Below are 54,432 nucleotides of genomic sequence, written 5' to 3'. Positions count from 1 at the left end.
TCAAGCAGTGAGGATGATTTTGTTGCCCTCTTTCTCCTTAAAAGGAGAAAAAGAAAGAGGAAATATTGGGTCCATCCAATCCTGAGATTGCGCCGAGAGGAAGGAGAGTTTCACCTCCTAATCAAGAAGTTGCGAAATTATCCCGAGCGATTCAAAATTTACCTCAGAATGTCAGTGGAACAGTTTGATGCTTTGCTAGCGATACTCCACATATTAAAAAGAAGACCACCAATTTCCGTGAACCAATCGATCCTGAACAGATGGCAGTATGTCTAGTATGGACACACACAACACGGCTGGAGTGTGACAGACACTTGTCAGACGCGTTTATATAACGTTACTGTCTATGGTCAGACGCCACTCTGGATTTTGTCGTTCGCTTGTACGGTGGCTTTGAATTGTCAAAAAACCTCTCAAAATACTGGCTGTGGATGCGAAAAACGCAGAAAATCGAACCCGATCCGAATTTTTTTATTACGGACGAAAGTTTCGTAGACAGTGTGCAAGCGAGATTGACATAACGTGAGGTCGAATTTTTTTTTTAACGTGCGAAAATTTCGGATGCGAATTTCGGACTCAGTGTGCAATGGCCTTTACACTTTACAGCAAGCCTGGTTTTGGTTGAAAGCTGTGGATCATGTCTGCATGTTACTTGGTGTGTTTGTCTTTTTTGCCTTTTCCCTCTTCAACACAGATCTGATCTGCTGTCTGCACTGAGACGAGCCGTAGTAGTACAGAAGAGGGTCCAGGAAAACACTTGCGCTCCCAAAACACACAGCTAAAAGGTAAACAGCATATGATGAATCTCCCCCTGTTTCAGTAGCTAAACGAACACAGTGGTACAACAGGATGCCATTGGTTGGAGCGAAACACACCGCAAACTCCATCAGCGCAGTGATAGCCATAATCACAGCTTTCCTTCGAATGTCTGAAGATGATGATGTTGCTAGAGATTCAGACTTTGCACTGAGCACATATATTATGGTAAAGTAACTCACTAAGGTGACAACCAGTGGCAAGAAGAAGTAGAGGCAGGAGAGGATGGAGAACAGGTACACATACTTCTGTGTTTGAGACAGCGCATCATGACAAGTGACGCCCACATCCCTAATCTCTAACGTTTGTGTCATTGAGAGAAGTGGCACCGTACCAGCGAGCGCCAGCAGCCAGACCAGCACACATACACACGTGGCGTTCCTTGCACTCCTCCAGGTTAGAGAGGCGACGGGAAGCGCCACAGCCAGCAGTCTGTCCACACTCATGCACATCATCAGCAGTATGGAGCAGTACATGTAGCAGTAGTAAGCAGCACTGAGCACACGACACGCCACCTCACCGAACACCCAATCTGAAGCGTTCAGCTGGTAGTGGATCTTCAGAGGCAGCAGCAGGGTGAAGAGCAGGTCCACACACGCCAGGTTAGACATGTAGATCACAGCTGGTTTCTTCACTCGAATCCTACAGGTGAACGTCACCAAGGCCAAAGCGTTCAGGGGCAAACTAATGAGGATGATGAAGATGTAGAACGAGGGCATGACGCGTGTGACCATCAAGCCTTTGAGAAAGACAGCAGCCTCTTCTGAGATGGACATTGAGGAACAGTTGAGATCTGTTTGGTTTTGAGTAAAAATAGTGTCTTGGTGTTTGGAGTTTTCTTTAGCATAAAAACTACCAAGGATTGGTAGATCTGTAGATGAATACAGAAAAACACAACACCATTAGTGAAAGTTCACACAACCTGGGTGTTTCTTTTCTTTCATGAGGCCCCTCATAAAAAAGTGTCCTCATATTTTGATACCATTATGAATATATGGACATACAGTATATTTGTCTTACCCTGCAGCAGTAGGGTCATCCACAAACAATAATGACATGGCCGGGAAACATTGTTCGGCACCATTTCATTGTTTAGACAGAGACATTGCCAAATGTACAGCAGAGAGCTCTGAGGACATTCTCTCATTACCTTATGTGGTTTGTCTAATATTGCTATGTGGGTGCATGCAACATCTTTTGAATTCTTTAATACCAGCTTTTTTGATTACAGCTATTTTTACTATGCATCTGATACGATACCATGGTTCAGCTATAGGGGAGACCGGGGATACTTTTATTATTTAGTACAAAAACAACTACATTCGAGAGTCTGTACAGTATTCATGTCACAGTTCAGTCACTAGGCCTATATGTTGCCATCCACCTATTTTTATGTGAATTTTGGGGTATCGCAAAAAAAATGCTGGATGGAAATGCCAAGATGATTTTTTTGGTTAATGCATACATCCAGCACATAACATACGATAAAGACGGAAGTTCAAATGTGTGTTCGAAACGCGCTAGAAAAAAAAAACTAATTGGTTCTTGTGCATCATGCATGCACATTTGTTTACCATATTAATGCACTTTATGTAAGTGTGCTGATCATTGTTTATAAGTGAATAAAAGCTTAAATTAAATCTGTTCATCATAGAAAGTGATTGTGTCTCTAAACAAGATTGGATGGACTGTTTTTACAATGCCTTTTATGACCTTTTTGGATCATCCATCTTTTTGGTTGCATGGACTTTCAAAAGAGGGACATAAACTTCTCAGGTTTCATTACAAATATATTACTTTGTGTTTTAAAGATGAATGAAACTCTTATGGTGTGCATCAGGGTGAGTAAATGCTAAGATAATGTTCATTTTCAGGTGAACAGTCATAGATTTCAGTAGGGTACAGTACAGGTCTGGTTTGATTTCACCCAGATCGGTGCTGTTATACTCACTTGTTTCGGGATCTTCCCAATCATAAAGTCCATCAGAATGGTTGTTGTAGTCTATTGGATCATCAGCCTCTTCAAAGCTGCTTACATGACTCTCTGTAATCAAACATGACAAAACACTATCAGTGATAGCACGCAAGCTACTAAAAGCAAGAGATGTCCAGCTAATTAATTTCCTGTGAGCACTATTAGCAGCCCATCTATCAGCAATCTGATCTGTCATTGCCATGAAGATTCAGGGATAAAACAGAAAAGAAAAACTCTCAGACATGCAGGCTCATAGAAAGCATTGCTAAGAGTCCAGTGCTCGCAGATTCAGTAACAGATTCAGTAACTGGCCCTAAATGCAATGAAGGCCCACTTATGCAAAACATAATGTCAGAAAGAAGCTAATGACATAACAGAAACACATTACAACTTAACGTGCATAAAAAGAGCAACTAGCATGCGATACTACTGTATTTTGAAGAATGTTGGTAACCTAACAGTTTTTGTTACCATTGACTTTGACAGAATGATTTGACAGTAAATGATGACAGAATTTTCCTTTTTGGGTTCCCTTAAATGTGTCGTTTATCCTTGTTGATACAAGACACTGAATTTGAATTCAAATTTCACATTCAATTTGTTTACAATTTTTTTAGAACCACATCTATATTAACCTGTGAACATATAAATTGTTTTGCTGTGATTTTTTGTACCATGTTAATATCGTATATGTGAAGTTAATATGGTAATTGGAGTACCATGAAAATACCATAGTATATGAAAATACAAATTATTCAGCACCATATATATCAAAACCCCATGGTAAATACAATGGTTCTGCCACAGTACTTTTTTGGCAACAAGAGAAATAACACAATTTGGATTAATGTATAAAAATAGCAAATGTGTCAATTTTAAGCCATCACACCATTTAAATCTGAAATTTAAATGGTTACCATTTAATTGGTTAATTTTCAACCGAAAGCTTCCAATATGATGCAATCAAGGTTTCAGTCAACTATCTGCATAATTTAAACAAAAATCAAAAAGACTAAAATTAAAAGTCAAACTTCTTTCTTGCACAACTGGACTGATGTAAGCCTACTTATCATTAAAGGTAACAGTGGATGCATGCATAAGTATAAATGAAAGCAAGATAGTTTTGACCTCCATGAGTAGCTACTGATTAGGGGTCACACTGTTAGACTTTTCTGTAATTTCTACAGTTATTTACTTTAAATCCCCCAGTATTATACTGCTATTTCTCTTTACAGTAAATAACTGTGATTCCAATTGCATCATGGGAATTTTCTGTGACGTCTAACACCACATACAGAGACTTACTGTATTTTTTAAATTTGCTTATGACGTAACTGCCTCTCTGGCTGGCACCATTCCACCGTGCTTTTTATTTCCTAATTTTTGCCTTACACCACGTGTCTACAACGCTATAATAGCCAGAGGCTGTCTATATTGGACACATTGAAGCGACCGGACCTTTAAATGGAAACCTGTTTATCCCTTGTAAGAACTAGTGCGAGCGCTTGGACTCGTATCGGACTACGTCTGAAATATAACGGCCGCGGCGCATCACTACACTGTCTGGGATTTGTCGTGTCGCGTCAGACAGACATCCAGTGTAGGTAATGGGGTCTGTCTTTTGTTGGATCGCGACGTTCGTGTCTGGCCCGGGGAAGAGACGGAATGCACTTCACCGAGAGAGAGATCAGCAAGCAAGGTAAAAAAACAAAACAAAAAAAAAAACATTCTGTGTATGAAGAGTTCAGATGCAAAAGCCTCTAAGTGCCATCTGAAATTTTCTTCTACAATGATAATTTTTTTCAAGCTCGTATATATAAGTTAAATAATTTCACTTAAATGGCAATGCAAATTACCTATTAATTGTCATTTAAGTGAAAGTACTTAACTTTAACATACAAGCTTTATAAAAATGATCATTCTAGAAGAAAATTTCAGATGGCACTTAGAGGCTTTTGCATCTGAACTCTTCGTATGTTGACAGGATTGTGCCCAGTTTAACGTATGTTATAACGTCAACGTTAGCATAACGTTACTCGTCGTCAACATGGCGGTAACGAACTTTACCATGGTAAACTGAGCTAACGTTTCATTTTACACACTTTGTTAGATTATTGAATTGTCGAGTTAAAATATGCCAACGAGCAACGCGTTTACATTAACTATAAATGTGAATAAACTAATTTTAATTCTGTTTATATCTTAATGTTGGCCTACTGATGAGAACCTTTATAGTTTTAGCATTAGTTTGCAAACTATACCATATTATAGTTTTTTTTTTTTTATGGAATTTAATATTTACTTCCATTTTTGTGTTTAAAGGCAACTGCAACAAAGCGCCAATTCGCGCCAGTGACTTAGCAAGATTCCAGAGGTAGGCCAGCCCATTTGTGATATATTTTGAGAAGTTTGCTGAAATGATTAGCATACACTATGTGAAAATTGCTTTTGAGCCACTGGTGCAGACTAGGTAGCTAACAATATCTTATAAAATCTCTATAAAATTGGCTAACTTTATATCAAATAAGTGACCTTTGCATTATGTCTAACTTTATTACACAGCAAATGAACCAATCAGAAGATGGACCATTGTCTTTGTTCAGTCTCACCAGATTAAATGTATCCAGGTAAGCACTGCAGTAAAACTCTCACTAAGACCAAATCTAGCATTCTAAACAACTTAAGTTTATATTTTTGCATTATTTTTATATTTTATTAGCCAGCGACTCTACCATTGCAGTTCCACCTGACTAGGAAGGTCCTAATATCAGTGCACAGGTGGGTTAACTACTGTAGGAAGGAGAACGATCATCACACAGTGATTTCTTGCATGTATCTTACTGTGTATTTGTCTCAAACAGGAACTCCTTCACTGCAGACAAGCTGAAATGGGCTAAAATCATCGATTTCAGTCGTTCAACTTCTTTCTATGCATCTCAGCATTTTTGGACAGAATTTAGGATTTGTAAGTATTAAAATTGAATCTGCCATAATTTAATTTAGTTCTTTTGTATGCTATTTATTGACAAAAGCTGTTTACAAATATATATTCTTAAGTTTTTGTGAAAATAATAATAAAAAATAACAAAAAAGGAGGTTAAAAATAATGTGACACTAATATTCTCTCTCTCTCTCTCTCTCTCTCTCTCTCTCTCTCTCTCTCTCTCTCTCTCTCTCTCTCTCTCTCTCTCTCTCATATAGTTTTGGAACCGGGATCTCCTCTGAAGGACTGAGTACATTTGTGTTTGTGGGCACGCATGCAGACCAGGGAACACTCTGATGTTGTCAATCAAGTTCTGAACAGGAACCAATCTTTGGAGAAGTTCATTTATTCACAAAGGTGGACAAAAACATTGTGTTGGCTTTTTAAAGATTATTTTGATGATGACTTTTACTCCTATGCTGTAGAAAAGATGGAGTAGACAGTCAGACATTGATAATAATAATAAATGTTTCTTGAGCATCAAAGAGACTTCTTTCAAAAACATTACGCCACTTAAATACTTCTTTTGGCCACCAGTGTACATGAATCCAACACATTTTTGGAAATAAGTGAAATTATTTTTAAGGTGGGGTTATGTGTCTTGTATTGTGAAAAGAACTGTGTTTTGTCCTGTTTTGGACATTTCCTTTTTGAATGCTTAAAAATGTATTTATATTCTGCAGTTTTATGAATGTAATGGTTGATATTTCATTATAATACTTGTATAAGCTAAACAACCAATGACTCTACATTCATTTAGTCAAATGCTAATGTTTTGTTTATGATTTTATGTATGTTTTCAAAAATGTTTGCAGTGAAGGACAGCACATAATGTGTTAATTTAACACGTTTACACATCTTTGTGCTAACCTCTCTGACATATTTACTTTGTTAAAATCATTAACACAATGAATGAGTTAAAATTAACACAAAAAATGTTGTCTCTAAACTTACCCATTAATGTGTAAAAATTTCACACATCATTTCCAGCATTGGCATGTTTATTTTGTGATATATATGAAATGTTTTAAATAAAAAAATTGTATTTTGTGATAACTTTGTCTAATTGGTTTGTATGAAAGTAGTACTTATGTAGGATAAAAATAAAATTAATCATATCAAAATTATCAAATCTAATTTATATTTAGTACAAATAAAAATAATTACAGTAGTGTACTGATTAGCTTAGTTTTTACAGTAATGCACTGTACTGATTAGCTTCGTTTTTACAGTAATGCACTGTATTACACAAAACTGAAATACGGTTTGGTACTGTAACTCTTAATTACAGTAACTTACTGGCAACAGTGTTGCCAGTAAGTTACTGTAAAAAACCCTTGAAAAGTCTAACAGTGCACTTGAAAAACAAACAAATGAAAAACAAGGAATCTCTATAGTGCTTCTTCCCTCTCTGAGTGGAAGAGGCATCTCTTCTGTGTGGAGATGCTACGATTTGTATTTGGTGACATCACTGTACCCACCAACCTTAGTTGAGCCCATTCTGCTGCTATTATACAACATACAGAGTGCATGAGAAATCATGCTGTAATTCACAGACATTGCAGCTCACAATGAGCAATAGATGGACCACAATGGTTAATTTGGGCATTTGCCCTAAAGCTCAAACATTTGTTTAGACCCCTGGTTTAGACACTCGGCTATTTATTATGGTTGTGGCTCGGGCTGCACGATTTGGGGACAATGCCATATTGCGATTGCGATATAATAAACAAATGGTTTCATGAGTCAGCTTGCTTGGTTCTCAAGGAAATTGCACATAGATTAGTGATAATGCTGAAATGTGTATTTCTCAACTCAAACTAGCAACAACTAAATGCACAGTGTTTTCAAATTAAATTAATATTTTTTACAAAATTAAATAATGACATATTTGCATTACTGCAAACTTGTTATTGTCTCAATAGTACAATAGTATAAAATAAATAGAACAATAAATAAGCACATTTATGCTCATGAAAATAAGATATTTTGAACATTCTGTTCAGATAAGCATGGACATTTAAGCAGGATGTAACATATGCTTTGTATAAACTGTATAAACAATTGGTGTACGTGTATTGTGATTGTCAAAACATTTGGTAACTAAACAGAATTTTGTTAAGTTAACGTCTGACAATGTGAGACGTAGTGATAACGTGTCACAATGTTTACATGGTACACTGACTGGTAGGCTACTTGCTTTATTATTACCCCTTAAGTGTCACCGTCCCGCTAGCGGGACGTTTAAGTTTACTTCACTATATTACAATTAAATCCTAATCTAATGATGACAAACTATATATCGTTGGAAAGGTCTAAGACTCCTAAATAGATATTGTAGGACTGTTTTTTGTTATAAATTATGTAGGAACAGTAATAGATGAATTTATGACAAGAGTGCACCTCCAAAAATCTACATAATAACAGGAGTTCTGACCTTTGTCACAAAAAGTCGACGCACACACTTTTAATAATTGAAACGTTGGTTTTCATGCTAAAATTTCATAAGAAAACATATAATCTAGTATTTGTCAATAAAAAATGATCAAATAATATTATTTTCTAAAAAGTATAATATATATATTATCCTCTAAAATATAATATCTTTTTTATCGCCTTTTTTTATTACATTACATATTTTAGTAGTTATCATAAATTAGGTATCATTTGAAAGCTTACAATCTCAGAATTCATCCTGTGAAAACTGTTTTGAAATTGGACATTGTGTTACCATAGAAACGGTACTCTAAATTATTTTATCAGGCTCCTCCCCTTTTGGGCATCATATGTTTCATAATTTATTGACAAAACACATATTGTCAGAAAGGTCTGAGTCTCAAGGTTCCATATTTTGTGACAGAAGTGATATTTGGATAGAAATTTATTAATTTGTTATGGTAGAATGCATACAGCTAAATTCAATGGAATTCAATGACACCCGGTGGCTATTTTTGGTAATCTCATGGGAACTTCAATTTTTGTGATAAATTTGGAACAAAACTTGGTTAGATATATGGCTTTGATTTTATAGTAATTTTTTTGTAAAACATATTTTGTAAAATATATATTTTATATAAAATAAAAATATTAAATAAATTATATTTGATTTAATGTAAATTTAAACTTCCATAACTTTGAAATTCTGAAGTGCTTTCACTTCAGCAATAATCTGCTATTTTTTCCCTTTAAAACAAGACCAAACTTAGGTCTATACTCCAAAGCATTCTTGAATTACAACTATTTAAGCTTGAATAGTGCATTTTAATGTTACAATATTTCAATGATACAAGTAAAAATATTACAAAAATGTATATAGTAAGTGCACATATTTAGCAAAATACTCCTCTCTCTAATTTGTCTTTCCAACTAACATGCTATCAAATGGCTTTCCTGAGGTAAATATAACAATATGTGACATATTGTTCTCCAGCTGTTTTATTGACCTCTTTCCACGGTTGAAAAAAACTGATTGATCGATATAATGTATGAGGCATAAACATTTCGGTAAGTTGTACAGTATCTTTGAACATGTCTATTGTTAATTTGTGTTTATTTACTATTAAATACAGAGTAAGAAATGTTAGGTTCAGGACTACGATCTGTCACGTCACATTTACAAGCGCCAAAATGCTATTGTTTGAATTTCCTAATAAAATTGACAGAATCTGAGAGCTGAGAATTTGTTTCATATCAAAAGCAACCTGCTCTGTCTAGCCTGTAGGTGTCATTGACTACGTTTACATGCAGCCAATATCCGGGTTATGGTCGGGTTAGGGTCACTATTTGGGTTTCTGAAACATTCGGAATAACGCGTTTACATGCGTGAGCAGAGAGAGTTACTCCTGTATACATGGAATTTACAATATCCCGATGTAAACGGCGACGCGCGGTTAGCGTCTGGACGTACGGACTTCCTTAAGACGCAATATGCGTCATTTCCGATTCTTTTTCCTGTATCCAAAGACAACAACAACAGCAGCAGCACGCGGATAATGAATAGTTCGGGGAAGATAGCGATCGCCTTTGTTTGCGCTTTCCTCCTCGCTCCAAAAGTGTGGTGCTGTGCTGCGTCTCGCCATGTTCTTGTTTACTTCCGGTATACTGCACGCGGGTTTCTGTATGCGCCGTCCCTACTCAAAAGACCAAGATTCCTTGCGAATAGAACATGTGCAGAACACAAATCAATGTCCCTTTTGATGGGGATATGCCGATACGCGTTTACATGACCAAATATTCGGGTTAGAAAGGGGGTACCCCAGGTATAATATCCGGGTTTTTAAAAACCGGGATATGAGCATATCCGGGTTTTTGCCGGTGTTTACATGGCCGTGCGCGACCGGGTTATTGCTAATATCCCGGTTTTGAACGGGTTATTGGCTGCATGTAAACTACTACAAGAAGTAGAGGTAAACATGGCGAGACGCAGCACAGCACCACACTTTTGGAGCGAGGAGGAAAGGGCAAACAAAGGCGATCGCTATCTGCCCCGAACTATTCATTATCTGCGTGCTGCTGCTGATGTTGTTGTCTTTGGATACAGGAAGAAGAATCGGAAATGACGCATATTGCGTCTTAAGGTTGTCCGTACGTCCAGACGCTAACCGTGCGCTTTGCCGTGCATCGCCGTTTACATCGGGATATTGCCAATTGAATTGATTACAAATTCCATGTATACAGGAGTAACTCTCTCTACTCACGCATGTAAACGGGTTATTCCGAATGTTTCAGAAACCCAAATAGTGACCTTAACCCGACCATAACCCGAATTTTAACAGCTTGTAAACGTAGTCAATGTCCTCTTTGCCTCGCAAAAAAAAATCATTTGATGTTTAGTTTTTTGAACATTCATGCAATGCTATCATTATTGTTTTTGGTTTATTACACAGAATGGCATCTACACTAATATTAGTCTGTCTGTCTCATCCTTATCCCGAGGTTACTGTAGTCAGCTGGATCCAGTCTATATTCAGACCAGATGGTGGACCTGCACCCTGAGAAGAAGACCACAACAGCCCTGAATGTCAGCAGATTGTATGTATACCAGTCTTCAAGATTGGGCCCCAGTTAAAAGGGTCTAGCGACACCCCTGCACATCTGTGCCAGACAAATATAGGCAACTGATACATTTGTACAACAAATGTTTTTATTTTTATTTTATGTTAAGCTGTTTTAGTTTATGCTTCTATCTGAAGCAAATTATAGTAGGCCTACTGATACAAAAGTACTGATATCAGTATCTTGAGGTTCTGTGCACTTCTTGCTGGATTTGTACCTTCAATTTTCTTTAATCACTGCGCCACACCACCCCTAAAAGTTTCATCATTTGATTTAATTACTATAAATATTATTACTATCAGACTAAGGTAATTTTTTTTGTTTTTTTGTTTTTTGCCCAAAAATGCATCTATGTGAGGTGCACAAGCAGGGGTTGGACAATGAAAATGAAAGAGTGGCCGCTAGGCCTTCAACACAGCCAATCTTCACCGATTTTACATTCCATCAAGAGTGAGTGTGAAGGTTGAATTAGCAGAGCAATAGCACAGCTGTATACAATATTCCAATAATGGGAGACATATCATAGTTCCAAAGAGGACATTGCTCATCTGTGACCAGGACAGCTAGTCTTTGTGGTGTATTAAGAGCTATTGTAGGGTAATGTTGGCATACCACCATGTAGACTGAACCAAATCCAACTGTCAACGCAAAAGGAAGCTGTCTGAAAGTCCAGGTACTAACCTGGATTATATAAAAAATGTGAAACATGTATTGTTCTCTGATGAGTCCACCTTCACTGTCTTTCCCACATCCGGGGAGTTACGGTGTGGAGAAGCCCCAAAGAGGTGTACCACCCGGACTGTTGTGAAGCACAGGGGTTTATCAGGGATGGTTTGGGCTGCAATATCATGGTATTCCCTACCATGCTTGATGCACACGTCACTGCCATTTGCACCATGTGCCATGGCAGTGTGCACCTAATTGTTTTGAAGGGGGTGCTGTGTATCAGCATGCTAATGCACCAATACACACAGCAAGACTTCTGAAAGAATGAGTTGATGAACATAAAAGTGAAGTTGAACATCTCCCATGGCCTGCACAGTCACCAGATCTAAATATTTTTGAGCCACTTTAGGGTAGCAAAGGGAGCAATTCAGAAAACATTCTCCTCCACCAGCATCACATATTGACCTGCACTGTTCTGGAAAAGGAATGGCTCAAAATCCCTCTGGCCACTGTGAAGCACTTGTATCTGTCATTTCCAAGTCTAATTGATTCTGTACTGCAAAAGGAGGCCTAAAAACATAATAAATCAATGTGGTCTAAAACCAGGTGTTTCAGTTTCATTGTTTGTTCAACCCCTTAGCATTCTCGGGTTGCGGAACAGTTGGTCTTTCTGGGGTCTGAGGAATAAATACTGAATATTTTCTCACCAATCTCTGTTCTAACTACAAAATCGGCAGATAATTTGTAGGTGTCATGAAACGGAAGTTGCGATATTTTCCTCCACATTGCATATGACTTTAATATACTTACATTTAGCATATTTAAACTATTTTAATAAAAATGTATGATAATTCTAAATTATATCTAGCATAAAAGGAGTTAAAAGGAGCAAATTCTGCTTTGGCAACAAAGGCAGGGAAACATTGCTGTTATGTGTGTTCAACATCTCTTGAATTCTTGAATACACGATTTTTTTGATAACAGCATTTTTACAAAGCATGATATAGCCTACCACCACAAGTAACCTACCATTGTTAAGGTATGACACTCATGATACAATTTAAAAAAAATTCATGACACTCATAATATGATAGATCAAGGTTTCAGTCACATCACTGGCTATTAAATTTCGCATCAGCAAGACATCAAATTACAAGTCACTTTTTATGCATATTATTAAACTGATCTAGCCTACTTACCGTTAATGGTGGTAGTGCACGTGTGTGCCATTATAACTGAAAGCAAGATTATTTTAATCCTCATGACGGCTAATTCTGTCTCCAAAATCTGGACACTATAGTAGATTTGCGAAGTCCGATTTGTGAACCAGTCATTCATTTGAATCTTTCACTGCATCGGATGAACCGGTTGAGCAGTGTAATATCCAACCCAGTCTCACGGCAGTTCGTGACATAGTCACAAAAATTAATGTAGGCCTATTGTTCGTAAACATGAATTTCCCCTTTTTTTCGTGTCACTCACGACTTTCAATCTAATGTATTTCAATGGGAAGTATATTTCATGTCTGCACCACGTTTTTCTTTCGAAAAAGGGGAAATTCATGTTCAGAAACACAAATCAATAGATTCAATTTCGTGACTAAGTCACGATCTGCCGTGAGACCACCATTTTCCAGAACTGCAACGTGCAAGGTGTCAGGGTCTTAAGTTAGGTAAAGAATCCTAAAAAATGACCCCCACTTAATAAGAATCACAAGCTGAAGTGTAGTAAAATACATGAAGACTGTTTTTTTTTTGTTATAGGCTTTATAGACAGACAGATTGAGAGTGACTCTTGAAGGACCAGCACCACATCCTCTTCTACCACTATTTGAAGAATTCATCTTCCAGAATCTGATGGTAAGTTTTGGGAGTTTTTAATTTTTTCATTTCTAGTCCATCTCTGCAAAACGGACTTCAGGGTAGGAGATGGACTAAAAATAAACTCCCAAAACTTATTAAAACGTATTCTGGAATGAATTCTCAGGCATTGGTTGACATAGGCCTACTGTAAAAAAAAAAATGTACCTGACAATTACTGTATCAGTAACATATATTACACAATTTCATTATACTGTTGTTGAGTGCCTCACAATAAAAGTATTAACACCGTAACTGGAACTTAACGTGTCTTTTTATTATTCACCCACATGTCATGTTCTTCACTTCTCTTTTTATCATTTCTGTCTTACACACGAGAGCTCCCTCTAGTGGCTTACTATAGAACACCACATATCCCTCTCTCTTAAGAACAAACATTCCATAACAGTGACTCATTACTAGTAACAGTAAGGATACAAGATAACAAGTATGATTTTTTCCTTAACTTCCTTTTGATAATATTACTTCCAACAGAATTATTTGAAGTCAGAACAAGTAGTCACATATTAATGCAATAACAAAACACTCAATGTAACTCTCACAGACAGTACTCGTAGAATACTCACAGAACAGCTATTCATTATTTTTCTTCTAATGCAGAGACACATATGATGTACTAGCAATGCGTTAACTCACACCTTACATCACATAATCCTGAGTCCATGCAGGCGCATGCCTACTCCGAACAGGCCGTGCAACTATAGGTTGTTCACCCCCTACCGATTCAGTGTTCCCAGAGTCAAACAATGACAGTTCACTTGACTCGTCTGACTCTGTTCTACTTGGACCAAGTGCAGGTGCCAGGTGAGATGCATTCCAGCATCGTCCATCAGACAGTCTATATGTGTATAGTCCTTTCTTACCCACAACCTTTAGGGGTTTCCCAAATTTAGACTGGGTCTTTGGCACAATTCCTGGTCTCTTTACACGGACATAAGATCCACATTGAAATGAGACATGCTTTGCGCTGCGTTTTCGGTCACTGTACTGTTTACTTTTTGCCTGTTTCTCTCTCACATGCGAAGCAAGCTGTTGAGGTGAGAGCAGTTTACCAGCAGGTGGCAAGTGAAGACCCGAAATGTTAAGTTTGGTTAACATGGGTCTACCATGCAAAAGTTCAGTTGGGGTGCAATGTGTTGTGGCATGCGGCGTTGCACGGTATGCCTGCAGAAAGTCTTTGGTGAACTCCTTCCACCCTCTTCCTTCCAGTGATGCAGTCTGTAAGCTATCCTTCAAGCTGCGATTGAAACGTTCAACTTCCCCGTTTGCTCTAGGGTAATACACAGATGATGTCCTGTGTACGATTCCTCTGGCTTGCAGGAATAGCTTGAAATCATGTGAAGTGAACTGAACTCCGTGTGAACTTAAAGAAATTCAATATTTTATTAAGATATTACACAAGAATGGGGTTGTCATGCTTTATTGGATTAATAGGCTATATTCTAACACTGAAAAAAAATGATTCGTTGAATTTAATAAAAAAGATTTATGGTAGCCTAAGTGGTTGCACACAATTGATTTGAGCTACATTTAAACAAATGCATTAAGTTGAACTTAATCAATTTTTGTTAAACTTAATGCATTTGTTTAAATGTAGCTAAAATCAATTGTGTGCAACCACTTACCATAAAAAAAATGGATTAAATTCAACAAATAATTTTTTTCAGTGAATTTTCCAAATATAATTGCATTCTACCAATTCAGCTATAAACAATAAATATTTGACTAAAACTTGTCTATTAATACCTGTTTGCGTGAACTTTAACTTTGACATTTTTTAACTGGTGCCCCGCATCTTACTTCCCAACCCATCTTACTTTATGCCGTTCTATGGTATCGTGCTGGGAAAACAGGAGGAATACTGTGCTTTGCGAGTTACCCATCGCTTGTTGGTAAATGTGTACTACAGTTTGCTTTGCCGATTGCTAGACGTGATCGGCAAACGGTTTGCCAGACCCTCTGGGCAAAAGTAGATCCCTTTCTAATCAACAAAGTTATTTTAAAACGTACGCCCGATGATGTGTGAGGCGGCGATATGCGTTCAGTTATTACAGCATCCCTCACAAATGAATCATTTAAATGTGATTCATTAAGACATTTGATCATAACGATTTGATTGATGTGGGGAAAGTTTCGAATAAAATGTAGTGGAAATGTGTTTTTGTGGCCTTCCCAGACTGTCGGCCCAGATCCGACCCACATCTGACACGTGGAATTCACACGTACCAGATGTGGGCCGGATCTGGGCCGACACTATGTTGCTGTCTGGGTTGGTAGCTACTACAAGACTTCTTGAATTTGTAGTTTGAATAGGTTCTTTGAAATGAACCGACTCGATAAAGTGTCGATGCCAGGATGTGCTTTATAATATTCACATTTCAATTCACATTAATTTGTATAGTGCTTTTTTACAATATGCCTTGTATTGTCAAAGCAGCTTTAAAAAATAAATAAATGCATGTGTCTACATTACAATTTATCAGAGGTAGCCTATAAGTCAGGTGACTGTGTCCAAGTTATGTATTTCAGAAATGTACAGCTATACAAATCACGAAGTTAAATGTATATTAAACAATATATTAATTTAAGGCAGAAACAGTGAGCTCATTGACGTAGTGAATAATACATGTTGTTAACAATTGATTAGAATGTATAGAAAATTTACATTGATGCATTTTGATTCAGCGTTTGTATCATCTGAAGTTCTCACAGGAGTTGTAATCATCTCTTCACAGGTGTTGGGCATCTGAAGTCTTAATAAGAAGCTGGATCCAAACTGGAGCTGACTTCCGGCCTGTCCAAATACTCACACTTGCGGTCTTTGCACTTGACCACGTGTCTACTTGCATGACGTACAGTATATGGTGCTGAATAATTTGTATTTTCATATACTATGGTATTTTCATGGTACTCCAATTGCCAATTTAACTTCACATACGATATTAACATGGTACAAAAAATCATAGTAAAACAATTGATATATTCACAGGTTAATATAGATGTGGTTCTAAAAAAAAAGTGTAAACAACAAATTGAATGTGAAATTTTAATTCAAATTCAATTAGGATAAACGACACATTTAAGGGAACCCAAAAAGGAAAATTCTGTCAGACACAGTATTAGTATGGTGTTCCTAATAATCCTTTAGGTGAGTGTATATTTCCTGTATTTGGCCCAAGTGTTCAAGTAGACCAGGGCTGCGTTCCTGTCCATTTTTAGACACGCACTTGCAAACTTCCCTAAGCACTTCCCCTCGGGGGAATCCCTGCCGCCATTTTGAAGTGCGTTCCACTTCCTGAAGTGGACGAGGGAAGTTTATATGGACAGACCCTCGCTCCCTCGATTTTGACCGAGGGAGTGAGTCTACTTCATATGTACACTTCAGGCACCTATATGTCCCACAATGCAGTACGATTGTGACGTCCCCACAGATCTCATCTAATCACCACCACAACAAACAACTCTATGATATATTAATTCAATTTTTTTATTTTTTTTTTAACAACCCAAACACACCTATAAACACGATGCTGCATTAAACAAATTCTTAAAGGGAAAAATTTAAAAATTGTAAATTTTATCTTAAACGTTCCAATAGGGGTTATGCAGAGCGCCCAGCGTTCGAATTGGAAAACAGTTCTAAGCATTTCCGCTTTTCACTTCCGTACACATCTGCAGCGGTAGGTGATCTCTGAGGTAACTGTTAATGTTCACTTATTATAATAAAATTCTTATTTCTGATCAAACTTTATTGTATTTGTTTTAATTAAAATGTCACAAATGTTGAAATTTCAGAAACGGGAACATCCGAACAGCAGTTTTTGTTGTGTGCCGATCTGCTCTGTGTCGGGGAAAATTGAGAGTCATAGTTACTCCTGCCGTTTACGCGAGCTTCATTGAATTTCTTCACTTTTGACATTCAGAGCAGTGGGCAGAAATCACATTGCGTCGACACCCGCCGCGGACCTTCGCGATGCTTTGTTTTAATTAAACAGTCGGATTCCCCTGGTCCCCTGAGAGCCCGCCTCGGCGCCGGCGAGACCGGGGACCCGGCCCCGCGCCGACCGCGCCGCCCCGAGGGAGCTCACCGGATGGCGGGGGAGAGGGTCCGAGCACACCAAGACCTCGGACGGGAACGGGAAGGGGCAATAATACATAATTGAAGGTTGACCAGCATAAACACACAGGACATCGTAGTAATTATACTGTTGGTACTATAACCCTGAATGGAATTCTGTTGGTTTCTGTTGGAATTCTGTTGGTCTTCATTTGATTGTTTTAATCGTCTGCGAGCAAAAATAAAAGGCTAAACTACTAATAGCATACAAGTCTAAACTAACTAACTGTTAACTGATAGTTAGCTAACGCTATATCGGGTGCCATTAGCAAAAGCTACATAATTATACTACTGTACATACCTTCATAATTATGAATAAATGAGTAAAACTTAAATCCCTTGTCTAACAGAGCACTCTGGGCTCTGGACGTCCGTTTGGCAATACGGTGTACATCTGAAATTGATATTAGGGGTAGCTCCTGTAAACACCGGCTATAGAAGGTCCCCATTACTACGCTGTGTTTACCTCAGTAGCTGACGACCGGAAGTAGTAGAACCTGTTTTGTAGAACCCGGAAGAATGTTGCGCATAACCCCATATTCAGCCCATTGCAGTTTCCGCCAGTAGTTGGCATTCGTGCAACGTAAGCAGTGACGTAGATCCAAGTGAACGAGACGGAGGGAAGTTAGCGAGTGAAGGGTATGACAATTTTGGACTGGAACGCAGCACTGAACTGAAGACTGCAAGTGTGTAACTTTTGATTACCCCATGGGACACGCTTAGTCTTGCAAAAAAATGCAAGTGTTTATAGAGCTTGTTTTATATTTTCATTTTTGCATTTTAAAATAAACGTCTAAATGTCTAGTATTCCCACTTCTAAATGCTTGTTCAGTAGTCCCTATGTAACTAGAAGACACAATTTAAAAATTGTGGCGCTTCTAATTAAGTGATAAGAACCAGTTCCAAATGTTGTAAAAAATACATATACCCTACTCATCAGGTGCAACACATTATGTTTTACTTCCAAATTATATGTAATTTCTAATTAATTTAATTTAAAGTGGAACAATTTAAATTACAGTGGAATGTTTTCCTCGACGTCTTGCGATTTCGGGGCACGTTAGTTCCTGAACATAGATAGTGTGGGTTTAGTGTGCATTAAGGGCACAGCACTTTGGCATTTTTAAGACATTGGATCTTGTGCACTTACATCCTGTCGTGTGCACGCTCTGTCAAGTGGCCAAGACCAGAAGTGTGGGTATTTAGACAGGGCAATACTCTCTAGTTACCTCAGAATGGGCATCTTGAGATAAAACAGAAAAGCAAATGAAAAATAATTAGAATAGCTGAATAAATACATAAATTGAAATAATATGTACACATACATAATACATAAACTTAAATGAAAATAACATTCAAAATAGGCATTAACATAAAAACAATACATACATTTTACAAGGAAAGAAATACAAATAATAAACAATACATTTCTACATAATATCAAAATAAACACAATAAAACAATGAAACAATGACCCCCTTGCTCACACTAGGAAATGGACTATGCCTAAACTACCCAGAATTATTTGGGATGACATAAAATGAGTAACAGGAAGGCCGCACTTCCTCTTAAACCCCCACCCCCGGAAACCATTCTGCAGCCGTGAACCCAGATGGTAAGTTTTGAAAATGGGGGTATAAACTAATATAGTTGATGTAAATTCTAAATAAAGAAAATAAAGAAATAAAAACTCTTGATGTCTTTTGTCATTTGTCTAATGTGCACCTAGAAAAAGTTACCCAACCCATATTGAACCAAACAATGAGAAACAAAAAAACATTTATGGAAAAATATAAACCAAACAAACACAGGTCATACACAGCAATCAGGGGTAACTTATGACATCGTCACATACATGTTCCCTTATAAATGTGAATGTATGTTCACACACACACATTCACGGAATGAGTTACAACAGATTTCTAGTTCCCATCATGCTTTGCTTCTGACTGTTAAAGGTTAAATGTTCAAATAAAGCATTATTTAATGTGTTTTGCTCAATATTAATATAGGGGCGAGATCTGTTAGTGTTTAATGCTCTATTATATTTGTTTTATTTAAAAGGTTTCCTGGTATGCCTGTGTTTTGGAAGTTTGTGCTGAAGAGTAGAGCCTGTGGTTTGTTTGATGATTGGCTTAATAATACCATTAAGACTATAATTATTATATTTTGAAAGTAATGATTGTGCACTTCTCATCACAGTAATAATATCGTGGTTAAATACTTCAGTATATGCAGATGTGCTTGTGCTATTGTCAACTAGCTTACATTTTTTTACATTTAAGTGTGTTTATGTTGCATGAGTAATATATATCTGCTATAAATTACACATGCAGTACCATATCTGATATCAAATGCATCTATATATTATGAAGTCTATTACTGAATATAAAATTACATTCATTATGATATTTTAATAAATATATTTGTCACATATTTTTCAGTAGCCTATGTATATTTTCAAATTTACTGTTAAACCATTTTATATATTAATCATTCATATATGGGAAATATATTTTTGTTCAGTAAAGGGATGCTCTGTATAGCGATGTTTCCGATGTGGAAGAAGGCTGTTTTTTAACATGAAATATGATAACGTCATTCTTTTTCGATATACCTTGACGTTTCAGTGACCACTGTTAGATAACCCTCATCACATTGTAGCACAAAGTTGTTGGAAAGGCTATATGTGTTTTAATATCGCCATCTAGAGGAATAAGCACAGCTTCTGTGAAAGGAATAACATCAATATATTATTGGCTTCAGATAATAATATTGGATGATAGGCCTATACCAGCTTTAATCACATTATTGGAAATTGCAGGGTATATCATAATCGATAAAAATATTATTTATGGAGAGTGTCAATATGAAACCTTATGTTTTCACATGTTTGTGTGTGTGAATTAACAACAGGCCACACAGGATAAACGTCTGGATATCGCCATCTAATAGATTTTTTTTTTCACTTCCTCTGTGAGCCTCCATGTGAAGAACAAGAAATACACTCAAGAAATACATTTCACAGGTTTCTGATAATAATATTACCGTTTTTAATCCCATTAGTTGAAGAGTGATACACATTTGTTTACTCGTAAGGCAAATATTTTGATTTAAGAAAGAAAGATTTCATGGATGATCATTCATTAAGAAACAGAGGGACAGTGTCAACACAATTATATACATATTTAAAAATGTTTGAAATACAGTAGTTTATTAGCACGGTAAAATAACATTCAAATCTGAGAATAGTTATCTCTATGGAATAGGGAAGTTATGCTTATCTGTACAAGAGATAAATATAATGCAACAGAAAAAATGAAGGAACTGAGAAAAGTACATTATATACAATAAGCGCTTCAGTAATACAATATGACATGGGGAGACCATAGTGCAAGTTTTTACATCTTTTACTCCAAAAAATATTTCACGCAATAGTTCATTAACTTGACAGTTTTGAGAACAGAATAAAAAATTTGAGAAAATAATATTTTAAAAATGAATATGCTTGATTGACAACTAGCCCCTATATTGTAAGTGTGTGTGTGTGTGTGTGTGTGTGTGTGTGTGTGTATGAAACTTTTTTGATTTAGGTGAAGTAGGTGCTTAACTTTCAGAAAATGTTGACAAAATATTAAAAGATGAACATAATATATGATCTGTTTTATTATATATTAATTTTAAATGTACAAGTATATTCATTTTCTTGCAATCAAATAGATGTTAAAGTATCAAATAAATGTTTCAAATATAGCCTATTTGTTGAAAGTGCTGCTATTCAATGTTCTGTCCTGTTTTAGACTTACAGGGGTAGTAGTTCACCCAAAAATGAAAATTATCATCATTTACTCACCCTCAAGTTGTTCTAAACATGTTTATTACCACCAATATATGTATTTCACCAAACGGTTGCTGGTCCCCATTGACTTCCATGAAAAAAAATAAAAAATTTGGTTTCAGATATTCTTTCAAATATCTTCTTCTGTTTACAACAGAGCAAAGAAATTCATTTTAGAATGAAGTTTAGAATGACTTGAGGGTGAATAAACAACATTTTTATTTTGGGGTGAATTGTGGAAGCTTGTTTTCTAATTTTGCAGCCTGAAATCTAATCACATTCTCAAGGGATGTGATCTTAATATGGCAATGTATAAAAATGCTTTCACTATCACCATGTCTCTTAAAAACACTAACAGGAAATGGAGTCCCTTGATGATGTGATAAAGCTGGGTCAATATGTCAACAGCACCGGAAGGAAAATGGATAATGCTTTATCATGAATCAGGATTTGTGGCCAGAAAGAGACTGTTTTGGATTCAATTTTCTGTCAGTGGCACAATGAGCAGCAGTATAAAAAAGTATAAAAAGTATACAGTTGTTGAAACAAAAAGTTAAACCAATTTTCTGAATAATTCAAGGCTTTACACTAACACTAGCCTGACTATACTTATAACTCACAAAAGAGGATCCTGTCTGAGTGTTTGTTTTTGATAGTTTAGTTTTTGCTCTTCTCCACCAAAACACAGATCTGATCTGCTGTCTGCACTGAGACGAGCCGTAGTAGAACAGAAGAGGGTCCAGGAAAACACTTGCGCTCCCAAAACACACAGCTAACAGGTAAACAGCATATGATGAATCTCCCTCTCCTCCAGTAGCTAAACGAACACAGTGGTACAACAGGATGCCATTGGTAGGTGCAAAACACACCACAAACTCCATCAGCACAGTGATAACCATAATCACAGCTTTCCTTCGTTTTTCTGAGAGAGATGATGGTTTTGCTAATCGATTAGACTTGCCACTGAGCACATATATTATGGTAAAGTAGCTCACTAAGGTGACAATGAGTGGCACAAAGTAGTAGAGGCAGGAGAGGATGGAGAACAGGTACATGTATAGCTGATCTGTAGGGTCGTCATGGAAAAGCGCATCGTGGCACGTGACGCCCACATCCTTAATCTTGACCGTTTGTGTCATTGAGAGAAGTGGCACCGTACCAGCGAGCGCCAGCAGCCAGACCAGCACACATACACACATGGCTTTCCTTGCACTCCTCCAGGTTAGAGAGACGATGGGAAGCGCCACAGCCAGCAGTCTGTCCACACTCATGCACATCATCAGCAGTATGGAGCAGTACATGTAGCAGTAGTAAGCAGCACTGAGCACACGACACGCCACCTCACCGAACACCCAATCTGAAGCGTTCAGCTGGTAGTGGATCTTCAGAGGCAGCAGCAGGGTGAAGAGCAGGTCCACACACGCCAGGTTAGACATGTAGATCACAGCTGGTTTCTTCACTCGAATCCTACAGGTGAACGTCACCAAGGCCAAAGCGTTCAGGGGCAAACTAATGAGGATGATGAAGATGTAGAAAGAGGGCATGATGCGTGTGACCATCAAGCCTTTGAGGAAGAGAACAGCCTCTTCTGAGACGCTGAGTATCTCCAGGCATGTGGTCCGGTTGGATTTTGCAGCATTCAGATTAGTGTCGTTACATGGATGTACACCTTTATAGTTAAGCCGAGACACCTCTGGGTGGCCGCGTCCAACGTTCTCTGTAACCAAAAACAACACCATCAGTGACATCTCTTATAACATCAGTAGACAACTGAACATGACTAAGAGGTTTTAATGAAGATGTTAAACTAAAGAATCAGAGTCAAAACAAACACAAGGCAATTTCTTTCATTGTAAAAGTGTTGTTGGCAGTCTGTCTATGAGGATGTTGTACCTCCATGGGTTTTATTTGAAGAGTTGGGTAATGTCTCATCCATATTGAAGTCAATCGGCTCATCGGTTTGGGTTATATAGTCACGATTAACAGCAAAACTGCGTCCAGATGGGGCTGTAACCAAACACAGAACCATCAGTGATAGCACTCGCTGCCAGACAAATAAATGATAAGTTATATAATTTGATAAGTTAGTCATAGCTAAATGCAAACAGCCATTTTCTTTATAGAGCTCTCTACTCTAAGAGCAGCCTTCTTCAGCCTATTGTGGAAATATTAATTAAAGTTCAATACAAATTTATGGACTTTCTTTGAAAAACAAAAAATTCTGTCCAATGTAAAAAGCAGTGAGTACAGAAATAATAATATACTAATAATTTATTTATGCCGATTCAGAGTTGTAAGGGAAAACAATTATTTCTTGAGACTGGTCTTGTCCGGCTGCTCTTGGGTCAAAAGTATAGTCAGTATTTAGAAGATCTCTTGATACTATACCTCTGGGTTTCTCATGATCCGGTGGATAAAGTGGATTAACAGTTACTGCAGTATCAGCTAAACTGTATTCAGCACTGACTGGAATCAAACATACAAAAGAAAAAAAAAAGAAAAAATTATATAACACTACTAGACAAATACAGGAAAATGACCACATCTGAGATCTCGATAAAGGCTGAAATTACTCCCAGCCAAAAAAAACACAGGAGGCTTCCTAGGAATTCTGTGAACAGCCTCTCTATTGGGCAATGCGCCTGGAAGGATTATGTTTGAGTATAATATATATATATATACACTACCATTCAAAAGTTTGGGGTCAGTGAGAAGTATTGGGTTTTAAAAGAAGTATCTTCCACTCACCAAGGCTGCATTTATTTGATAAAAAAAAAACAATAATAAAAAAAACTGAAATATTGTGAAATATTATGACCATTTAAAATGATCTATTTTAATATATTTTAAACTGTAATTTATTCCTGTGATCAAAGCTGAATTTTCAGCATCATTACTCCAGTCTTTAGTGTCACATGATCCTTCAGAAATCATTCTAATATGATGATTTGATGCTCAAGGAACATTCATTATTATTATCAATGTTGAAAACAGTTCTAAATTCTGTGATGAATAGAAAGTTCAAAAGAACAGCATTTATTTTAAAATAGAATACTTTCTAACATTATAAATGTCTTTACTGTAACTTTTGATCAGTTTAACTCATCCTTGATGAATAAAAGTATTGATTTATTTTATTTCTTTCCCCCAAAAATAAAATTTTAATTCTTACTGACTCCAAACTTTTGAACGGTAGTGTTTAATGTTACAAAAGCTTTAGATTTCATGTTCTTTTGAACTTTCTATTCATTATAGCATCATGAAATAAAAATGTAAATAACCATTTTCAACATTGATAATAATCATAAATGTTTCTCGAGCATCAAATCATCATATTAGAATGATTTCTGAAGGATCATGCATGTGACACTGAAGACTGGAGTAATGATGCTGAAAATTCAGCTTTGCATCACAGGAATAAATTACACTTTACTGTATATTCACATAGAAAACAGCTGTTTTAAATTGGAATAATATTTCACAATATTACTGTTTTTGTTTGTATTTTTAATCAAATAAATGCAGCCTTGGTGAGCAGAAGATACTTCTTTTAAAAACATAAAAAATCTTACCGACCCCAAACTTTTGAACGGTAGTGTATATATATATATATATATATATATATATATATATATATATATATATATATATATATATATACTTACATAACTTAAGGTATATATAACTTAATCCTTCCAGGCGTTTCTATGAACAGCCCAATAGGCCAGAATTCCTAGGAAGCGTCCTGTATTATTTTTTTATTTTTTATTTTTTTTGCTGGGAGTAATTTCAGCCTTTATCGATATATATATCCTGTTGATTGATACCTGTTTTGGAACATTTATAGATGATTTTAGCTGGTCTAAGATAGTCTTTGTAAAAAATACAGCTTGACCACTTTCTCTTATTTTTTTCCCCTTTAAGTTTTCTTAAGAGCCTGGAGTAATTCTGGCACTTTGCTTTCACAGCTTAATTTATTTATTTATTTATTTTAATATCTAAAAATAGCCCCATAATGGACTGGCCATACATTCGGGGTGTTTTTAAACCGTTATTTAAGATATAAATAGTATTCTGTTTTCATCTAGTATCGATCTTTTCTAATTAACCGAAAAGCCTATAGCCTATACAAAAATATACAATTTGTATACATATTGCACACCAACAAAAATATACAAAAAGTCGTCGCTTTTGAAAATCATAAGCTCATTTTCTTGAACTTGTTGAACTTACCGTTAAAGATGGCAGTGCATGTGTGCGCATTTAGAATTAAAAACAAGATAGTTTGGATTTCCATGATGTGTGAACTATTGTCCGTTTCTAGAACAAAAAGGGAATTTCCGCTACGAAAAAAACAAGCTCTTCAAACTGAAGAAAGGAAATGTTGCTTTGAGAATCAAACTCGCGTGTGAAGTCTACAGTCGCCGTCTGAACAGTTATGTGGCTCGAGCGAGGATGTGCGTTACAATGTGGTGACATCACAGACCCTACGTTTGGCTGTACATATGGCTGTTTTTAGAAAATCCACACCGTGTGTCTGACCGTCCCACAGCGCCCCTGGGAAAGTAGGCGGTCCCTTACACTTTACAGTTCAACATAGACAGACAGACAGACGCTTACATCAATAACTCAAATACACATATTTATATTTATACAAAAAATTGGAGCACCTCTTAATGAAAATAACATCACAACATGTATTTCCATCAAGAGGTAGGCTTAAAGTCTACCCCAGCACATCCCAAAGACTTTCAATGAATTTAAGTTCTGGATTCAGAGGAGCCAATTCATCTGTGCAAATAGTTCTTCATGCTCCCTACCAACCATTCTTTCACATTTGAGCCTGATTAATCTTGGCATAGTATTTTTTTTTTTATGGAGGTCAATGGGGTTCATCAACTCTCTGTTACCGACATTTTTCTAAATATCTTATGTGTTGAGCAGAAGAAAGAAGTTCATACTGGTCTGAAACAAGTAAATGATGACAGAATTTTCATTTTTAAGTGAACTATTCCTTTATGAACATCTGTACAAAGGCCTTCTACTTACCATCTAAATGTATATTCTTTTTTTTCCCTACTCATTTAATTTTTCTAGATGTATTATGTTGTTGTTTTTTTCTTTAATTCCACATACTTCATTCTTTCTCTCTTCTCAATTGTGTTATGTAAGTACCTTGAGCTCCTGGAAACCAAATTCCTTGAGTGCTTGTGCACACTTGGCGAATAAAGTGCATTCTGCATGATCACATTTGATTTTGTTTATGCTGCTCTATAGACACGAATCATAATGCCAGAATGTTATAAAACGGCATATTCACTTATTCATGTGAGACTCTCAACCTCCGACTGGTTAAGATAACAGACACACACATATGCTCAGTGGCTGTTTCCGGTTTGTACAGAAAGACTGGGAAGGAAAAGGAATGTGCAGTGTAAACAGAGTTTAGAGTCTAATTGATGTTTAATTCCAGTAACCTTGCTTTTTTTTAACAGTTTTTTTAAACATTGCTGAAATGCGGAGAGGTTGGGGTTTTACATTTGGTGAAATCTGGTCATTTTGACTGTTAAATGCGGCTCAATTTACAGAGATTCACTCATTTCGCTATTAATTTTAAGTCATTAAATCTACACTCTAAAAAAATGCTGGGTTGTTTTTTCAACCCAAATGCTGGGTTGAGACTGTTGGGTAAGGATGCTGGCTTGATGTAACCCAATTTGGGTTGAAAATCGTTATCTAGTTGGGTTAAAACAACCCAGCGCTGGGTACGTCTCTTTTTGACCCAGCGCTGGGTTGCCAAAATAACCCAAATTGGGTTGTTTTTAACCCAGCATTTTTTAGAGTGTAAAGACAGTTCATGTTTTTTTTTTTGTTTTTTTTTACAATATTGCAGTATTGATTGTGAATGATTTATCCGTGCACATCATTATTTTTTGTTAAATTCCTACTCCCTCATAATCTTGAATCAAAATAACTTTCCCTCCCTCTTGCAGCAACTCTTATCTTCTCTTAAGAAGTGTTTACTGGCGTTAGGGAGGGCCAACCTGTCACTCACATGAGATCCACCAATAACAAACCAATTCCCCTTGGTTAAAATCAAGTCTCGCCCTACATTTTGTCTTGTTCAAGAAGCCATTTCACCTTGATGTAGTATGTCACAATAGGCAAAAACAGACTATCACAACATCAGTTTAATGCTAACATTGACCCAGTAGACGGTAGACCATCTCTATCAAACTATTAGATATAGAAGCTACAAACCAGCTAACATGTTCCAAAAACATCTGGACCAATTTACAGGTGACATATTATGCCTGTTTTCACAAGATGTAATATAAATCTATGGTGTCCAGAGGATGTGTCTGAAATTTTAGCTCAAAATACTCCCAGGATAATTTATTATAGTTTTTTTTGGGTGTGAGCAAAAACGCTTGTGTTTGTCCCCTTTAAATGCAAATGAGCTGCTGCTCCCCGCCCCCGTTCAGAAGACGGCCGATCCAGAGCCGTTAAATATGTTTTTCAACGGCTCTGGGGCCTCATTTATAACCGTTGCGTACGCACAAAACAGGCCCTGAGGCGTACGCCACTTCTGATGCATAAGTTGTGATTTATAAAAACAAACTTTACGGGGAAATTTGCGCACCTGCATGCAAACTCTGACCCATGCCTACGAACGTTTTGGAGATGGAGCAGCTTGGCCACACCGATGTTGAGCTGGAGTTAAATGTCTTTTTGGTCACTTTTAGACAGAAAATCTAAAGAAAATGTAACATATACAGAAAGATAATTCAAATATAATTTCACTCACCAAGCCTATCACTTGAAGCAAATATCCATCCTTTCTTAAATGTCTGCGCCAGTTGGGCCGTTTAGTGAAACTGACGCAAATAACAGTTTATATAAATAAAATAATGATTTAAACTATGTTTTACTTCTGATATAAACATTTAGATTAAATATGCCATTCAAATTAATGGAGTTAAACACTTAAACATGAAATCATTACTGAGAAGCTACAAAAAAAAAATTATATTCAATAGAAATATTTGTTGTGGATGCAATGTTTTTGGTCACTTTTCCTGTGGTGTGCTGTGTTTTAATGTTTTAACCACGGAGATAATTGCTTATCATGATAAATAATACCAGATTGTCTGGGTAAATAGTTTCGTGCAAGGTGCAAATAATGCCCAAGGCCTGTCTGTTTGAACCATTAAAAATATAAATCAATTACAAATACAATTCGTGTACAAAAGGCTAAGCTTTAATGACGCTGGTGCCCTCTGCTGGACATTTAATTTGTTGCACTTTAGGATATTATTTCTGAATCACCTGACTATCATTCCTGTAATTTTATTGGGTTAGATCGGGAGAACTGAATGTCAATCAAAATGTGTTCATGCCCAGACATGTAATGTTGCTAAATCTCGCGGCAGTTTTGTAGTAATCTCCGTGCTGATCTGGTCCGATTTCTAGCGGATTTTTGCTCATACTGTGTGCGTAGTGCGTACATCTTAAAAGTAAGTAGTTAAATACTCTTGTATATATTGGTAGATTTAGTTGCTGCTACGTGATATTGCAATTCTAAAAGTTTGTTTATTCCTTTGAGGTAGTCAATGCACACATAAGCTCGATCGCACATTCATTTCAGCATAAAACATGCTGAATTAGACTTTGAATGTTACTTTTTGAATATTATGTGATGTAATATTATGTGATAGTTTATTTAAAGTTGTAGCCTATAAACCTGAGGTAAATGCACAGCTGCTGGACTTGTATAATATGTCCTTATCTTTATGCTATTGCATTACTTTTATTTTGTCCAGTACTGTTTCTGCCTCATTGTATACTGTATATTCATTATTGTTATTATTGTTCATTTATAGAACCACACCCATACTGATGTATGAAGCAAAAGACAACAGTAAAGAACTTTATTATGGACATGGAACAATTAAGTGATTTATTGTTCTGAGCAATCTGTAGCGGTTGTCATCTAGTTTAAGATCCGCACCTCAACAACTTTCATACAATTCGGCCAGTTGAAAAGATTGAGAAAAACTTTCTCTGAAATGTATTTTACACTATTTTATTTATGTATTCAAAAACAAGGCAAGGATAGGTAACTACATGATTTTTATTAATGTAATGTGTCTTGTACCGTTAAACGTTATCACGTGGATGAATAATCAAATGCAAATGATATGCAGATGAGGATCTGCATAGTAAAACTAGGCGTTGTAAGCTCCAAATATGGTTATTTCGGGGTGGAGACGCATGTGCGCACAATCTTCCGCTGACTGGGATTTATAAAGTGAATTCTGCGCAGGTTCTGGCGTACGAACGGTTTTATAAGTCTGAATATTTTTTGGCGTACGACATTTTTGGCTTTCGGGCGCACATACACTTTTAGTAAGGACCCTACGCACAGTTTTATAAATCAGCCCCCTGGGCCGATCCTTCACTTCTAACACATTGTTAGAACTACACTGTTGTCACTTGCGAAATGGCGGCGCTGTGCGCTTGCACGGAGGAAACGTGCAAATTAAAGGGATAGTTCACCCAAAAATGAAAATGAGCCCATGATTTATTCACCCTGAAGCCATTCTAGGTGTATATGACATTTTTCTTTCAGACGAATACAATCTGAGTTAGGCTATATTAAAAAAAATGTCCTGGCTCTTCCAAGCTTGATAATGAGAGTGAATGGCTGTTTGACTTTGGAAGTCCATTAAAGCTCATCTATTCATGATTAGAGTGCTTGACTGACACGGATCTGCGGGGGTTAATTAAGGTCTTCTGAAGTGAAGCGATGCGTTCGTGTAAAAAAAAAAAAAAATCCATATTTAAAACTTTATCGACTAAAATAACTAGCTTCTGGCAGAAGTCGAACGGCATGCAGCTCTGCGCAGACCGATCGGCGGCTGACTTGAAGCTGTGCATGCCGGTTAGAAATTTTGTCCGACTTGATACAGCGCCAACGCCACGTGACTGTGACGTATGCCATCAAAGTACTGCGAGAGCGATTCGAGAGTAGCCGGAGAACTCAGCCAGCGCAGCTTCTCAAGAGCGGCTGCAATGGGCTGCACGAGGGCTGATGACGACACAGCTGTTCCACGATTGGCCGGATTCACCGCATGACAACGATCACGTGTGTTTCGTGTTTATTCGAACACCTTTAGTTCCTCTAAAGCTCACAAATCATTTTTTTATAACAGTAAACACTATTTTCATGTAGTTGCGATGTTATATTGTGTCATGTTTATCAAATTAAAACTGATTAAAAAACGTAGACTCATCTGTGTATTATTTGGCAAATATTGCATTTATTTCACTTCAGCTGTGGTAAAGTATGCAAACACCACGTGAGCGGTCACTACGAGAACCAGAAAGTGTCCGACTTCACGTCTCCATTTGCAGCTCCTCCCCGCCTGCACGTGGCTACTCTCGCCGATCGGTTACATCCAGCCGCAGCCGATGTCGAACACACCAGAGCCCGTCTACGGAGAGCCTTGACACTTCCTATTAGCCCCATTGTATCGATCTTGGTTGCAGTTCCATTAGAATTCCACTGGAGGTGATCGCGGGCGAGTGCAGACTGAATGGGGGTCTATGGGGCTAGACGGCTAAATTTTTCTCTTTCACCCGATTGCCGTTGAGAAATCTCCGATTTTATTGTAGGTTTTGCAAGTTCAACATGGGTTATAGATGAAAATTTTATGAACGAGTACTTATGTCCTTTCGATTTCTTACAGGTTGAGTTGTTGTTGCCCATAACACGCTAGCATTCTGCTAATGAACGCTGATTGGTCAGTGAAGGACTGATTACGACCAGAGATACCGCTTGATGGCATCGTGGCATCCGAAGCGGGACCAGAAACAAACAAAACAAAAACTCTTCTAGCACGTGTATTTACCTGTGTCAGCTGTGTTGTCGATGCCTCGAGAGAAAAGAAAGTGCAGAGCGCGAAAGCACCAAAGCGACTGAAGGATTGCCGTAAAGCAGTATCTCTGGTCGTACGATATGTATGACATCATTGACATTTTTAAAAGACTTTTTAAAGCAAATAAGTGACTCTAAAAAATCTAACACCCAGCAGTGTGTAATTTCTTTGCATCTCCTTTCGAATACAACATTCAAATTACTAGACAAAAAATTATATCCTGAGAAAAGTGGATTTTGATGGGTATCGCGCCATAGACCTCCATTCATTCTGCACTCGTCTGCGAGCGCCCCCGCATGGACAGAGACGTGTTACTGCAGCCAGTCCAGAAACCGGACGTAACCAGAGAGTGCCAATTCTCTTCCTATTAGACATTCTCTGAACACACCTAACAACACTTGAACCTGACGCACAACGTAATAATGGACGCCTCTCGCGGTTCAAACAAACAGGGCTGGGCAATCGCATTCGTCATAAACCTACGTTGTGAGTCAAGTGCGGCCGATGGACCGTTGGCTGAACGTCAGTCTGTGCTTGTTTTCTCACAACCTTGATCTGAAAAAAAAATAGATTATTTTAGACAATAGTTATTTATTTATATTTATACTTATTTATAGTTTTATATATTTATTTTTAGATTTATATATTTCCCCTCTATATTATTTTGAAATCTTGCAGATTCAGTTTTGGAACTATATTACTGTTAATTATTAGTTGTATAGTTGTATACTGTGACTTCACAGTAATTATGCCGCCGTATTACTGTGATTTAGCAGTAAGCAGCTGTAGAATTACTGTATTTAACTGTGAAATTAGTTAGTGTCTATGTATTACTGTAATTTAGCAATAAGCAGCTGTAGAATTAATGTACATAACTGTGAATGTCTATCTATTACTGTGATTTAGCATAAATGATGGACCAAACAAAACTGATAAAAACAGTGATTTAACTTTTATTTTTTAGAAGTAAAATACAATTTAATTACAGGAATAAAACACTGGGAAACAGGAATGTGTGTCAAAAGAGAAAGAAGGAGAGAGAGAAGAGAGAGTGATGGAGAGAGAGGGAAGAAAGACAAAAAGGTGGGAAAAGAGAGGGTTGCAGGTGTCTCGCTCCTTCCCTTGCAGCTGGCACCTGCATAGTGTGGGTTCTGTCCACTATATACAAAAGATAAGAAAGACAAAAAGTTTAAGTTACTCTGTGGTGGACTGGCTCCCTGTAAGTATGGTACTCGCATTGTAACACTAATCCTAAAATGTCTACAATTTAAGTAATTTCAACTATTCAAAAAATCATGTGAATAGTACTATATCAATTAATATTAAATCAACAAACCAGAGGACTCTAATCACTCCTGTTACTTTTACTCAGTCCTATTATTTTTCACATGAGTAACAGGATGAGACACGGCCATCTTCTAACCGTATACATACTGGGAACTATATTCTCAGAAGGCGAAGCACTGCTACTTGGGCGGAGTGATTTACTCCAACTCTGAGCGAACTCTCTGCTCCTCACCACTGGGCTCCTCAGGTGCTGCGAGCAAATCACTCCGCCCAAGTAGCAGTGCTTCGCCTTCTGAGAATATAGTTCCCAGTATGTATACGGTTAGAAGATGGCCGTGTCTCATGTGACCTTGTTATTTGTTCACGCTGTGACTATACAAATCCCAACATGTAAATAGGAAAATGTTGGCGTTATTTTGTCACTTATTGGGAGCAGTATGCTAGCTGGAGCTGTTTACCTCCAGTGTTTGTGCTAAGCTAGGCTAGCAGTGGGTGCGTCAGACAGAATTACGGCACGCACGGAGATGAGAAGGGTGTGTATGGACTTATCTAACTCTGGGGGATACGGTGAATAAGCTAAAGTCCCAAAAAGTCGGCATGTTCCTTTAACACAGATACAGTGTTTCGTTAGTCTGTTCTGAAGTTGGAACACAGCTTACATTAGATTGACATCCATTCAAAGTCAATGAGCTTCCTGATCAGAGTGCAGACTTGCTGGTTCATGTGACCTATCTGCCTCTTAGACTTTGTGCCCGTCTCTGAGTTGATGCCCAAGAAGCACCTATAAACAAAAAGACAGAGAAGAAAGCTGTTAGTTTAATTCAAGTGGGATGAAAAATGTACAGAGTCAAACTAAAGTTAGCTCAGTTTTAACAAGGTGACATTACTGTAATTCAGAAAAAAACTATTTTCATGGAACTGAACTGAAAAACATTTCCATCACAAACACAGTTAAGAATAGACCTTTAACAAAGTAGAGGTGTGTGATGTACCCAGGCAAAGCATTCGCACACAACAATTTACATAATTTACATGTACTGTTTGCAGAGGATGGAGTAACAGCCTGTTGCCTGTCCATCTCCCTATGGCTGTTTCTGCTTGTACTCTTCCTCCAAGAATTATTACCCGTTCACAGAAAAAATGGCTCCTAATATCTCCGCATGTCGACCTGTTTTTACTGTAGAATAGCAAAGCTAACAAAGCTCCACTAATTCTGTGATAAACACATTTAATTTCTTATATCTTTTTAACAATAAAAGCATCCAGTTGTTTTCTAGTTGTTTCTGACTTAAAAAAGCTTTGTCTCTGGTCTAATCTGGTCTGATCTCCAGCACAGACACACAAGTTAAGTCTGCAACACACCACTTGTTTGAGGGGGAGAAAGGGGGGTCATCACCGTTCGGCTGCTGTGGTCCTGAGCTGATTGCAAAAGACAATACATCCAAACATTCCTTGTTTAACCCACCAAATAAAAAGCAAGCCCTCAAGTACAATATTAATGTAGATATTACCTTTGGATAAATTTACAGAGTACAAGCAGCATCTTCAGCATACTTAAAATGTAGTAGCTGGAAAAAATAGCAGCCAGACCAGTTGTAAAGTCAAGGTGAGGTCCCATGACCACTTGACCCTCCAACGACAGCATCCATGCCCTTGGTTTCATTATGTCACCTGAAACAAAACCAGATACACTCATCATGGACAATTTAAACTTTTTTAAGACCAAGTCATTCAATTGGGGAGTGATAGCAGGTCGTTTATGTTGACTTCAGGGAGAGAGACAACTTTTTGTTTACATTAAGATCCTTTAAATGAAATTAAAGGAACACTCCACCGTTTTTTCATATTAAACTATGTTATTCCCTTAACTAAGACGAGTTGATACATACCTCTCTCGTCTCAGTGCGTGCACTCAATCGCTCTGGCACGCGGCGACACTTTGATAGCACTTAGCTTAGCCCAGTTCATTCATTAGGATCCAAACAGAGATGAAGTTAGAAGTGACCAAACACCTTCACGTTTTCCCTATTTAAATACAGTTACACGAGTAGTTACACAACCAAGTATGGTGACACAAAATAAAACGTGGCGCTTTTCTAAGCAGGTAAAAAGGATAACTATAATGTATGGCGGAATAGCACTTGGGAGCACTTCGACTCGGCGCTGTAATATCATCACTCCTGAAAAATCCTCTCCCCCTCTCCCTCTCACTTCTGTCATTAGAACCAACGTGACTTTTTACTGCGCCGAGTCGAAGTGTTCCCAAGTGCTATTCCACCATACATTATAGTTATCCTTTTTACCTGCTTAGAAAAGTGCCCCGTTTTATTTTGTGTCACCATACTTGGTCGTGTAACTACTCGTGTAACTGTATTTAAATAGGGAAAATGTGAAGGTGTTTGGTCGCTTCTAACTTCATCTCTGTTTGGATCCTAATGAATTAACTGGGCTAAGCTAAGTGCTATCAAAGTGTCGCCGCGCGCCAGAGAGATTGAGTGCACGCACTGAGACGAGAGAGATATTTATCAACTCGTCTTAGTTAAGGGAATAACATAGTTTAATATGAAAAAAACGGTGGAGTGTTGCTTTACATGAGCATCATACTCAGTCAGAACACTACTCACTCTCAGGTTATCTTTTTAACAGAATATTTTTGTATATAAAGGGACTATATGGAACTTTGTTTGTGGTGCTCAAAGTGCTAAAAAAACATATTTGAAAAATAATGTGTCTTTCCAGAAATCATGACCTGGTTTACTTAAGATAATCCAGACCTTATTGTGAGCAGTTTCATGTAGGAACTATCGGTTGAAAGAAAATAGTTACTACATGAAACTGCTCACAACAAATCTGTGGATGACTTGACAAAATACATTCAAAATAAGGAAGACATCAACATTACCTTGAACAATCAAGCGAGGGGTGCTTGGTAGCATCACAGTCCCTTCTACATCAGTGGCTGTGGAACAAGGCTGCAAAAATAAGAGTAGAATAAGATTCAACTGTTAATAATCTGTACCTATAGTAGCTATAGTCAATTTGCGAACAAATCTTCCCTTGGCCCCCATTGATTTATCTTATATTAGGCAGTACACATTTGGTAAAGTTTAGAATGTGATCATGACAATGTGACTGGTTTCTTTGGACTGATGAGCAGTTGGCACCTGTATGAATGGTGAAGTGAAGTGTGAAGCGCTTTGTGTGGTCAGAAAACTAGAAAGATGCAATATAAGTACAGTCCTATTACCATTTACAAAAAACAATAGGCCTAATGCTTATGTTAATGTGAGAGTGAAATATACTTACATCAACTTCAAGCACAATAGCATCCTTGGGCTCTTTGAAGTACGCCATCAGAAGGAGAAGAATGCATGTAGCCTTGTCCGAAGCCTCCGGTTCAAAACAAGCCAAAACATCTTTCACGCCTTGATGACAGTTGACTTCTTGGCAGAACTTCAGAATGGTGTTGAATTTGTTCTCCAGGGCCTCTCGAAACTTCACGAGGATGGAGACATCGGTCAGAAGAGTAAAGTGGGAACATATACCTAAAGATAATGGAGTAGAAGTGCTGCTGAATCTTTGTTGTAATTATATACAGGTGCTCTTTAGATGCTTCAGGTACATTGTGTGTGTTGCATGGGTGGAATATAGCCTCAAAAACGAGTGAGTGGATTTTTGCCAGTATAGGCTCCTTGTTCTCACTCTGCTGTTCAAACAACTTATAACAGTGAATTTTGCATAAAAGGACCCCTTTAACTAATTATTGTAACAAAACAAAAGAAAGATATTGTGGACAATGACCCTGAAGAAAGACCTGTGTTTGTCGCAACCCGTTAGTCTGTTACATACATACTGCCATGTAAAATAAGGGAATTTTTATAGCTTTGGATTGTTTTTGAAAGAGATGTGCATTTTACATTTCAGATGATTGAGACTATACTCCACCCATGCAATGAGCCATGTGCTTCACAAGATGGAATAGGGAAAAAACCTCTTGGTGAAAAGAGAAAAGGCCATTCCTCCAGTCCTTAACAACTGCAATGGCTGGCGCAGGTACACTATTAAGATAGCGTCGCTGGATGATATAGGTCTTCTCCATCAGAGGTTCAGCTGTCTCAGAACCACTCATGCCTTCCTCTGAGTAGATGTTAAGGAGATGACTTTTGATGCCATCTAATGATTCCTCAGTTTCGCCAAATGGAACTTCCACAGGACCACCTTACACAGCCGTACTGATCTACAGGGCCTCTTGTCATGCCTCTGCCTTCATCTGGTACCTGACTGTGCGTCCTCTCTCTGCGTCGTCTCGCTAGAGTATTGTTCCTGGTTTTATATTCCAGCCTAGTTTTTATTTGCTGCAGAAAAGAATGACAACCATCTCCAAGGATGTCTCCATTTTTTGCAACGTCAGCAAAACATTTCGGATGGCTCCTTACAATGCTTCGAGCAATGTTGTGACACATTGTTCTGTTTGGGTTAGGGTCATGATCCAACATCTGATCAACCACTGCCCTAACCATATCTTTTCTATCGCTTGGTGATGGTCTTGTTCTATTTATTAGTGCCTTTCGAATAGCTGCTGGCATCCTATCCCAGTTGACCAGGAAGGCTACATGCCATGGTCTGCCAAGCGGCAAGGATGGAGACGAAATGGTGTCTTGAGTGCATGGGAAGTTGGAAGAAGTGTTTAAGGAGCTGGGGACAACGGTTGGAGTGACATGAACCAGTTCCAGTTTAACTATTGCGAGTCCTACAAATAAGAGAACAGATTATTACATGAAGGGAGAGAGAAAGTACTCCATCTGTGTTTGATTATCGCTCTGAATCCGATCTGAATGTAGTCTTTGACAAAAAATGTATTTTCAGATTTTTGCTGATGTTTTTTTTTATGAAACTTAGCAGCGAAATCCTCAATTCCCTAAAACTCCACTAATATTTCCTTTGTCCACTAATAATTTTTGACACACACCTTTGTTTTGATTCATTTAATTTATTATTCATAAAGATTAAATTTGAAAATTAACTTTAGTATTTATTGTTATTTGTTGTATAATCGCTAATAAAAAAAATACTTTGGCCAAGAAATTGTTTAATTTGGGCAAGTAGATTTCTAACCCAATTGACCAACCGAGTAGATGCTATATTCATGCTATATTTACACTTATGTAATGCTGCCTTTCTTCAAAAATGTTTTTTTAACTTAATTTTATGCATTATATTTTTTACTTTATTTTTATTCTATTCAATTTTATTCAACTTTAGATTATTCAACTTTTCAATGGGAAAGTATCAAAAATATAGTTACCTTTAAAGCCATTCAGTAACTTTCGACACTGAATAGGTCGAAGGTATTTCTCTATATCTTTTTCTTGAACCAAAGCAAGGTCTTCCTTGTTTTCCACACCAAGCTCTTGCAACCCATACAGCAGTGAAGTCAGAGTTTCTTCAGAGAGACCAGGTATGAATGACAGCACCACTTCTTTCATCATTACTTCATCCATTTTCTAAAAAGAGAGTTTGAGCAGACATACAAACAATTCCATTTGTCAAATTACTATACACAATGTTCAAGCTTTATTACTGCAACAGACTGTACCTAAAAGAGTGGAACTATTTATAACTCATCATTATATATAATTCAATCATTCCTGACCAAACTAAAAGTTTCCAAGTTTACTGCACTTTTCAGTCACACTGAAGTGTGACTGTGACAGTACAAACAAATGATGTTTACTCACACTTTACTGTTACATGTACAAGTTGTCCAACATTTCCACAACAGATATCAAAGAACACTATCCCTTTCCACTATATACTAACTGGGGGAATACAATTAAACTATTTACCTGTATAGAAAAACACATTTAGTAAGCAAAAAATTGTCTCGAGTAATTGACAAAAGGAAGGTATGAATTGAATCTGGATGTAATGAACTAGGATAATTAAGAAACAAATAACAGTTTAGACAAAATATACTATTGAAATAGTTGGATTTAATACAGACAGGGATGGTATCAGTTTATTTTTTTCTTTATCATTTGTTTTTTACCACACCTAAAAACCACCAGCTCTGGGCATCTAAACTTTAACTGTGTGATGAATTATAAAATAATGACTTTAAGCTTAAACAAGCTTAAAATATGAACAGTTTTACAATAATTTTTTTTTCTTTTTTTTTTTTTTCTTTAATCACGGTGATGAGAACATGTACTACAGAACATTTGGTAGTAAAGCAGAACCTGTGCCATAGCTTAAAAAAAAAATATATATTAAAAGGAACACCCAATATGTTTACATCTTGAGTGTGCATTTCTACCTGCTTGCTCCACTCGTCACATCAATACCTCTGTCACGTGCCAGTTCAAACTGCCTCTGGAAAAGAATGGTGGAGAGCAATTAGTGATATATCATACACTTTGTATGATGGAAGAGGATAATAGTCAAGCAAATCCTTTTGCTCGACGCGAACATAATCCTCTTGGGCTGTTCCTAATTCACAATAGACTCCCATGTCGCTCAGCTTCACAAAAGTATGTTTCTGAGTCACAAACTGCACAGACTCATTAAGAGCAATGATAAGATTAATCTTTCCAACAGAAAGTTCTCCATCAGTACTCTCAAGCAAAACACACATCCCCTTTCGGTATACTGTGCCTTTCACTGTGACTTCATTTCAAGCTACTGCAGACTGTGACTCAAAATTTTGACCAGCTACTGATGCCCTGATCCTGTCGTTGTAATCACTCACATAAAACTCTGTACCCTTATCAACATGCACATCTGAAGGAAAGAGTCTGCCTGCACTCAGGTAGGCTTGCAATAGTTGGTGTCTTTCTGCAAGAGTTTTGCAAAGATTCTTAAAGTTGTGCAATTTCCTAGCACACTGCTTGAAGAAGGTGTGTTTGCTCTCGAACCGTAACGTCCACAGGCGTATAAGTGGGCCAAAGTGAAGAATCAGCTCTGGGTAATGGCACAAATAGTGATGCTTTGGTTTTAACGGACTGGCAGGGAAAAGCCTTTGACGACTGAAGATATATTCTTCAATAAGGACTTTAAGATATGCCACTTGGCCAGCTGTAATGGCTGGTGCACAAACAAGCTCCACAATCTCTCTCAGCTGCAGAAGGAGTTGCCATACTTCATTTTCAGAAGGATATTTATTTCTGTCACCCACAAAAAGAGGTAGCAACCTCAGAAAGCACCAATTTTGAACTGCATGTCCACTTAATCGTTCACTACCAGGAGACATGTCTGCTGGTTTGCTGCTGGCATCATTTCCTTGATATTTGAATTGATTTTTACATCTGTTTAATTGTAAGAACCAAGTGACCAACAAACAAGGCAAGGTCATAAGACACAATACCCTCAAACAAGTCATGCCCCAGACATGGCGGGAGCCCTGGCTGGCAAACATGAAAATAATTAAGCTGGTTAAAAGGAGAGTCCATCTTGATGCCGCATACTGTGGCAGTAGCACTGGTGTCTAAATCTTGCAAATGACTTTGATAGGATTGTGCAGTTCTTGAAGTCCCACACGTGTATGGTTCATTCATAAATGCATTTCTGTCGATCTCACAGTAGCGGCAGAAATGGGTTGCCCGACTAAAGTTTTCGACAAATCCCCCAATGCAATGTGATCCCAGGTTGTCTCCTGAAATGGCAACTAAAGCTCCTTTTACAACTCTGCCATCATTTGTCACAATACCTCCTTCCTCTAGAAGTTTGAGGTCACTGATCAATGGTTCAAAAACTTTGTTCATGCCAAAGTATTTAAAATATTTCTCCCTACATAGGAGGACAAGTTGCATGTGATCTATTGTGGATCTATTGTGAGGCAAAATGTCAGTCAGGGTCATGTAAACAGCTAAAACCTTGTGTTTTTTTCCCCTGAACCAAGTGGTTTCACAACCTCAAAAGCATCTTGATATAGGATCACACCAACAGAGGAAGGTTCTGTTTTCAACAGCTGATTGCCCTTAAATCCCTCTCTCACATCCTGAATTATATTTTTAGTAGCTGGTAGCAAATGTGTGGCGACATATTGTTCTCTTACAGACTCACTTTTGAACAGTGTAGCTAACGTCTCATGGATAGGAATATACTGGGAAAAGCACTCCTTACCATTTTCATCACTGCCCAGAAGAAAAGGCACAGGCTCAACATAGTTGAAACTGGTTTTAAAAAAACTCTTTCTTTTTTGGTCTGTACTCAAAATGTCCCTGTTATACATCTTAAAGGGGTGGTTGATTGTGATTTCACTTTTTTCATTTTAAATGGTGTGTAATGTTGCTGTTGGTGCATGAACAGTATCTGCAAAGTTGCTGCGCTGAAAGTTCAACGTAAGCAGAGATATCGTCTTTTAAAAATCAGGAAGTTTAATGCCTACAAAAACGACTCGAATGGGACTACAACGAGATACTTCCCGGGTTTTATACGTAACTAACCCATGCAAAAAAGGGGGCATGGCCATATTTCTGCGGCTTTGTCGAAGAGGAAGAGTTATAGTGGAGAGCTGTAGCCATGCCGTCGAAAGTGTGTTATTTTCACCCAGCTGCCAGGTCTTCTGTGTTCGGGCTTCATACGGACGCTGTAGTTCGTCAACAATGGCTAAAATTTATGTTTGATTATGTTCCTGAAATTTTCAATCGTAATTAATAGCTCTCTGTGCTGCGCATTTTACGGAAGACAGCTTCCAGAATCTCCACGAATTCAATGCCGGATTCAACAAGAAACTGTTACTAAAACATGAAGCAGTTCCAACTTTAAAACCAGAGGCAGCAGTTGTTGGGCCACAACCTGTAAGTAAGACTTAATAATGTTTGCATGTATAATTTCAGACGTAATGTTTTAGTTTTGCCAGCGCTGGCTTTAGTAGCCACTTACACGTACAAACGCGTACAAACATTTTGGACCTGAATTTGTAATTATGTACTAATTTTGTAAATGTATTTTCCATGTATATTTTATGACGTAATTTTTCGATTTGATCAAGAACGTAAACCAATGCCAACGCTGTTTGTTTATAGCCAGTTAGTTCGATGCTATTTTGTGTGTATAAGACAAACGTGTATAAAGTTCAAAAAATGATATGTAATCGCAACAGCCAACTTCAGCTGCTGAAGTTAAAACAATAACTTTAAAAAACGGTATTACTCAGTCATTTATTCAGTTATATTAAATGTTTAATCAGGAGAAACCGTATCTCAAAAGCTAACAAGCAGCAGTAGCATTTACAGCATATCGAAATTCTTATATAATAATAGTAGATTAGAATAGAATAATAATAATAAAAAAATTACCATTCAGAAACTTTTTGTAAGAGCCGTGTTTGGGGAGGTTGCTTGACTCTCTTCATTGCCGCTTTCTGGGTCTGATTCTGGCTCAAACTGATACGGCAGTATTGACACCATTATTTACATTGGACCGGAGCACATGCAACTTTCGCCCGTAAAGGTAATGGGCGTGAAGTTTCCGGACAACATGCACTACGCAGTTTAGCCAATTACAACACACCGGCCCAACTAACCAATCTGAGCCTATTGCCTGTTTCTGAGGGAGTGGTTTCATAGAATCAGGAAGTCAACCGGTCGTTCAAATGACAGAGGAGAAAGCAGCTTACAATAAAGGTGAAATTTATGAAAAATAAGACTTAAAAAAAAAAAAAAAACCCGAAGACATGTTATATTGCACCCCATAAACACAATCATGCAAAGAAAAAAAGCAGTAAACCACCCCTTTAAGAAGATCTTCCCTGTTGATTTCATCAATGATGTTGCTTATAGTGTCCTCTTGGATTCCAATTTCTTTCAGTTTCTTACTTAAGATCATAAGGGAATGTGATAAGCCAATTTCATGGGCATTTTGAAAGTCCTCAATGATTGTCTGTATGGTACTGGCTGGTAGCAATAACTTTCCTTGTAATTTAAGATACAGAAGGGCAAGGTTTTGCAAATAGAGAGTTTCATCTACAGCAAATTGCCCCTCTGGCTCATTATCATCCACAACAGAAGTATCAGAACATGGCTGACTATGCAGACTACTTGGCTCAGCAGGATCGGACACATCTAACAAGGTGTGATCTAGATTTTTATGTTTCCTTGAAAAATGTGAGGCTAAAGTGGATGCAACTGTAAAGCTGCAATCACAACCTCTGACTGGGCATTTGATTTCTAATCCCTCATGTATGTGTGACTTCAAATGCTTGATGAGGGAGCTTACGGTGTCACATGTAACTGTACAAAACGGAGCAACACATTTTAAGGGAGTCTCAAATTGCTTGCAAGGTCGCACAGATGATCCAAGCCCTTTATGCTCTCTATACATATGAGTTTTCAAAATATTTGCTTTGCGATACATCCTAGAGCATTCAACCTCTCTGAAGTATGCAAGTGCATTCAGCAGTACAAAGAGGCCTTCCCCATTTTGCATAAGCTGTTTGTCACAGCACTCATCATTGATGTGTCAATTGCTTTTGCCACAGCAATTTCATTTTGCAAGGTCATACTATTTTGCTCTGTGCATGCAAGCACTTGAAGTGGCTTCAGGAGAGAAGGGTCAAGAAAAGACGCTGATTTTGGTAGGAAAAAATGATGTTGCCCTCATTAAATCAACATTTCTTTGAGAGAATCTTGTCTCCATCTCAACAATAGCCCTATCAAGGATGTTGAACATAGCCCTTTTAAAAGTCTGATTAGGAGCAGTTTGGTCATCAGAGTCACCACCACGCCCTATTGTGGACAAGATAACTGACAAGTTGTGAATTAACTAGCCCTCTCCTTTTAGGTGGGTTGGTAGGTCTACTTGCACACTGAGAGAAATACTCCTCCTAGAATGAGTCACATCGCATCTCCTTCAGATGCGCTGAGCTCGACAGAGGCAGCTTGCATTGAGGGTGAAGGACAAGGTGCCTGTTTTTTAATAAGCCACTTATGCATTTTTTATGTTGAATAAAAACTGGTATTATAACGATTGTACTTGTCTAATTATTACTTATCCAAAAGCCTACTTATCGTCTGTGTGCAGAGTGAACCGTGACTGCTGCGCTCTCTGGTTGTTAATGTGCTGCGGCAGTAGACTGTACACACCCCCAATAACAGCCAATAGAAAAGTTGTTTCTGGCTTTTTTGTTTCAATTTGATTTGATTGAAAAAAAACAAGCCGATAAAACAATTAACACAATTAATCATGTTATCCATGTTTTCCAATAATTGGAACAGTACTGACTCTTGTCCGTTTAATGAATAGTTAGAAAAGACTCACAAACTCAATCAGCGTTCAAATGAGTTTTCTCTGAATTATAATAACAAATAATGAACAATTGAACTGCATAGTTTGGGTCCTTTTGTAAAAAAAAATTAAATAATGTAAAATTATATTGTAATTTATAATAATAATAATAAAAATAACAAGTTAATATTTTATAACATTTTACTGTATTAGCTGAGAAAGAATATCATATCACGTAAGAAAAATGGACTGTAACTAAAATATATCATAATTAAATTAAAATCTGAAATCAAATCAACATCTTGTGAATTTTGAATCAAATTGAATGTTTATTGATATCCAACCCTACTGACTATATCAATTGATTTGATTACAATTTTTAATGACAGCCAAAATCTACATCCTCCTTTTAGACATTGAATGACGAAACACTTACTGCATTAAGGGACTGTTCGTTTTTTTTTAAGGTGCTACCGGAGGAGTTTTATATAGTCAAAATAGACTTAGATAAATGTATTTAATTAAATACTACTATTTTTCACAGTCATCTTTTTTGCTTTAAGACCGGGGTAAAGCAAGGAAAACTAAAATTTACCTCAACAAGGAGACAATGAACAACACTCGTCGTCTCATTCGTGGAGGTGGAAAAACAAGTTCTTTGTGATATGCAATATTTATTGTATTAAAATTTAAACGCAAAAGAAAAGGCATGAGAGTCGGCTGTTTTTGTCAATTTTAAGTTTTAATTTAAAATGTTTGCGATTTTAATATAGGCCTATGTATACATGGTTAAATATTTTACCACTTGCTTGAGAAACTTAATATATTAATCTGTATGTAGGCTGATGCATTGAATAATACGTTGTTTAAATTGTGTTTAAACGTGAATGTCTATTAAAGAGTGTATGTGTACAAAGAGAATCGCAATGCTGACTAAACTTTTTTAAGAAAAGTTGCTGATAACTTCTGGATTTGAAACACAATTAGTGAGTATGTGTTGTAATACATACAGCCATGGGTCAGTTACGCACTGCAAACGCAGCATAATGTGAAAGTGCTGCTCCTGCACTGCACACGGAGTAGGCCTATGTGTGAAACGAGCGTTAAAGGTCTCTGAGTTTTTGCAGAACTACGCCCCCTCTGGCGGCAAGCGAAACTGCAACCAGAGGTTGTCTTTTGCACTAGACAAAAGTTTTTTTTTTTTTTTTTTATCTTACGTGGAGTTTGCGTTGGCGTTTGAAATGAACTACAAGCCGGTCTCTTAGAATCCATCTTCTACGGAGAATGGCGGCGAATACACAAACCTGCCAGACATAGTCAGGTGAGCGTGCCGTGAACGCGCATGACGTCACGCCCAGTCCAAATTCCGACCCGAATCCCTCTTATTTATTTTACTGTACAGGATTATAGAGACAAACAATCGCAGTGATCAGAGAAGGGCTCATTCAGCCCATCAGGCAATTGTTTAAGCATGTATGGGTTAGAAAACGGGTATTTTTAACATGAAAAGTTGCGCAATGCACCTTTAACCTCTGGTTTCTCATCTTACACATCACACTCCACTGTTATGGTGGCCATTTCAGTAGATTTACTCACTAACATTGCTGTGGAAACACAATAAGCATGGAAACTAAAATATGGTAGTGGGCCTATCGTGCTACAGCGCACATTCTATCAGCTGCAGCAGTTCTGGCGCCTCAGTCCCAATACTGTAAAACTCGACGTACATTCACATCCAACCTATCACATGTTAATGCAGCGGTAGAGTTACACTCACAGGACACTGCACTTATTCGCAATCACAAAAGTTCATTATTTGCTCGTGCTTTAAAGCTTTGCTGGGTAAACATTTCATTGGCGTTCTGCTCTGACATGATGCAGCTTTTCTGAGCGCGTACGCCCAAAGTCTTTATCATCAGATGGACAGATCATTTCTCAGGGGAGGCAGGGCCCTAGACACGCCCCTGGTGATGAATCGGCAAATGTGTTGAGGGAAATAAAGAGAAACAGCACAATATTATTAAAATTATTCAAAGAGGGTTCTTGCAACATTTTATTATAATACTTAATAAAAAATGTAAGTGTCATTAATGTAAAATAAAACAATAATAACGCCTTTAATCATAGAGTAAATTCATCACGGATGTCAGTAAAAACTTTTCTCTTTATGTAACGCTACATCCTCGCCACTAGATGTCCGTGTAAATACATCGACCAGCGCGACTTCCACAAAACATGACTGACTGATAGAATGCACACTCGTGTAATTGTTATTGTGTAATATTAATTTAACTGAAACTAGAAGCAGATGTGTTTTGAATTCGAATCTTTTTTTTTTACAGTTTAACTCTTGTTTTTGAAATGCTTTAAAAAAAGTGTATCGGGAATATTTGTTTTTATGCCTATCTGTGCACTTACTGTTTTTGTTGTTGTCTCTTTCTGAATGCAGCACTGATCCTGACGCTATTTTGATCGGTTTCTTAGCCAGGTATTAAGCTAATTAAAATAAAATAGTTAAAATAATATATTGTTTGTTTTGTAATACGATTCGCTTTCATCCTTTTCACAATTCTAATGCCAATCCAAAATAAGCCTACAGCCAATACTAATTCCAACCACTTACTCTAACCTGTATAACTCTCTTTGTTTTCTGAATATCATTCAGAATGTCTTTGTTGTAAACCTAAAACACCAGCACAAGTGACACACAGATGTACAGGAAGCGCATGCATCCTGACATTTCTAACACATTTGTTCGTCTGATGTTACTCAGACATTCAGTCTCCTCAAACACATGGAACTCACAGTAATGATGAAATTTAAAGTGATGTGTGTGTGGGAGAACATGAACACACACATGCATGTATCTTGTGTGTGTTTGATTACAAGCATAAAGGCTATCAGTGATCTGTGGCTTAATTCGTTATAATTGGCGTTTACTGAGTCATGTTTGTTGGAAACAAATGCAAAGGCTTTAAAGTAAGCATGCAAATGTTAGTCCATGTCCAGATAAACAGGACATTACATTTTACGAGTCTCAAAATGTTTATGTTGTCTTAAAATAGATGTTTTAATTTCACTTTAATCATGAAACCTCTTTTCTAAATTGTTTCCTGGTGTCATGCAGTTGGCGGTAATCTATCCAACATCTTTCCTGTAACTCCAATTTAGAGCCGGCCCAAGGCAGAGCATTTCATCGGCATAATTAGCTGCCAAGGTCAGAGTGTTAAAACCATCCATTAGAAAACAAGATAGTATTTACTGCCTATTAACCTATCAACCTGCTGGCACAAGGGACCAGAACTCAGGGAGCCAATTTGAGTTAATTTCTGCTCCTTCTGGGCCATTCTTTATGACTTCATAATGACCTCTTCCTGTGATTTGCACTGTAGTGGATTCTCCCTGTAATCTTCAATTTCATAACAATTTCAATTTCCTTTAGTTCTCAAAATAGATACTCAGATCATTCTCAGGAAATTACAGTGACAGTAAATACATGTATAATATTTTCTTTTTTAAATAAATGCTGTTGTTTTGAAATTTTAATTTATCAAAAAATCCTGAAAAAATCTATCATGCATGGTTTTCACAAAAATATTGACTTCGATTATTAATAATAATAAGTATTAAAAATATATAAAATATTGATTATTATTGATACTGATAAGAAATGTTTATTGAGCAGCAAATCAGCATATTAGAATTTCTGAAGGATCATGTGACACTGAAGACTGAAAATCAGCTTTGCATCACATGAATAATTTACATTTTAAAATATATTCATAGAAAACAATTATTTTAAATTGTAATAATACTTCACAATATAACTGTTTTACTGTTGATGCACAAATAAAAGGTGAGCATAAGACACAAAAATCGTATAGACCCCAATTTTATGAATCGCAGCATTTTTAATCAAAATTATTTACATTTATTTATCATTACTTAAATATAGATGCATACAGTTGTAATCGAGATTATTTAACCCCCATTGCAAATCTGGTTTATTGGCCAAATTTACAGACTTTCAGCTGTTTGAAATGAACAAATCAACAACAACAATTTTTTTTTTTGAAATTGCTCAACACAACAAAAGTGGTTTCCCCAAATTGCAACTTTTAATGACTTCTGCAGTCTCAAAATGATTGAACCCCATGAATAGAATCTCTCACAACAGCACAAATCTGCAAAACAGGTGTTGTCTCAAGCACACCTCATGCAACTAATTAAGGGCTTCATTAGTTGCACCAGGTGTCCTTGAGCTAGAACACATGAAGTATCTGAACTGGCTAGGTTTGTTGAGTGTCACGTTTAACTGCATGCTAGAAATATTGCTAAGTGAAAAGAATGGTCCAAAAAGTTAAGAGAAGCTATCATCGCCCTTCATAATCAAGGAACAGGATACAAAAAGATAGCAAAGGCACTAAATGTTCGCAGAGACACCATTGGAAGCATATAGTTCGAAAGGTTAAAGTTAAAGGAACAGTGGTTAGACGGGGCAGAAAAAGGAAGCTATCAGGTTCAGAAAACCCCTGAGTGACTGCAAAAGACCTGCAGCAAGACTTGCATGGTGGCAACAGGCACTGAGGTTTCAGCTTGCACAGTATAGGCGCATACTAAACGCATACCAAAACTCCAAGATGTACACCACTACTGACCCAAAAACACAAGAAAGTGTTCAAAATCATATACATAAGCCAAAGACGTTTTAGAATTCTGTTCTGTGGAGCTATGAAACAAAATTGGAACTTTTCGGTCCTATGGTTCAGCGGTAGGCCTATGTCTGGAGGAAGAAGAATGAAGCATATGCTGAAAAGAACACTCTGTCTACAGTTAAGCATGAAGGGGCTCGGTGATGCTCTGGGGCTGCAGTGCATCCTCTGGCACTGGAAACCTGCTAAGTGTGGAAGACAAGATGGATTTATTGAAGTATCAGGAAATCCTTGGAGAAAACGTCATGCGTCAATTGGACCTTCCAAATGGACAATGAATTATCCCAAGCATACCTCAAATTCCACCAAGGCCTGGAAGATTCTACAGTGGCATCACAGTCACCTGACTTGAACCATAGAGAATATCTGGTGGGATTTGAAGAAGGCGGTTGCAGCACGCAAACCCAAGGCTATTACTGAACTGGAGGCCATTGCTCATGAGGAATGAGGTAAGAATTCTCAGAAACGCAGCCAGAAGCTGGTGTCTGGCTATACATCTGTTTGCAGCAGGTCATAACAGCAAAAGGGTGTTCTTCTTAGTATTAAAAATGCTTGCCATGAAGGGGTTGAATAATTTTGAGACTGCAGAAGTCATTAAAAGTTGCATTTTCAGTTGAATTTGGGGAAACCCACTTGAAACACTTGTTGTGTTGAGCTATTTCAATTACTTTTGTTTGATTTGTTCATTGCAAACAGCTGAAAGTCTGTAAATTTGGCCAATAAACCTGATTTGCAATGGGGGTTGAATAATTTTTATTACAACTCTATATATAAATAATATAAAAAAAATACTCGCAAGTAAAAAGCATGAAAACAATGACAGGGAAACCTGTTTGGTTTAAAAATCACTACTTTTACAATTACACTTCACTTGGAGCTTGTGTAGTAGAAATTAAACACTTCACCCTTTTTAAATTTTTTTTGTACTACAAATAACATGCAGATTGGATGGAAAAAAATACTTTTTTTCTGGAATGGATGGTGGGAATGTTTGGGAATCGTGTTTGGAAACAATTGTTGTTTTTTTAGTTTCCACTAGTGGCGAATAAACAAAACAATTCAGCTTTAGAGATACAGTAGATCTCCAATGGCGTGTGGACGAGTAAAAAAAAAAGAGGGAGGTGAGTTGGTCTTGCTACTGATATTAATTATAATGATCTCATTCAATAAACATCTTCCAATGAGCCAAACCACACACACATAACACATGTTTGTTTGTTTTTTTTACTGTCTGTCTGTACTGTGGAATGGAGAATTGGTAAAGAAAGTGTGATGCTCAATGAAAATTAAGTTAAATATGCATGTATTTGGAATATAAAACATTCTCAGCACTACAAAGAAACCATAATAGTATCAGCAGTTAGTACAAACTGGGATGTTTCAGAAATGGCCCAATGGTGGAAAAGCACTAACTGTTTTCTTTTGTAGCCTATCAGAGACAGGTCTTATAGCGCAAGCAAAAACATAATAGACTTAAAGGGATAGTTCATTCAAAAATGAAAATTCTGTCATCCTTTACTCACCCTCATGTCGTTCCAAACCCGTCAGACTTTTTGATCATCTTCAGAACACAAATTAAGATATTTTTGATGCAATCTGAACGATTTTTGTCCCTCCATTGACAGCTACGCAAGTACCACTTTGACGCTTCAAACGTTCATAAAGAAATTATAAAACTAATCCAAATGAATTAAGCAGTTTAGTCCAAACTTTCTGACGAGACTTGATCGCTTTATATGATTAACAGATTGAATTTAGGCTTTTATTCACATATAACCATTCAACAACAGTTGTTGTAAACGGACACTCAAGCATGTTCGCTTGATGTGTGAGAACCACTGAGATATGAGATAGATATGTAAGCTGCCACATTCAACCCCTCCAGACACATCAGCAAGCCCGCCATCTTGCAACTGTCAGCGTGTCTTATCTAATAGTACTAATAGTAATCAATGGTGCTAAAACATTACGCAGCGTCTCGTTGTGAAACCACCATTCCTGAAGAATTTGATTAACTTTTCACAGGTGAGAATGTTTTTTTTTTATTATTTTTTTTTATTAACATAATATTAGATGTTTTTACTATGGTACTTTTAATGTTTTTACATTTACTACGGTTGTGTTAGCTGATGCCTTCTTGTTTTATTGTGTTAGTTTAGCAAAATCATCTGCTGATGTGTATTTCATATATTCATATAAGTTATTCATAAGTGTCTAACTACAGTTGGAGACACTCAGTCGACTTTCTCTTGAATGTTCTCACACGGACCGGCTTTGACTGTTCCAATATGGCGGACGGCTTACGTAAAGCAGCCCATTAAAACGGCCGCTAATGAGGCATCTATATAGCTTCTATTTATGTTCGCTGATCAATGTTTATATATGAATAAAAGCCTAAATTCAATCTTTTCATCATATAAATTGATCAATTCATATGGATTCGTTTTAAGATCTCTTTATGAACCTTTTGATGCGTCAAAGTGGTAGTTGCGTAGCTGTCAATGGAGGGACAGAAATTGCTCAGATTTGATTAAAAAGATCTTAATTTGTGTTCTGAAGATGAACGAATGTCTTAAGGGTTTTGAACGAGAGGGTGAGTAATTAATGAAATAATTTTAATTTTGGGGTGAACTATCCCTTCAAGTTGCCTACATTAAATGAATTTGTTTTGCACACACATCTGACAATATCCTCATTCTGTTCACACGTTCATAATCAGTTGATTCAAACTATTGCTTTTCTTGTCTTAACAGGCTTAAGTCACTTTCCAAACAAATCCCTGTAATGATTTTCATCCATTGCTGTATGAAAGTAAATCTCACACCTGCACACAGGGCCTGCTAGTGGGTGTAACTGCTATGACAGTTCGCCAGCAAGCACTGAAACTTCCAGCATTTACAGTTGAATGCCATGACAACCATTCAATGATTTTGTTTATATTCCATGACTCTTGAGTGCAATTGTTTCCTTCTGAAACATTTTCCACAGTACTGACCACAGATGTGAGTCCGTTTTTTTCTTTCTGCTAAACCAACCATTTTCATTAAAGATTGTTGAAACCTTTGATTAGATTTTCTGTAACCCTGTTGAGTTGTGTGTATGCATGAAGAACATTCCTCAGTAATCCAGGGGTTAAGAGGCAAGTCTATAGGTTAATGGGATTGACACGCGCTCCGACTCTCGCTCTGTGTGTGTGTGTCTGGGAGAATATCTCTGACCTTTCTATTCCTTTGAAGACTGGAACATTTGAGGAGAATTCACTGGAAGAATGAGTGGGAGAGTAACAGTGGGGGTGGAATGTCAGCCGTGTCCCATGAACCAGTTTATACACTTTTTTGGACTGATATTTCTGTATTATTCTAATAAACCATGCAAAGGTCAGTGATGCTCTCAAAGGAAGACAGAGACCAAGAATATGTTTATTAAACAGCTTTAACATGCTTTAAAATAACATGATATATGCAGAATATAAAAACTGACAATTTACATGGGAACACAGTTTGACCCCATAAAGAGAGATCAGTTTGTTTAATGATGACCAGTCAAATTTGAAGTTCAGTTAGTTGACAGAGTTTACTGAAGTCCTCCACACTTCCAAAAGCCGCAGAAAATGAGGAAGAGGATCCAGCCTTTAAAACTATTCACATATTCATATTCGCATAGTCCTAAAAAAAACAAATAAAAAAAAAACTGCAAACACATCATTAGATAAAACATTGGCAATATATTTCCCCGTCATGTTTGAGTCCCAGCACATTACTTCAGCAGAACAATACATCCACACAGAGCAGACTTTTCTAAACTTATATATTTCGACTAATGATTCATTGTCACATTTGAACATATACTGACCAATGATGCTGTAAAACTGGGTGAAATCACGTTCACCACAAAACCTAATGAAATACAAATGCTAAGTATGCATGTGTTAGTAAACATGTGGTCAGTGTTGGGGAAACTCAATTAATCTTAAAAGTAATGTTACAATATTGCGTTACTCCTTAAAAAGTAACTAATTGTATTATGGACTAACTAACTGTTTATGGAATATAATGTGTTACGTTACTTTTGCGTTACTTTTTCTCATGTGGGCTGGGCTTGTTTGTTTGTTTGTTTGTTTGTTTTTTTAATAAGAAAAAGTTATATTTTTGGCAAATGAAAAGGCCCTTTCACACCAAATGTGAAATGAATAAGCCTCAGGCTGAAGGAAATGCAAATTCACGCGTGTACAGTAGAAGAAGCAGCTCAAACAAACCTTTCGAACAAATGCAGGAGAGGAAAGTTCAACAGTCTTCGGCAATAAAAACAAAAACACAAATATGAAACAAATATGAGGTTTATCTAAAGTTTATCTAAAAGCTGATTCGTATCGTGATTAAATACATAAAGTATATTTGTGTTATTTTTACTAATTTAATTACAGGTTTGCGTAAGTTTGCATTTTATTCATTTTGAGGAATGCTGAATCCCAACATGGGGACTGGAGAGCTGTCAGTCAATACATGGGAAATCAAAGTAACTTGCGTTACTTATTTGAAAAAGTAACTCAGATTTTTTGTTGTAATTTTGAAAGTAATGCATTACTTTACTAGTTACTTGAAAAAGTAATCTGATTACGTATCTTGCGTTACTTGTAATGGGTTACCCCAACAATGCATGTGGTGCGTTATCGACCTTCATGACCAGGGACATTTGTCTTTATATGTCTATCGCGAGAACAGCAAAATAAAAATGAATAAGAACAAAACATCAAACTCTAGAATTCTTGGTTCATTTGATTGCATGATCAAATGAATTAATTACACAACAAGTGTAGCCGGGCTAAATGAATAAACACTGTTACTGCATTTACTGCACGGGTAAGACATTGCGCCATTCAGTTTTTTTTTACCTCATATCTATGTTCAATATTTGTGCTTTTAAAATTAATTTGTCAACCATACGACCATTTAAAATGAACTAGTGAGACAAAAAGTAAACATTTCAAAGTAACAGCACCTAAGATATAGTCCACTTTCCCTTTAACATTTACATAATTCTTGATATTATGCATTATGCACAGTTATATGGTTAATTGCGCATTGCATCGACCGCAGGTGTTTTCTGCAGCGGACCCTGACATCTGGTTTGTGTGGCTTGAGCGAGGCACTTAACCTCAGTCTGCACCATGAGGACTAACCCTGCTGTGAATGCACTCTAGATAAGAGCATGGTTTTCTTTTGGGGTTTGTACAGTAGTACCCTCTCTCTCTTGCTCATAAATGCATACACTTTGATCTTACACAAAGGTTGATGGCCTTGCGGAAAACCAGAAAATACGTTCCACGTTCTTTAAAGTAGCCGACTCAAGTGGCAGTTAAAATCTACCAAGCAAACACTACAGTATGTGCGTGTGGATAAAGCGTATGTCAGACTGATGATTGTGCTTCATTAGCTTGGCTGATTTACATGCTCATGCTTTCTCAGCATGCTGTCTGTCTGGAGGGCATCAGGTGAAAGACCTGTGACTTCAGAATCAGCAGGTTTATGAGTTAATGACCATCATCACCTGATCCTTATCTCTCTCTCTCTCTCTCTCTCTCTCTCTCTCTCTCTCTCTCGCACACACACACACACACAGCAGCTGGTCATGTGTCTTTTGGTTATGAATGTGTAAAGCTACATGTTTTCATGTGGGCTAGTCAGTAAGTTGCCTGAACTATTCCAGCCATGCATAATTAGGCAGGTTTCAGGTTACCTGACCCCAATCAGATGCATGTCACGTCACCTCAAAATGCGAATTCGCCTACTAAGGGTACGTTTACATGACAACGATATGCTTAAAACAGAGAAGTTTTTCCTTTGAGTTTTCCACGTATAGACGACACCATTGTCAAAACGATTCCCATTCACACGGATCCGTGAAAACGAATAAAAACCCCTGTATTCTGCTGCCAG

General features: G+C 37.3%; 2 protein-coding genes, 1 long non-coding RNA gene and 1 pseudogene across 4 annotated transcripts; 1 reads left to right on the top strand and 3 right to left on the bottom strand.

Annotated features, from left to right (window-relative positions):
• Positions 1 to 599: 599 nt before the first annotated feature.
• LOC309477356 (proteinase-activated receptor 1-like) lies at positions 600 to 12,875 on the bottom strand. The gene is made up of 3 exons (XM_082140620.1): positions 12,695 to 12,875; positions 2,768 to 2,860; positions 600 to 1,687 (listed from the first exon to the last, which is right to left on the bottom strand). The coding sequence occupies exons 1-3, from the start codon at positions 12,831 to 12,833 to the stop codon at positions 636 to 638; spliced, it is 1,284 nt and encodes a 427-aa protein (XP_081996746.1). The 5' UTR covers positions 12,834 to 12,875; the 3' UTR covers positions 600 to 635.
• LOC309478403 lies at positions 5,081 to 5,571 on the top strand. Its single transcript, XR_014198974.1, has 3 exons — positions 5,081 to 5,165; positions 5,354 to 5,418; positions 5,511 to 5,571. It is a non-coding gene; the product is annotated as an uncharacterized lncRNA (long non-coding RNA).
• A 7,646-nt stretch (positions 12,876 to 20,521) lies between the features above and the next one.
• LOC309477353 (proteinase-activated receptor 1-like) lies at positions 20,522 to 25,813 on the bottom strand. Its single transcript, XM_082140617.1, has 4 exons — positions 25,564 to 25,813; positions 23,719 to 23,796; positions 23,224 to 23,337; positions 20,522 to 23,047 (listed from the first exon to the last, which is right to left on the bottom strand). Exons 1-4 carry the CDS (start codon positions 25,625 to 25,627, stop codon positions 21,906 to 21,908), a joined length of 1,398 nt encoding a protein of 465 aa, XP_081996743.1. The 5' UTR covers positions 25,628 to 25,813; the 3' UTR covers positions 20,522 to 21,905.
• A 6,452-nt stretch (positions 25,814 to 32,265) lies between these two features.
• LOC309478394 lies at positions 32,266 to 39,190 on the bottom strand (annotated as a pseudogene). The gene is made up of 8 exons (XR_014211686.1): positions 38,875 to 39,190; positions 37,864 to 38,062; positions 36,550 to 37,308; positions 35,865 to 36,103; positions 35,461 to 35,530; positions 34,070 to 34,229; positions 33,218 to 33,339; positions 32,266 to 32,429 (listed from the first exon to the last, which is right to left on the bottom strand). The product of XR_014211686.1 is annotated as an uncharacterized misc_RNA (transcript).
• Between the last annotated feature and the right edge of the window lie 15,242 nt (positions 39,191 to 54,432).

This window comes from Leuciscus leuciscus, assembly GCF_965113295.1.
Source record: "Leuciscus leuciscus genome assembly, chromosome: 16".
Taxonomy (NCBI): Eukaryota; Metazoa; Chordata; class Actinopteri; order Cypriniformes; family Leuciscidae; genus Leuciscus; species Leuciscus leuciscus.
Note: the sequence above shows the minus strand (reverse complement) of the source record. Positions and strands in the feature narration are given on the sequence as shown.

Bases quoted from the DNA above. Each gene is read 5' to 3' on its own strand.
- LOC309477356 (XM_082140620.1), bottom strand. From the start codon at position 12,833: ATGAATGACTGGTTCACAAATCGGACTTCGCAAATCTACTATAGTGTC. The intron at 2,861-12,694 runs GTAAGTAGGCTA...GTTTGATTACAG, and splicing joins GTGCACTACCACCATTAACG to AGAGTCATGTAAGCAGCTTT. The intron at 1,688-2,767 runs GTGAGTATAACA...ATTCATCTACAG, and splicing joins TTGGGAAGATCCCGAAACAA to ATCTACCAATCCTTGGTAGT.
- LOC309477353 (XM_082140617.1), bottom strand. From the start codon at position 25,627: ATGGAAATCCAAACTATCTTGTTTTTAATTCTAAATGCGCACACATGC. The intron at 23,338-23,718 runs GTATAGTATCAA...GTTTGGTTACAG, and splicing joins GGATCATGAGAAACCCAGAG to CCCCATCTGGACGCAGTTTT. The intron at 23,048-23,223 runs GTACAACATCCT...TTTTGGTTACAG, and splicing joins TTCAAATAAAACCCATGGAG to AGAACGTTGGACGCGGCCAC.